General features: G+C 45.3%; 2 protein-coding genes across 15 annotated transcripts; one reads left to right on the forward strand and one right to left on the reverse strand.

The window, feature by feature from the left end:
* The first annotated feature begins 4,719 nt into the window (after positions 1-4,719).
* On the forward strand, positions 4,720-52,391 carry LOC147636751 (selenium-binding protein 2-like). 12 transcript variants are annotated; one of them, XM_086800266.1, is made up of 8 exons: positions 4,720-4,855; positions 5,097-5,236; positions 5,817-6,025; positions 6,159-6,386; positions 50,535-50,766; positions 50,862-50,969; positions 51,173-51,445; positions 51,612-52,391. In XM_086800266.1, exons 2-8 carry the CDS (start codon positions 5,144-5,146, stop codon positions 51,891-51,893), a joined length of 1,425 nt encoding a protein of 474 aa, XP_086656392.1. In that variant the 5' UTR covers positions 4,720-4,855; positions 5,097-5,143; the 3' UTR covers positions 51,894-52,391. The 12 variants fall into 12 exon arrangements, with proteins under 12 accessions (XP_086656392.1, XP_086656385.1, XP_086656393.1 ...); XM_086800259.1 differs by having other exon boundaries at positions 5,830-6,025; XM_086800267.1 differs by having other exon boundaries at positions 4,835-4,881.
* An 8,423-nt stretch (positions 52,392-60,814) lies between these two features.
* On the reverse strand, positions 60,815-63,233 carry LOC147636752 (uncharacterized). Of its 3 annotated transcripts, none has more exons than XM_086800270.1 (2): positions 62,380-63,233; positions 60,815-60,889 (listed from the first exon to the last, which is right to left on the reverse strand). In XM_086800270.1, the coding sequence occupies exon 1, from the start codon at positions 63,042-63,044 to the stop codon at positions 62,421-62,423; it is 624 nt and encodes a 207-aa protein (XP_086656396.1). In that variant the 5' UTR covers positions 63,045-63,233; the 3' UTR covers positions 60,815-60,889; positions 62,380-62,420. The 3 variants fall into 3 exon arrangements, with proteins under 3 accessions (XP_086656396.1, XP_086656397.1, XP_086656398.1); XM_086800271.1 differs by having other exon boundaries at positions 60,815-61,134; XM_086800272.1 differs by lacking the exon at positions 60,815-60,889 and adding an exon at positions 61,865-61,899.
* Between the last annotated feature and the right edge of the window lie 8,856 nt (positions 63,234-72,089).

Here is a 72,089-nt window from a genome sequence, read left to right on the forward strand (position 1 = left end):
TGAGGCCACCACCCACCCTATACATGCCATTGTGTTTTGAAAAAAAACAAGGTTTAGTGTAATTTACAATATCCACCACTTTTTCACTTAAAGGTTTTCCAAGGAGAGGTTGTAGTTATTAAAACCTTTAAAGTTTAGGAATTCTTTAGAACTACCTTCACTTTAGTGGCATGATGGAAAAAAAAACTATTTCACAAATTGATGTCACATGCACTCCCATGTAATCTGTATCTCCCCACCAACCAACCCCCTTTCCTTGCTTTCAATCCCTCTCTCATCCCCCTTCCTCACCCTTATTCCTGTCTCACTTAATGCTTCAGACATTCTTGCTGAAACTTCCCCTTATTCCGGCCTCCCCTTCCCCAAACTAGCCCCCCTTTTGTCTTCTCCACCACACCAACATCCTCCTAACCCCACCAACCAAAAACCCCCTTCCTTTTATTCATCTCCTTAGAATTATATTTATGCCTCTCCTTGATTTTCCCTCTGCATACAAAATCCCACCATTGAAATTTTGTCTTCACTCATGGAGATGGGGAATGGAGTAGTGGTGGTTTATTTATACATAGGTAGACAAGACCTCTCATCTACCAACTCATCCATCTATATACTCACCCTATTACTGAGTCACTCATCCCTCGAGTCACTCATCTATTGAGCCACTCATATGTCAACTCATCCATCCATTGACTTTCCCGTGGCTACCTTATCTATTTTCCAAATCACATCTAAAAACTTACCCACGCCATTAATGCACCCACATAATCACTCACTTGTCCACCAACTGACTTGTCTCTACAAATGCACCCAACTGACTCACTTGTTCATCATTGGCCACCATCATATCAGGGTCACCCTTGTTAAAAGATTCAAGATTCACACCATTCTAAGGTTTCCTAAGCCTTATAGATGACCCACACCAAGCACCCACACACATAATTTGTTGCTTATAGATGTTTTTTTGATAACACTATTGCTACCACCATTTTGCTACGGATGCAATTGAGAGTCATCAAGGTGTCCCTTACATTGTTAAGCTCTCCTTTTTGAAGTGCAGAGTGCAAATTTGAATGTTATACCAATGAGTATAGCAGAACAACCTTCACACTTCGCGAGGGACAATAAGTTAATTAAGGTAACATTACACGATTTAAACTATCCACACTAGTACACATGTGTACCAAACTTAAACTCAACCCACAAAATACATGAGGAGTATCCACACCACCCCACTTGTTTTGCTGATAAAGTGTATAAACTCACATTATGATGTACTCCTCCACATGATTGGACAAGTACAATCAACACCATTCCACATGTGGAAAAAGTGCCCCAACACAAATATAATGTACTTTCTAGTACACATTAGTAGATTCACACTATTCACATTGCTTCTAATGGAGACAAAGTACCATACTCAATAGCTCAAAAAATAGCGAATAAAAACATAAAATAGAATTTTTAATAACTTGATTATTGCATTCCATAACAAAACTTATATATAGCCTAAAACATAACATAAGACGCATTAATGAATATCACAACAAAAGATTTAGCTTATGTAGATCAAACTTAACTATAAAGTTATGCGAGTCGTCTTTTCCACATTCTAATGGACATTAAGTGGACCTTTTCACCTAGATAAAGTTTCTAGCCATTTGTATTTTTTTCTTATCTTAATTTATTATTTCCTCTTATTGCTTACTATTATGAAGTTTTATATGTGTAAAAAGTCTTCATGCCCACTTTAAAACACATATTTTTTATTTGATTTTCTTTGAGGTACTTTGTTTTTTTAAATTATAAATGTTCAAATGTAAGACATGTTAGCTTAAAAACCTGACCTATATGTTGTAAAACTTATATTGAGAAATAAGTTGCAAAGGTCAATCAATGGGCTAATTGCAATATTATGGCTCAATTAAAATGAGTACAAAAGAAGAAGGGAGATGAATCAGTAGACTCAAGAGTGTGGAACCAAGCAAAATATTGAGGTTCACATCTTAAAGTATTCTTGGGTTTCAATTTTCATGTTACCACAGTTATGGCATGAGAAAAGGTAGGCAATGATATATATATATTTTTAAACTTTACATCAACCATATTGTTATAAGGTAAGAACATTGGTGGGAGGACCCATTAGATTATTATAGATTTGTATTAGTAGGTAGGTATTATCTTCCATAAATTAACACACATAGTGAGGTAAGAACATTGGTTTCATACAAGCGAGTTTTCATTCATAGGACAAGTCATTCTTATCCTTAATACATCTAGTAGGACAAGAATGACTTGAACATTGACAGCTCACTTTACATCTAGTGATCGTATAAGTTAAATATGATGGCTTCATGTAAGCAAGTCCTCCTAGAATGAATCGAGTAGAGGGGCCAATTATATGATAAGAACATTGGTTTCATACAAGCGACTTGTCATTCATAGTACAAGTCATCTTATCCTCAATACATCTAGTAGGACAAGAATGACTTCAACATTGGCAACTCACCTTACGTCTAGTGATCATGTAAGTTAAATTTAATGGCTTCATGTAAGCAAGCCCTCCTAGAATGAATTGGGTAGAGGGGCCAATTATATGATGCCCACCAAAACCATGGCCTTCATACCTCCATTTTTAATGCTAGAGCATATATACAATTTTGAAGTTTATTCTCAACAATATGGAAGTTTGACATTTAGTCTTAACAACATGGGATTTTTTTTTAAATGTTGATTGATTAATCAAAATTAAAAGTGTACTTGCGATAGTCCTCACCTACAACATAGATGAGCCACTGATGTCCCTATCATGTTTTTAGCCTTCATTTTTTTAAATGTTGATTGATTAATCAAAATTAAAAGTGTACTTGCGATAGTCCTCACCTACAACATAGATGAGCCATTGATGTCCCTATCATGTTTTTAGCCTTCATTTTTATGTGATTTTTAAAAGTCTTCTCGCATTTCTTAATTTGAGTGTGAGATGAAATTAAAAAAGTTATCGCTTTCCTTGGTTGCCAAAGGCCAAAATTGTAGAAGTTAATGCCCTTTTACCGTAAGCTTCTTACATTCTAGGAGGATTAACATAACATGTGTTATCAGACTTGACTTGAGTAATATAATTACACGATTCTAGGAGGACTAACATGACATGTGTTATCAGACTTGACTTTAGTCACAAATATAATCGCCCAAACTACACGATTTAGTTGCTATAAAGGGTGACCATGATCTAAAGGCATGGGTCTCGAGTGTCAAACCCCTTCAAGTCATGATCGTGGAGTATAAAGGGTGACCATGATCTAAAGGCATGGGTCTCGAGTTTCAAACCCCTTCAAGTCATGATCTAAAGGCATGGGTCTCGAGTTTCAAACCCCTTCAAGTCATGATCTAAAGGCATGGGTCTCGAGTTTCAAACCCCTTCAAGTCATGATCGCGGAGTATTGCATACATTGAAAAAACTACCAGTTCATCCAACTAATGTGTAAGATCACAACTCACTCCTAAAAAAGAATTGTCATCTCCTTAGACTTTGCTTTTTGAAGGCACTTATCTTACAATTTCAAAATGCGGTCTCAAATTTTTGAATGGTCACATGCAAGGGTTTGAATGGAGTGCCCATGACGATTTAGAATTGATTAAAAATATGTGGGCTTGATCCAAAGTGCATTATAGAAGTTTAGTTCAAGCAATTTCGAAGGTAAAGAAAGGTTGGACTTAAACTTTTGCAAGAGTGAACCCCATCTCTTGAGCATTTCAAAATTTTGAATTGTATACGTGTATTAAGAAAGTAAAGGTGAATTCTAGATTTTGATTGCATTGAACTTTAGACAAGTTCTAAGAGCATTTGGATAAGCTTGCCCTTGTTTGCCATGGGAGGTCATGATCTACTAGATTTTTGAGCCAAATACAAAACAAGAGTGGCCATCTTAGGCATTAGACATAATCTAGAGGGTGAACATAAGGTGTGATAAACACACAACATAACCACTACATACATTACAATCTAAAAAGAATTCTATGCCACATCCATTCTTTATTGATCAAAAAATGTAAAGCAAAAAGTTCAGACATGGCTATGAATAAATATGTTGAGTACACAACACAATACCATGGGTAAAAAGTTTTAAAACTCATTTGAAAGCATACCCAACTCTATATTCACAAATCTTTACTAAGGAAGCATGGGCAGGGTGGTCAATGTGACTATGTGGGCATCGCCAACATGGAGAGGGCCCAATCCTCTCTCTAATGAGGCTCTTTATAGATATGCTATTTATCAAGTGAGGACATTGAACTATAGACGAGAAGGCATGGATAGCTTCTTATACAACATTCTGGTGCAAAAAACTTGGCAATGGGAAGTAAGCTCCTGCAATTGTGGGTTGAGGATAGGCATGCTTCTGAGCCCCACCCCATGGGTTTGGGGGAGGAGGAATGGGTAGGCATCTGGGAGGAAGAAAGGCACTCCCTAGTGATGTGTTGCTTGGGCCCCCATAATAGAAGCTTGCAAGTACAAAAAGAAAGGCAAATACTCCTAAGGTGTAACAAAATAGTTGGCTAATTTATGCACTAATCCATCATATGCTTTCTAATTATTGAGTATTAGGATTTTCCACTTTCCAAATTACCAATGGGTCTAAGCTATGCCATGATGTGCCATGCCACCTCACATGCATATGAGATGATGTTGGCAAGGTAAGGTGCATCCCCTCTGGTTAAGGGTATGGAAGACAAAAATATTTTTAGACCTAAGCTAGGCCCACAAATAAAAAATTGAAGTTTTAGGACCTTTATCTACCTAACCTAGGCCTTATCTATAGTTGCTTCACATTGGGAGTTCCTAATCTTCTACAAGGTTTAATGGCCACTTAAATCATCAGCGTACTGAACATTGTGCAATTTTTACTGTCTAATCTGTGTATTGGCTATTGGGAAGTTTGATCATCAGCGTACTGATTATTGTGCAATTTTTACTGTAATCTGTGTGTTAACCCATGATGTACTGTTCTAACCCATCATCAGCGTACTGATTATTGTACAATTTTTACTGTCTAATCTGTGTGTTAACCGATCATCAGTGTATGATCATTGTGCAGTTTGATTGAACGCACGAGAATGGCAACAATCAGCCCATCATGCTGCCATGAGGGTGGAGGAGGGCCTGGTTATGGAACGCCGCTTGATGCCATGGATGGCCCTCGCGAGGAGATTTTGTATGTCACTGCTGTCTACACCGGTATGAGCTATTTGTTATGTCATTGTAATAAACCCTTAATCAATTGATCTCTGCGAATTTACCGTAGTCTTAGTTGCTCAGTGTAAGCTATTGCTTGTTAATTTAGTCTTAATTTGTCTTAATTGTCGGCATAAGTTGCCTGTTTTCCTTAATTTTATATATGGTACGTTATTTAGCAAAAAAGGTTTAACCGTTCTATGATGAGACTAATCTTCTTTAGTTTACCATTAGGCTAACCTAATGTTTCTTAGTTTGATAATAAGTTAATCAGTATTTCTTGGTTCAGAATAAGGTACAGAAGAGACATGCAGTGGCAATTTCTATAGTATGTAAGCAACTAATAAGCTACCCAATTGTTAATAAAAAAAGTTCTCTCCATAAGGGGCTTGGTTATGTGTGTGTGTGTGTGAGAGAGAGAGAGAGAGAGAGAGAGAGAGAGAGAGGGAGAATTTTCTCTTTTTCTGTACATATAATTACATCTTATTATAATAATAGAGTATCTTATTATAATAATAAACATAAAATTCACACAATACATACATGCATATGTATGCAATTTGGCATAGTCATGTTGAAGCAGTTCTTATGTGAAGGTACTAGGAAAGGGAAGCCTGATTACTTGGCAACTGTGGATGTGGACTCCAAGTCATCGACTTACTCTAAGGTTGTGCACAGATTGCCTGTAAAGTATCTGGGTGATGAATTGCACCATACAGGTTGGAATGCATGCAGCTCCTGCCATGGGGACGTGTCTGCTGAGCGACGATTCCTCATCCTCCCTTCGCTGGTGTAAGCATTCATGGCATTTACACAACCAGCTACCCTTGTGTGTGTGCCGCATCTGTCCTTGCACGTGCATATGTGCTGCAAGTTTTTTTTAAGTTGGATCTTTTTTAAACTATTGTTGTGTGGAATTGTGCAGGTCAAGCAGAGTTTATGTGGTTGATACTGCTAAAAATCCGAGAAAGCCGGTCTTACATAAAGTGGTAGAACCTGAGGAAATAGCAGCAAAAACTGGCATGGCATTTCCTCATACATCTCATTGCTTAGATAATGGGACAATTATGATATCCTGCCTTGGTGATAAGGATGGCAATGCTGAAGGTGCTGGATTTCTCCTCCTCGATTCAAACTTTCAAGTACTAGGAAGGTTAGTAAACTTCACACACACACACACACACACACACACACACACAAAGAGAGAGAGAGAGAGAGAGAGAGAGAGAGAGAGAGAGAGAGAGAGAGAGAGCTCTATTAACGTCTTCAAAACACCAAAGGGCCTATGAGACCAAAAGTGTTACAATGTGTACACGAAGTGGCAAAATCATGGAAAAAAAGACATGATTTAAAAAAATTGAGCTAGAGCTAAAAGAAGAAACAACAGCCCTGTAAGTGCCACGAGTACACTGCTACAATGTGAGAGGATCCAAGTGGGTCCTTGACATCCATGATTGTATAGAGGCTCTCCACATCGGCTGCCTGTGGAGGGGCACTCTTTTATCTCTAGGATTTCTCAGATCTGAAGCTGTAGGGTGGAGAATCTCTCGGATGCCGGGGGGTTGGGCGAGAGAGAGAGAGAGATTGCTATCGTCTTTTGATGCCGAATATATTTATGAGATGTACATGCCCATACAGAAACAATAAGAATGCCAGAAAATATAGTGCTATTCCTGGTGATGTAGCACCTTCACAATAGAGGTCATCATAGAAATAGACTTTGCGTTCTGTGAATGAAAAGTTTGAGTGTTGCCACACCCCTTCAGGATGTGGTGTACTACTACTGGGCATTCCAAGAGTGTTTACTGCTCAATCTCTCACAGTTCGATGGATAATACCCTCAGGCATAGTCATAGGAAATGGCCGTTTCAGACCCTACAAACGCGTTTCTCCGTTTCAAGACCCCATCCGTTTCCATGGCCGTTTCTTGTTTCCCAAGTGATATTGTCACAGGAAACAGCCGTTTCCACCCCTAGAAACTCGTTTCCCCATTTCCATTCCTCGAATGTTTCCGTTCCTGTTTCTTGTTTTTGGTGACTATGCAGGCCTCAGGTCATGACTTGAAACCACCGTGCCATTGTCCTGTCACGCAACACAAATGATGAGAACCTAGTTAAATGGCAGCAACTGTGTGATTTTGTTTTTTGTCTGAAAAGGATGGCTCAAGACTCCACATTAACAAACTTCTTCAAAAGACGGGGAGCGCTGGAGAGTAGTTGTGCCCAAGTGCACAGTTCACTGTCTGATCAATCATCCTCACGGTTTTCATGTATTAAGATGTGCCCAGATATAAGTGATTATATTGTCTCCCTAATCGCCATTATCCACTAACACAGTTAGCCGGTGGCAGGTTTGAATTGTGCCACATAGATTAGGGAAAAACCCACTGTAAACTTGGCCAATTTGGAGCTAGGCATGGAAACTCACAAAGATGAATATAACTGAAGGAACTGAGCTCCCCGTACTGTTGACTGCTGCACACCTGTGCACCGGCACATTCTGCCTGCCATCCACTTTGCCCTTTTCTTCTCTGCGCACCCCTGCTTCTGCCCGCCATTCACCTCGCCCCCCTCATCTGCACACATCTCCTCCTTTCCTGCCATTCACTTCGCCCTCCTCCCCTGCTGCGCACATTCTGGCCACCATTCACTTCACCCTCCTCTCTGTGCACCCCTCCTCCTGCCTGCCATTCCTCTCCTCTCTGAGCACTTCCCTCCTGCCAGCCATTCACTCTGCCCTGCTCCTCTTTGTTTGCCCGCCCCCTTCTCTACCTTTCACCCATTTCTCTCCTCTCTCCTCTGCATAGATAAGCCTTTCCTCCTGCCTCTCCTGCTTCTTTGCCTGCATCAGCATATGGAAAATGCTCACTCTGTTCAAGTCGGCTGCCCATCTCTTGATTGGCATTATGGCTTCTACCCAAGCCAATCCTTCTCTGCTCCCACAGGCCAGAGAACTATCAATTTTTCACAAGACCAGCTCCTCATCCTCCTAAGTGACATTGATAATTCTCGTTGGGAGAATCGATTGCTCTTACCTCACCCGTTCACAAGTTAGACATTGGCTTTTGGCAGCCCTCTTGTTGGAATTGGTTGTGCACTTCTTGATGCACGTTTACTTGGACAAGGGTTCTTCCAAGTTGACAACTCTGCGGAAGCCATGTCTCAGGCACTTGCTGGCAGCCCAACCCCTTGGCCTATGGAAGTTATTCTTCTTCGAGTATCGGTTGGACTTGGATCCAAGGCAGAGAATCAGCACCCTTTTTTTTTCCCGACTGGCCTTAGGCCCAAGATCCTCCCATAGTTACCGTTTTTTCACCGCCCGTAGGCACTAGATAATGCCACCGAGGGAGCACCTAGTGGGGGTTTGAAACCCATGACCTCCCAGTCCCAAGACAAAACACTTCACCACTTGAGCTACCACCTCACTAGCAGAGAATCAGCGCCTTACTCTGATTTCTCTCAGATTTCCCACTCTTCATGGGTTTTTGGGAAGCTATTGGCTTCCATAGGAGCTGCATTTGGTTAGGCATTGGAAGTACTTGTCCTTCCAGGATTACCTTTGTCTGTTTTTGTAGCGGTTACTGCCGCTTATGTTGGAGTACCCCAATTTTTTGCTCTTGTTCATGACCCATACATCACTGTTGGTTACATCTTGTTACAGAGATTGGATGGTTCACATTTTTGACAGAGGATCAGTGCCGTATTTGCCACCAGCAGGGTCATCTTGCTAGAGATCGTCCTAGGTCTAGAGGTCACACTAGGAGGCGGCATGGACGTGCTCATCATATTTCTCCCTCTGCAGCCGCTATTGCACCTCAATATACTACACAGTGATGGGTGATGGACAGGGATGGCAGGCGTCCCCGGACCCCCATCCCTCACTTATGCGAGACATGTTCCCGTCTTGAAGGGGGTTCCTTCTACATCACCATGAGATCTGGTCGTGCTTTTCAATCCTTGTCTTCATGAGGATTGTCTCATGGAACATATAGGGACTTGATGGTGTTTTTCCGTGTCGTCGGAAACAACTTATTTCACTCTGCAAAACGGAAGGTCCCATGGACATTTTACTCTTGCGGGAGCATAAACTCGATGCAAACCAATGTGGTAGATGTGGCAAATTATTATCTAGCCACACCTTTTGGTCCGGAGCTGCAGGGACCAAAGGTGGTATATGTATTTCAGTGTCAACCTCTATCTCGCCTTGCATAATTGTCCTTGGTGTCATTTTGCTTGCTAGAGCGCAGTGGATCATCATTATTCAGGATGGGAGACACATTGTTATTCTGAACATGTGTGCACCTAATCATAGAGGGGAGAGAGAGGATTTCCTTTTGGAAGGTCCTCATGCTGATCATTGGATCATTGGGGGTGACTTTAATATGGTTGAGCAACCAAGATATAAAAGAGGAGCACAAGCAATAGTCGTAGCAACTTTGCTTTCTTCCCATGAGACACTTTTACCTTCTTCTAACAAATTGGACAATGTTGCACGTACTTGAACATGTGCCGCCTCTACTTGGGCATTATAACTAACTTCTCCAACATGGAGTTCATGCTTCTATGACATCCACTGATGGCAGTCATGGGCATCATGGAGTAGAGATCTCTGAAACTTCTTCAAGAGACAGAGCTGACTTTTGTAGAAAAGTCAACCATCATGTATGAAGAAGTGGCACGGTTCTGTGGCGTCCAATGCTTGTTCACACTCTCTACGAATTCCTTGGAATCCATGTACTAGTGCTTCATCTCGTCTAGTTTTATACCAACAAGTTCCATGTGTGAGTTGGATTTGAAAAACGGTTCCTTTTCTGTTACTTGCACCGGCCATTGGATTGGCCTTGCTTGGGAGACACTCAATCATGCATACTATTGGTTGGAAGATCAGCAGTGTTGGTGGGCACTCCACTGCGCACTTAGCACAAAGCAAGACGGTCAGTGCAAACCTCAAATTCTCACCCATTAAAAAAATGTTTCCAGCATTGGTTGCCACCCTTAGGCACTTGCCTTTGCCCACCATTATGTCATTTTAGTGTTTCTGCATAGATTCAAATATTAGGGTTTCAATACGGCTTCTACAGTACCCATACAAGATCATATTAGGGTTTCCACCTCTGTCCGTACAGCCTGTGGCATCCATACAGGTATTGTGCCTACATGCACTGTTGTGTGTACACTTGCTGCACCTATACTTGTTGCACTCGTCTATACCCAATCGTACTTGTAGTCATACCTTCACCTGGCTATACTTGCACATACATGTGTTTACCCACATGTACTTGTAGTACTTGCTTGTAAGCTTTTCTTTTTTGTAGCACACAGATTAGGGTTTCGACACAGATCGGGGTTTTTCATAAAATTGGAGAGAATCTGCAAAATTGAAGCTTCTGTACACTTGGAAAATTAAGGATTTTGCATAAATCAGCCTTATACATCAAAATTGGGCCTTTTGCATCTTAAAAAAGTTGGGGTTTTTCTTCTGCAAACATCCATACAAGAAATTCAAGGTAAAATTCAATATTTTGCCTAGCTTTTCAATCAATTTCTTGCAAGTATTCAATCTCGAGTGCATATTCAGCTCCTGTAGAGAGCTTGGGCATCATTACTTACGAAGGACTTTAGCAGAGCAGTGTGCATTTTGTGTATGTGATATTTGGCATAAGCAATCGCTCAAACAAGGACAAGATGTATTGGCACAAGGACGCTCGCAGAGAAGAGAACCCTTGAAAGAGCTTGGACTGAAAATCTGTCCCAAAACAGATATTTCAGCCTTCAACTGGCTTCCAAACGCTGCCATCATCGCATACATGTGCCTAGGCAACTTTGTAGTAACCTTAGAAAAATTCTCTTGTTCACATCCTTTGTAAAATAAGTCCGGGCTCACCGAACACTCTCCAAATCATAAGGGTGAACCAAATGGTGCCAGAGCACCTCTACCACCACACAGGCCCACATGCTTGAATACATGCCTTTGACTACCAAGAGATTTTTGATCATGAAGCTCCACAGGGCGTAAATCCTCATGTAACTATCTTGCGTCAGGAAGAGCATGGAAGTGTTGCAAGGTCCTTTATGGATGGATTTGGCTACCTTCATGGAGGCCTATGTGGGCTAAAAGTTACTCTTGTGGAAAACAATGTTTGAACACTTGTACCTGTCTGAGTAAAGCTCGAAAATCCCGGTGCTTTTACACCCGCATCCTTTGTTGTACAAATTCTCCCATGGAATAAAGAATTCTTGAGAGGGGGGGGGGTGGTCAGCCATTCCGGTCCTAGTGTGGTGTCCTTTGCATATGATTTTATTTTTCAGTATGTGTGATTATGTTTAATGGTTGTGGCCAATGTCTAAACGTTTAAGTTCAGATTGATGGTCATTCAAAAGTGTGTGGTCCTCCAGGCTTGGCCCGGTTTAGTTACAGTGGTATTAGAGCATAAGAGACAGAGTCATTACTATTTTGCAAAGGCATGTTATGGATGGAGTCTCTCTCTGGTGATGACCATCAATTGCTCTTAAGCCCAGCCAGCCATCTTTAAAGTTTATGCTATAAGAGACAGAGTCATTACTATTTTGCAAAGGCATGTTATGGATGGAGTCTCTCTCTGGTGATGACATGCATATCGATGAATATTGGATTTTTTTGAACTTTGTCTTTTTTGATATCTATCTTGATGAATATTGATGACTTAGATTGAACCCTGCGTGGTGCATAGGCGAAATTGAAACATGAAGCATGGTTGGTAGCGTGGAAAACACAGAGGGTGGTCCCTCGAGCGTGTGTGCATGGGATTGAGTGCTCATGAAGCCTTAGATAGACCGGGCGATGCCTGGTGCCTACAGAAGCTCTTGCTAGGAGTATTCTTTGACTTGAAGAGCAGTGCTCTCATGGGTGTGGCGGGATGCTATAGATAGGAGTGGTACTCTCGATTGGACGAGCGAGGCTCGTATGACTGGTACCTGTCTAGCTCTTGTACAGGGTGTATGAACATGCGAAGAGATTTATGATAGTCTGCAAATGTATATGGATCATATGGGTGGTGCCCATATGGAGTCCAAGGACATAGTTGAATGGTATGTCCGTGCGTATGGATCATATGGGCGGTGCTCATATTTAGTTTAATGGCATGGCAAAAGAGTTGAAAGACTCATGAACAAGGTGGTACCTTGATGAACAACAATTGGAATGCCTGGTGGTCATCACATTTAATGGATTTATGGATATGCTTGTGCTTGACAAGAATTTCGATTTGGATGGATCTGACATCATGAGATATGCTACTCAAAACTAACAGTGTTTGCCATTGCTAGAGTTGGTCTAGTGGTAGAGTTCATCGATGATTAGGGCACAGTGCATGATTGTTGTGATGGTGATATCATTGTGGCTTCGTCTTTTTTTTTTTTCTGGGAATTAATTAAAGAAAAATAGCCACAAAGGGCTAAGTACAACCATGACGGGCTAAATACAGCCTCACCTCATATAAGGGCGGGAGACAAATGATCAAAGGGGAAGAGATGCTTCTCCTCCGGCTGGCCACTCTATGAGGATAACGCTATCTCATACAGGGGGAGGGGGGGGGGGGAACAACCATATAGGTGGTCTGTAATACCAAATGGGGTCACCGCCTCTATCTGTGAGGAAAGGGCCAGGCCTCCAAAGTCTCAAGAAGGCTCCCCGCCACTTTCGCATGTGGTTAGAACCTCCTTGCAACTTCCCCCACTGACTGCGGAGGGTGTGAATGATATCGAGCCATATGCTCCTAATGGTCTTTGCCGGTGGATTATGGGTACCCTCGATGGCCTCGCTACATCTAGCACGCCAAATGTGCCAGGCTTGCTACTACAAATCTCCCATCACTGGCATGAGCCTGGTCGCCAAAAAATAGAAGAAAAATATATAAAATACCCAAAAATAGGTACAACCCCAAAACACGGAGATGCATAAATTCTAACACAGAGGGGAAGGCGCAATCCTTGAAGTCCGGTCTCCTGGGCAGAAAGAAAACTAATAGAAAGAGGTACGGTGCGAAAGGACAGCCCTGTCGAACCGAGTGGGAAAGGGGTAATCTGTCGCCTCGAGCTCCCTGAATGAGAACCTGGCTGTGAGATGCCGAATAAAGTCTTGAGACTCCACGAATCCACTCCATGGGGAATCCCATCTGGCTCATAGTGCCCTCCAGAAAGCTCCAATCCGCCCTATCATAAGCTTTCTCAAAGTCTAGGAGTAGCACAATGAGGTCCTGCTGCCGCATCCTGGCTGAAACTGTCGCCTCCCAAAAGGTAAAGATGTTGTCCAAAATGCTCCAATCCTGAACAAAACCAGTCTGAGTGTCATGGATCAAGTCTGGGAGAGAAGGCTGAAGTTGCCTGCTGATGGCCTTGGCCAAAATCTTATAGGCCGTCCCTAGAAGGGTGATGGGTCTCCACTGCCGGGTCTCCAATCTATCACCACCCTCCTTGGGAGTCAAATGTATCAAGCCCTTTGTGAGCCTCTCTGGCATGGCACCTGTGAGCATAATCTCATTGAAGGCAGCGCGAAGGCCACCTTCCATGAGGTCCCAATGGCAAAGAAAGAAAGAAATAGGAAGCCCATCCGTGCCCAGGCATTTGCCCCTGGGTAATGCCTTCACCGCCTCCGCTAGCTCCTCTGAAGTGAAAGGGGTCAATAAGAAAGACCGAAGGGAGGGGGGAACCACCTCTATCGTGTGCCTCCAGACTCTCGCGTGCATCCATCATCTAGGGGGATAATGGCGCACCAGTGAGAAGAGATTGGAAGAAATCCGTGGCCATGGCTCTCACATGCGAGGGATCAAAAACAATAGCTCCATCCTGGCCACGCAGCATGCCAATACAATCTCTCCTCCTGTGTGGGCCAGCTATCTCAAAGAAGTCTCCAGTAACTCTGTCACCGGCTTGAGTCCAGAATGAAGCCTTGGCATGGTATCTATACTCCACCCTCCTCTCCTCAATGGACCAAATCTCTCGTGGGCGGAGCGATCTGAATCTCAATCCACGGGATGTCTGGGGAACTCTCCTAAAGACGTTGTAAAGAGGCTAGGCCCCTCCTCAGACTCCTCTCCTGCTCCTGAAATCCCTCCAATCTACTATGGGCTGCCTCCTCTAAGAAAATACTGATCTCCCCAAGGCCATCATCCGAATTGCACGCTGTAGAGCTTGAGGAAAAGTCCAGTACCGCCCATATTTGCTCGATCTTGCTGCAGATCTCGGGGTCCTGAATGAGGCTGTTTGGAATCTTGGAGCTGGCATGCTTGTCATGCCTCCATGGGTCCTCTAGGGACAGAATAACTGGGGCATGATCTGAAAATGTAGTGCCTTCCAGAAAACCAACCATGCCTCCACGGCTGCAAGCCCACTCGTCGACATAAAACCTGTCTAGCCGAGAGAGGTTTTGGGGCCAGTGCTCTACCTATCCGATCGAGAGAAGCTAAGACTCCCAGGGCTACGCCGAAACTCTGGAAGATGCCAACGGTCCTGTCCCCTAAGAATCAGTATCATATCCTCCCATGCAGAGAACTCCGCTCCTGATACTGGCCGTGCCACCTCCAAGTTTGTCCTCTACTGCCTCTATCATGTTGAGGTCATCGCCCATGCACCAAAAATCAGCTTGGGGTAGGGCATGTCGGACAGTGCTCCAAAAGATGGCTCTACCTGCAGCAGGATTCAGGGCATAAATGTTGAGGAAGCCAATGCTGTCCTCCCCAATCAGAATGGTAACCCATTGAGCACGTCCTGGAACTAGGACTCCCGATCCTGTCATAGACGGCAGAAGCTGCTCATTGACAGAGAGACGCACTCCTCCCTGCATCCCTGAAGGGCCGAAGGATGGAGACCAAAAAGTATGACTCCTGCTTGGTAGAATCTTCCCGGAGCGGTGGGTATGCCCCTCAGTAAGGTGGTGCTCCTGGAGGAAAAGAATGTCAATAGGTCCCCCACCATAGCTTGCTGCAACTCTCCTCTAAGGGCGCCTCGTCCTTGAAAGCACTGAGGCCCCCCCTAATCCCTGAATGTTCCATGAAACAATCCTCATATCAATCTCTGTGTGAGGCGGAACTATTGGAACTGCCCTCCACTCCAAGAGTCTTGGGCGCGGGCTTAGATGGGGAATAGTCACAATCTGTCCTGGTGCGAAGTCGTGCCAAGTGGGCGTGGATCCTGCCCTCTATGTACTGCCACTCTGCCCGATTACGAGAGTATGCATACTCCATGCTCCATCGATCACAATGGAGATATCTGTAAGGAGGAGGAAGAGGTACTGCGTTAGAGGTATGCATGAACACAAAAAGCAGCACCTCTAGGCTGGAGGTCACCATCTCCCCTCCTTGGTCTCTGTGGGCTGATCCACCAAGCTCCATCTTGGCCAGAGGCCATGGATGAGTAAGAACGTTGGTGATGCGGAGATCCTGTAGATGATGCGATAGCTCAACTACCCGATCCTGAATGGTAGCAGCCACCGACTCTGGATCCCACTTTGTCCCGGGGGCTGCACTCAAGGGGAAAGAGAAGATCATCGCGCCATTCTCTTGCGTTGAGGGTCTGGAGTGGTGGAAGACCACACATACCCAAATAGGGGCTACAGTCTCCTCAAACTTGTTTGCCCCTTCCGTCAAAAGACACTGGAAGAAACTATAATCCACAGGCTGCCTCAAGATCTTGGGAGGCCCGCCTGGAGACTCAGGTGGGAGAGCCCTCACTGGTGAGGCTGCAATGGTCATCTCCACCGGCTCTGAGAAACGATGAAGGAGGCGACGAATGGAACTCGCCGACTGTCTCCTCTCCGGATTAGGAGTTGCAGGGGGCTGATGAGAATGCTTTGGAGAAGCGCGGGATTGGGGGGGGGGGGGGGGGGGGGGGGCACGGAGGAAGAGGAAGGGGCAAATGGAGCGACTACGGGTAGAGTCAGAGGCGAGGGTGGGGGAGGGGGGGGAGGAGGCGAGGGGGAGTGGGAAGGCGGAGAGGCTGGAGAGGGACGCTGCTGAGAGGTATCCATTGGAGAGGAAGTGAAACCGATCTCGTCAAGTGGGAAGACTCTGTTGGACACCCACACGCGTAATAGCACAACTTTAAAACCACAATTTGAAATGGACAACTTAATTCAACTTGAAATTGAATGAAATGAAATGGAAAGATGGACACCAGCACTGGGGCCGGAACGGGCCGACCCCCCCCTCAATATATGATATATTTATTGGGAGTATTTAACAAATACAATGCTCCATGGGTTCCAAGAACCAGATGATGTCCATGTACATATGAATACAGTACCAAACAAATAGGCTCGAAGTCGAAATTCGATGTAGATGCTCGAAGCAGAACGACCACTAGCGTGGTCCAGTCTCTACGGTCTTGTGCTTTCACTGGACTCCGCGGAGAGCGCCTCACTGGTGTTCCGAGACCACGCACAAAGAGGCGCTCTCGTACTAACGCCTCCCGATCTTAGCACCTTTGGACCGAGGTTCTCCAATAGAGCTTGGACTACCCAGCACCGAACGGGTGTTGCCGTGGAGAGAGTCCCTTATCAGATTTAACACATAGTACTTTATTCAAATCTGAAAATTCACTTACTAGTGGTTGGCAGATAGAGGACCAATACCCGTGGTATTTGTGTAGAAGGTGTAGCCACCCAGGAGATGTGAAGTCCTCTTGTAGCCGCCAGTGGAGAAGACGTGCAACCTCTTTCAAAGAAGGAAATAGAGAGGCAGCCTTAGGAGAGGTAACACCTTGCTGAAGAAGCAGCCACCTTGTTGAGATGGCACAGTCGCCTCGTAGAGAACTTAGTGCAGCCACCAAGATAAGTACAACCGCAAAGACCACAGCCACCTGCTGTGAAAGGAGGAGCACCCACTTGCAAGGGAGGAGTTGCCTGGCTGCAGCGTGGAGGAACCGGCCGATTTGAATGGGCAGCCGCCTGTAGATGGTGGGCAGCCCTGCTGAAGAACAGGCGCAGCCTGTGAAGTATGCAACCGCCTATAGATGGTGGGCAGCCGCCTGTAGATGGGGGGCAGCCCTGCTGTAAAACAGGCGCAGCCTGTGAACTGTAGAAGGTGGGCAGCCGCCTGTGAACTGTAGAAGGTGGGCAGCCGCCTGTAGATGGTGGGCAGCCTGCAGGTAAAACAGGCGCAGCCACCAGTATGAGAGGCAGTCGCCTATTGGAGAAGGGAGCGCAGCCTGTCAGCAGCCGGGTACAGCAGTACAGAAGGAGCCGTTTGCTCGTGCACATGCGCAGCCTGAAGGAGCGAAGAGATGAACGCTCGATTCTCCACGAAGGGTGAAAAACGATTGTTGCTGATGGTCCACAATGGAGGTGGTTGCTTTAATTTGTAAGGTTGAAGTGGAGTAATATCAGAGTGATTTGGCTGGCCCCCCCACGATTGCATGTGGGTGGCTAGTTCTATGGGGTGTGGGTAGGTGACCATGCACCCACCCCCACACACACACTTAAGTGGGGCTCCCCACCTTGTCCCCTAAGTGGGTGCCCACTTTTAAGTGAGTGTGAACCAATGACCTTATAAAACAAAGGTTAAAAATATGAAATATTAAAATAACATGTGCAATATACTTACCACCTGTTCACATGCACCAAAACTCATCAGAAGACAGAGCAGACTTCACGACTCACTGGCAGGCGTCCCCGCTCAGTAAGTAACACGTCAAGCAGGCAAACACAAAAATACAAGTCATGCGAAAACAGTTTCAAACATGCAAAACATGAGTGCATGTGCAAATAGTATCATGGACATATCTCCCGTTCATGGAACAAGTACAAAATATCTGTCAGCACAAAAATGGCACGACGTAAAACATAAGAACCTGGTCTTCCTATGGAGTGACAGTCCCATAGGTAAGACACAGTTCCAGGCACGAATACAAATGTATTGAGGGGGGGGGGGGGGGGGGGGGGGGCCTTTCCGGCCCCAGTGTTGGTGTCAAGTGTTATTGGTTAATTTCCGTTTTAACGTTGCTAATAATGTTCATTGTTGATAATAGTTAAGTGATCTAAAAATGTGTATTTTGTCTTCCGATGTATAGGCCTCCTATAGGGAGCGGTTACATTGGTATCAGAGCCTAGTTGTCTCTCTTTCTCAAGAGGAGACACGGTGTTTTGAGATTGGAAGCATACACAGACACTTGACTCAATGGACAGCCAAGGCAATTCTTTGGAGGTGCCAGATTCTAGGGTCAATCAAGTGCTTCACGTGATTCTAATGCATTGCTTGGAAGGCACAAACCTTTTGAGAGAGGTTATGACAGTGTATTCATGGGACAGCCATCCCGTGGAAAAGAGCCTATGCATGAGGATGAGCCCAATGCCTTGAGGGCTGAATTGGAGCACATCAAGAAGCTTTTGCAAGCAAAGGAGCAAGAGCTGAAATTTCTGCATGAAGATCCCCATGTACAAACTGTCACACTGAAGCAGGGAAAGCTGATGCTATGGTGGATATGACCTTTCCTATCTCATCCGCAAGGGTGATCTCAAGGAAGGAGAGGATGGAGAGCTAGTATTCAAGAATCCACCTCGTTAGAAGCAGGGAGACTCAGCATCTCAATGGTTGAGGTCTTTTATACACAAGGAAGAGGTACCAGTCACTTCTCGCCATGCATCTACTCCTCATGGGATCGGAGGCAACAAGTATGTGCATGTTGGAGCTAGTGGACGACATGATGGCCTTGTGGATTCAAAGAAGGTATATCATGGAGAGAGTGGTCGGCATGCAAGCCGAAAGACTTTCCCCATTGAGTTGTCTCGTGGCATCATTTGGGGAGGTCACATGCATCGGGGCCACAGATTCATAATGCACATGTCACCGTGCCTCTTGAAACATCTTTGATTGCCCATGAAGCCCGTGCAGAGAGGGCTGCCCCGATGGATAAGGGAAAGAGAAAAAGAGAAGAACATGTACCACATCCCAAGAAGCTCAAGGAGTTGAAGGCAGGGGACAAGTCCGTGAAATTTGATGCCTTTCATGGAGAGTATGATGCCTCTAAGGTGCTAGCTTTTGTGGCACAGTTTGACATTGCTATAAGTAATGAGGACTTCACTGAGAAGTCCAAAATTCGTCATGCAAGCATGTTCTTAAAGGGGACAGCTGCCCATTGGTGGATCATTGAAAAGACCACCAAAGATCCCATTTGCACTTGGAAAGAGTTCAAGGACAGATTTTATGCCCAATTTTTATCTCCTAATGCGGAGCAAACTCTCACCCAAAAGTGGGATAGACTTGAGTAAAAAGACAATGAAAGTGTGCAGCAGTATGCCAACAAGTTTTGGAAAGTGTTGCTTGAGGTGCTTAAAATTAAGCAAGATCAGGGAGGTTCCAAGGACAAAGAGAGGGCTGTCCCAAACCTGCAAAAAGGTGGACAGCCACCTAAAAAGAGCTTTCAGGAAGCCCTAAAGGGAGGTAAAGTTGAAAGAACCCCATCCAAAGACATTGCACCAAAGAAGAATAAGTTTGGCTTGACCCCCGAGCAAAGAGAGTAATATGCCAAAGAGGGAAAATGCTTTTCTTGTGGTAGTAAAGAGCACATGTTTAAGCAATGTCCTACCCCCAAGCAAAAGCATGAATACAAGCCACCAAAGGCAAATGTGCATGCCATATCCGATGTGTAGGGTACCACCGAGCATGATGGCAGAGAGAGTGGTATGCAAAAGAGAGAGTGGTATGCAAAGCTTGGGGACAAATCAAGGATCAGTCCGCTCTATTCATGTTTGATGATTGTGCAACAGATAATTTCATCTCTACACAGATGGCAGTCACCTTGGGCATAGAGATTGGGGACATGGGGCCCCAAATTGAAGCAGAGGCAGGTTTTGTTGGCAAAGAGGTGCAAGTCACACCTCTTATTGGAAAGTTGCGCATTCATATACAGGGTTATTTGGATCATGAGCATTTCTTGATTGCCCCACTCAATGGATGTGATGTATTACTTGGCAAGCCTTGGCATCATCGGCTTGAGCCTCATAAAGAATATAAAAGCAACAGGATCACATTTATGCATAGAGGCCGCATGCATGTTATTGATGCGGGCAAGGAAGGGGATTCCATCCCTGTTGTATCTCACATCCAAATTAATAAGGCAATGAAAAAGAGTCTTTCTGCGTACTTGGTTTTTGTTCGTGACAAAATTGAACAAAGTAATGTGAGTGGATGTATTGACTCAAGATAGACTGAATTTTCTTAATGCATATAAGGATTGTTTTGCCGATGCATTGCTAGGAGAACTACCACCTGAGAGGCCTGAGGATCATTGCATAGATCTTGTGCTAGGTGGTTCCCCACCTAACAAACCCGCATATCGTGTGAGTGCTGCACAACAAGAGGAGATTATGAAGCAGGTTAATGAGCTCTTAGAAAAGGGTTTGGTTCAGCCAAGCTCCTCACCCTTTTGTTCTCCCGTACTTCTTGTGCAAAAGAAGGATGGATCTTTCCACATGTGCGTGGATTATCGAGCTCTAAACAAGCTCACCATCAAGAACAGGTTCCCAATACCATGCATATTTGACATCTTGGATAAGCTTGATGGTTCGGCTTGTTTGCCGTATAGATTTGAAGAGTGGTTACCACCAGATTCGTGTGGTACCCCAGGATGTCCATAAGACTGCATTCAGGACAGCTTTTGGATTGTATGAATTCTTGGTAATGCCTTTTGGCCTTACCAATGTCCCGGCAACATTTAACCATATGATGGACAGGATATTTCGACCCCATCGTAAGTTCACAGGTGTATTCTTTGATGATATCTTGGTTTTCTCCAAGAATGAGGAGGAGCATAAGACTCATTTGGCTACAATGTTTAAAGAGTTGTGAAAATATTAACTCTTCATAAATGCTAAGAAAAGTGAGTTCTTCCTCTCAAAGATACACTATTTGGGCCACATCGTATCCAAAGAGGGTGTAAGAATGGATCTTGCTAAAATTGAAACCATTCGAAATTGGCCAGAGTTGCAAAATGTACATCAAGTGCGTAGCTTTCTTGGGTTATGTTCATACGATAGGCGATTCATCAGGCATTTTGCCAAGATTGCCTCGCCATTGCATGATCTTACAAAGAAGAAAGCCACCTTCAAATGGACTTCGAATGAGCAAGATGCCTTCTTGCAACTCAAAAATACTATCATTTGTCGGTCCGTGTTGATTGTTCCCGACTTGCAAAAGCCATTCACGGTGGAATGTGATGCATGTGGGAATTGTATAGGGACTGTCCTAAATCAAGAGGGTCATGCAGTTGCTTATGAAAGCCGTCAATTGCATGATGCCGAGATCCATATGGACATTTATGAAAAAGAGCTCTTGGTTGTAATTCATGCCTTGAAAATATGGAAGCATTATCTTCTTGGGGCTGAATTTGTAGTCAAGACAAATCATCAAAGCTTGAGGTACTTTTTATCTCAAACTAAGCTCTCGGAGAAGCAAATGAGTGAATGGGAGAATTAGGGTTTCATGTGAGAGACACACATAGAAGAAGGGAGAGAGAGAGAGAGACATATGTGGGGATAAGTCAACTCATGGAATGAGAGTGTGTGACTCCCCTAGCACACATGTATATTTGCACTAGTACACATAGTGCACTTAGTACATTAAAAGTACTAAGTGTACTATGTACTATAACTTATGGGCTTGTACACACTATAAGGGTAGGCATAATGCCTTTACCCCAACAACCTTTCACTTAAAGGCAAAGTGCCCTTAAATGAAGGAAAAGAAAAAATCAGCATGTACATGATAATATACAAGGCCATATTAGGCTGAAACTAGCCTCATCCAATGCCCATCAAGTGTCTGCAATGAGCAAATCGCTCTGGAGGCAAACTCTTTGTCAACAAATCAGCCGGGTTGTCATCCGTATGAATCTTAACAAGCTGAATTTGCTTGTTCTCTATCACCTCTCTGATGAAGTGATACTTCACATCCACATGCTTCGTCTTTGCATGAAAGACAGGGTTCTTTGCCAACTGGATGGCACTCTGACTGTCACAATGCAACAATGGAATATCCCCTGTATAACCCAAAGCAACCACTAACCGAGATAGCTATAATGCCTCCTTGCAAGCCTCTGTGGCTGCAATATACTCGGCCTCTGTAAGTAGATAAGGCAGTGCACTTCTACATCCTGGATATCCATGACACAGCACCTCCTGTGAATGTAAACACATAACCGGTAGTAGACTTCCGGTTATCTGGATGACCGGCATAATCCGAATCCGTGTAACCATGCACTAATGCATCCTGTTTGCCAAAGCATATGCACATATCCTGTGTGCCCTTCAGGTATCTCATGATACCTTTCACTGCTTCCCAATGCTTCTTGCCAGGTTTGGCCATGTATCTAGAAACCACTCCCACTGCAAATGCAATGTCCGGCCTAGTAGCAACCATGGCATACATGAGACTGCCACAAGCTGAAGCATACGGAATCTTGGCCATATCAGCCCTGTCACTATCCGACTGTGGGCTGTCCATAGCACGGAGTTTCACATATGGAGGCAAAGGAGTACTAGTCTTCTTCCCCCCATCCATATTGAACCTCTGCAAAACTTTGCCAATGTATTCCTTCTGAGACAAATACAACACATACTGATTGCTGTCCCGAAGTATCCGCATACCCAAAATGTGATTTGCATCACCCAAATCCTTCATATCAAAGGTTTGATGCAGCCTCTTCTTCAAGGCATCCATCTCTTTACGAGATTTCCCGGCAATCAACATATCATCAACATACAAGATGAGGATCAATAGACTGCTATCCAAAGCTTTCTTGGTGTATAAGCAGTGATCTATGTCACTCCTCCTGAAATCCTCGGATTTCATGAAGGTATCAAATTTATGATACCATTCCCTTGGTGCCTGTTTGAGCCCATAGAGACTCTTTTTCAGCTTGCATACAAGCTTCTCCTTTCCATTCATTGCATAACCCTCGGGCTGTTGCATATATATCTCCTCATGGAGATCACCGTGAAGAAAAGCAGTCTTCACATCCATCTGAATCAAGTCCAGATCATCATGAGCAACCAAAGCTAATACAGCTCTAAGTGTGGTCATTTTGACCACTGGAGAGAAGATCTCATCAAAGTCCACACCATATTCCTGCTTGAAGCCCTTAGCCACTAACTTGGCTTTGTATCTTGGCTTGGCATCAGGTGCAACTTTGAGCCTGTAAACCCACTTGCATGGCAAAACCTTCTTGCCTGTAGGCAAATGCACCAACTTCCATGTTCCATTTTTGTGCAGAGAATCCATCTCTGACTACATGGCACGCTCCCAAAGAGCCTTGTCTGCCCTCTGTAAAGCCTCCTTATAACATGAGGGCTCCCCGCAATCAGTGAGCATCAAGTAGTCAACCCCTAGAACAAACCTGTCAGGGGCTCTGGAGGGTCTTGTGGACCTCCGTACCCAATGACCATCATTTGCAGGTTGCTGTCCAGCCTGCATATCACCTATTGGTGGCTCCTGTTCCATGCCATAAGGTTGAAAAATCATGCCCGGTATCTCCTCTAACTGTGGGATATCCATAGGGATATCTTCTGCCATCTCTGGCTGTCCATTTGGACCATTTTCAGCACCATTTAAGGGCTGGTTTTGATGCTGTAATGGCTGATTTACAGCCCTTGGTTGTTGTCCATGATGTCCATCATCATCAAAGATGACTCTGCCAGGCTCCTGTTGCCTTGCAGGCTCCTTATACATGCATGTTTCATCAAAAATGACATCATTGCTGCGTATAATCTTTCTATTCAGTGGATCCCAAAGTCTATACCCCATTTCACCTCTGTTACCATATCCTAGGAATATGCATTTGTGAGACTTAGGATCAAGTTTGGTGCGCATTTCCCTGCGTATGTGCACGTACGCAACGCAACCAAACACTCTCAAGTGCTTGTATGACGGAGGCTTCCCTGTCCATACTTCTTCTGGCACTTTCCCACCAAGCCTCGTGTTAGGTGACCTGTTTATAAGATGAACGGCTGTCATAACAGCTTCAGCCCAAAAACCATGAGGTAATGCAGCATGTGACAACATAGAACGGACCTTCTCCTGAATGGTCCTGTTCATCCTCTCTGCTGTCCCGTTTTGTGGAGGATCATAAGGAGTAGAGAGCTCCCTCTTGATGCCTTTAGCATCACAAAAGTCCTGAAACTGTTTGGACATATACTCTCCACCATTGTCGGAACGCAAAGCCTTCAGTGTTTTGCCAGTTTGATTCTCAACAAGAGCAACAAACTTCTCAAACACTGAGAATGTATCACTCTTCAAACGAAGAGGATAAACCCACACCTTGCGTGTGGCATCATCAATAAAAGACACAAAATATTTTGCCCCTCCCAAAGAAAGCTGAGGCATCTCACATACATCTGTATGCACAAGCTCTAACTGAGCATCTTTCTGTCCAAGAGCTTTCTTGTGGGGGCACTGGAGTTGCCTGCCATATATACAATGCTCACAAAACTGAAAACTTGAAAACTTTAGAGAAGGCAAGTAACCAAAACGAGACAATTGCTCCATTCCTTTGACACTCATGTGTCCCAACCGGCTATGCCACATAGAGATTTCCGGCAGCTCGGTTGCATTTACATTAGCATGGTGACAAACACCAGCATACATGAAGTAAAGAGTGTCCACCTTAGAGCCTCTGGCAACAACCAGTGAGCCCTTACTAATCTTCCACTTTCCATGACCAAATGTGATAACATAATCAGCATCATCAAGCTGTCCAGTAGAAAGCAGGTTCTTCTTGATCTCAGGCACATGCCTGACATCATGGAGCATAAGCTGTGAGCCATCTGAAAACACAAGCCTCACATCACCTCTGCCAAGAATCTTGCATGCATGGTTGTCACCCAAATAAACTACTCCTTCATTGCCACCAGCAGTATACCTGACAAACAAGTCTCTGCAACCTGTGACATGAAAGGAGGCACCTGAATCAATGATCCATGAGTGCATACCATGACCATCTCCTGTAAGAAGTGAATGGGCATCAAGTGAAGACGTGAATAGGACTTCATCCTCACTGTCACCTGCATGTGACACATTGACTTCTTCAATTTTGACTCCACTTTTGCCCTTTGGCTTTGCATCTTTGGCTTCATCTTTGTCTTTGTCTTTTCCTTTGCCCTTTTCCTTTTGATCATTCTTCCATTTGTAGCATTGCTTTTTGAAGTGTCCCTTCTTGCCACAATAATAGCATTCCAAGTCCTTTTTGGAGCGGGACTTGCTCCTTCCCCGTTCTTGGCTTTTTCCCCTTTGCTGGGATCTCCCACGTGCATTCATTGCATTGGACTTTCCAACGGAATTGTTCTTCCTGTTCATCTCTTCTTGAAGAAGAGCACCCTCAACATCTGCATATGACAGCATAGCATTCGAATTGCTAGTGGCTGTCCTGAATGTGTCCCAACTCTCTGGCAAAGTGCATAAGAGAAAGGTGGCTTTGAACTCATCGTCCATTGCCAACTTTTGATTGATTACCTTGCTGACAACACCATTAAACTCATTTAGATGGGCTGTCATAAACGCCCCTTCCTTCATTTGAAGACCTACGAGTTTCTTCAACCAATACACTTTGCTTGAGGCACTTTGCTGGACATACAAGTCCTGCAATCTTTGCCACATTTCCAAAGCCGTCTTCTCTTCACGAATGCTGAAAAGTAAAGAGTCTGACACAGACAACATGATAGTAGATCTTGCCAGCTCATCCATATCTTCCCATTCTTCAGCAGTAAGAGAAGCGGGCATTACACCCCTTTCTTTGATGGGTTTGTGCTGCTTCTTCTGGAGCAACACATTATAGCACTGGGTTTGCCAAATGTCATAATTATGCGAGCCTTCAAGCTTCTTGATGTGAAGCAATGAAGAGCTCTCACCTGTGGTTGCCATAGCAATATGCAACCTGTCACACAGTCAATGCCTGACTCCCTGCAAGATGTGCAAACACTGCACCAAAGCACACAAAGTGCTCACAGTTGTTCTCCCAAAGTTTATCTCCCACTGCGGAAGCACGAATGCAACTCTACTCCCACTGTATGTGATGAAATCACCAAAATCTGGTTGCTGCAGATTTAGGACAGCACCTTAAATGTGCTCTGTTCCCCTTCCAAAGTACTGTACAACAGTACCAAGTGCTCACCAATGATGTACCAAAACTGTACCGGCAAGTACAGCAGCTGAAAATGAGCCTTTTCCTCACTCAAATCAATGTACAGCCATGCCAAAACTTGTACAAAGTTGTACTAAATCTGTACCAGCAAGTACAACAGCAATAAATGCTCTCCTGGCTGTCAAATGAGTGAAAATCAGACTTTTACAGTCCCCACCATTGCATACAACAGTCCCGAACAGAAATTGGGCAAAAGCCCCTTGACTGCTAGTGGATTTATGAGGATTCAAGGCATAAAAGTCTTGCCTGCTGCTTTGCCAAGCTCAACAAGCATAAAATCTTGAAAAACCCCTTGATTCAAGATCAATTTATGATCATACATGGTACATTAACGCACATGAAGGCATCGAGAGTCTTCACAATGCTTCCCCCTGGCCACATATACATCCAATACATAAAAGCCCCTTGATTTACAGGCACATTGAGTGCTTGACAGGCATCAACACATTGCCCAAAGCATCAAATGCCAGTGCCTGCATGCAAATCAACCCAATCGGCACAAAAGCCCTTTGATTTGCACTCCAATTTCCTGCAATTTTGGCCCGAATGTGAGATTGCTCACATCATACAGCATGTATGAATATCCAATGGCACAATTACATCAAAAGCCCCAAATTTTGACATCCAATTTCCTGCAAATTGATCCGGAATGTGACCAATGTCACCCAATTTTGCCAATTTTGCTCAAAATTTGAGCAATTTGGCACCTGTACCTGCTCAATTGATAATTGTACCTGTTCAATTGCAAACCCCAAAAAAAAATTGAAGCAAATATCTTAGGCAATTTCTGATTGCAGGAAAGGGGGGGGGGGGTCGTGCTGATGCTGCTGCAGAATTTCTGTGCAGATATTGAAAGGGCAGCTGTATTAGTGTAGGCGGCAGTTCCTCAGGCGGGAGCTCCTCAGCGTGCTGTACTGCCCAGCGATGACACACATGCGCACCTGTACTGCTCGGCGATGACACACATGCGGTCCTGTATTGCCCAGCGATGCTATTGTGCTACTAATGGCTTCCCTTGTTGTCGACCCTACTCACGCTTCCAGGCCTGTATTCTGCACACAGGCGACCAGTTCTGAAGCAGCACGCAGGTCCGTACAGCACACGCAGGCTCGTCTTCATGCGCGTGGTGATTTCTGACTTGCGCGCTCTGTTATAGGTGCGACGTTTCTCTGCCTAGCGGGCTGTCTTGGCAGCGGAGGTGATTCATGAGCGAGTGGGCTAATGGCAAAGCTCCACGACGAAGCCAGACGCAAGGTCCGGGACTGCTGTTGAAAGCAGCGATGGGGGAGAGGAGGCCTCTCCGCTGGGACGCCCACGGGTGGATGCAGCCCCACCTTCTCCTTCGTTTGGTGTCGAAATGGTGAGAAAACCAAGGGATAAACGCAGGACTACAAGTAGCAGCAGAAGTCGTAGCAGTGGACGAAGTGGGCTCTGATACCAGTTGAATGGGAGAATTAGGGTTTCATGTGAGAGACAAACACACAGAAGAAGGGAGAGAGAGAGAGAGACATATGTGGGGATAAGTCAACTCATGGAATGAGAGTGTGTGACTCCCCTATCACACATGTATATTTGCACTAGTACACATAGTGCACTTAGTACATTAAAAGTACTAAGTGTACTATGTACTATAACTTATGGGCTTGTACACACTATAAGGGTGGGCATAATGCCTTTACCCCAACAATGAGGATGGCAAACTTTCTTTCCATGTTTCATTTTCAGATTGTACATACTCCAGGAAAGAAGAATGTAGTGGCAAATGCATTGTCCAAGAGGCCTTATGTGACTGCAGTTTCAGTGGCCTCCCATGGGGGCTTATTTGCCATGTGTGATCTTTATCATTTGGATGTTGATTTTTCCCATATATGGACTGATTTGATGGATGGTCACTTGCATGCCTCTTATGTGATCAAAGAGGGTTATCTTATGAAGGATAAATGCTTATGTGTGGTGAAGCATATGCGTCCAAAGGTTATGGAGGAATGTCACGCTCCACCTTATGCTGGTCATAGAGGTATTTTACCTATGACACGCATGATCGAAAGATATTTCTTTTGGCCAAGCATGCGTAAAGACATTGAGGCATATGTACGTGCATGTATTACTTGCCAAAAGGTGAAATTTGATAGGCAAAAGCCTCCAAGTTTGCTTCAGCCATTACCTATTCCCTCGCAGCCATGGGAGAGCATTACTATGGACTTCATTATGGACTTACCTAGAACCCTGCATGGAAATGATGCTATTTGGACCATTGTGGACAGGTTTAACAAGCAAGCTCACTTCTTGCCCGTCAAGAAAACCATTAAAGTTGATCATATGGCGAAGCTTTTTCTTGTTCACATATTCAGACATCATGGTATGCCTAAGTCCATTGTTGGGGATAGAGATCCCAGGACTACGAGCCTCTTTTGGAGGGCTTTATTTGATAACATGGACACTAAGCTTGCGTTCTCATCTGCTTATCACCCCCAAACAGATGGTCAGGCTGCAAATTCTGCTGTGTTGGATTTGTTGAAGTGTTATGTGGGAGATCAAAAGAGTACCTGGGAGAAGTATTGTAATATGCGGAAGCTTCGGAGAAGGATCGGTACTTCAAAACTCAGAAATCAGCACTCTTTTCGCGACGGAATTAACGCACAAACTGAAAGACGATGTGCAGAAAATAGAGAGAGAAAGGGGAGATGGAGAGGACACAGTGTTGGGTCCCAATTACCCTCTGTAGGGCCCCCACCACCACGGATGGTGTATTTGCTTTATTAGAATGATGTAAATCTGAAAACAAATACAAAGTACTTGACCTTTTCTTGGCTGGAAAACCTGCCCTTGACCTTCAGTCCTTCACCCCTTTGCTTTAGCAAACTCTTGGCTGTCCTGGCCCTTGAATGCTTGATGCACTTGGTGAATTATGAGATGATCACAATGAATTCTTGGCTGGGCTTTTATACTTCTCATATCATCCAGTCGGCTGGCTTCAGGGAGCTCCACGACTGAGTTTTATCAAATAAGTGTTTTCACACTATAAATACCTTCTGTCCAGCCTGCGCATGTGTTCACACTGCTGTCCAGCCTGCGCAGCCTTCTAGGGCAGCATCCTGGCTGCTGGGCACCATGCACATGAACCAAGAAGAGTCCCCTGACTGCTGGACAGCCCTGCGCAAGGGTACTGTACTGCTGGGCAGTCTGTGTGGGCTGTCCCACACTTGGCTGACAGCCATTCTAGACCTTGTTGCCCAGCCGGCTGGCTGTCCCAAGGCCCTAAGGCTGGCCGACAGCCCTTCCAGCCCAAGCCATGGCTGGTGGGCACAATGTGGGCCCTCCTGGCCCCTTGGGGGTGGTTCTACACCTCCCCCATGCCCACACTACAAGTGCAAGTGCAAGATCTTCTAACTTGGGGTAGCCCTATGGGCTGGCCCCATCTCTACATGCAAACCTACATGCCTACAGAGGCCTGGCATCCAGTTGCAAACCAGAAACACAGAACATCTGACATCATTCCAGAGGGAGACTCACAGCGCGGACTGGCACTGCTTCATGTGCAGGACAGTGCACACCTGACCTTGGACGACTGAGATGGATCCCTGGCTGACTCGTCCCGGACTGGGCTCACATGGGACCAGTTCACCATCCCAGGTCCTGCACCTTCTGTACAGAAATGTCTACGTGGCATCCAAGTGCGGGATGCACGTGACATCCCCTTCTGCTTAACTTGACGGAAGCTGCATAGCCTCCAAATAATCCGTTAATAATGCCGGATAGTCTTCGAAAAATTCTTTGTCGAGCCATACCGCTTCATGAGTTCCTCGGTCCTGAAACTTCGTGAGGAACTGTCGTAGTCTTCGGCCTGAGCCATGCTTGAAACGGTGCAGAAGGATCTGTTCTGGAACCATTACTTCTGCTTCATCAATGATGTCTGGTTCCGCTTCGTCTTTGACCTCTGAAGGGGGTGGACCTGCATATGGCTTCAACCAACTGACATGAAATACATCGTGCATAGTCCAACTTGGAGGTAGCTTTAACTGCATAGACACCTCATTAGTCTTTTTCCGGATGGGAAATGGTCCAAAGCTCCTGAAAGACAACTTTGGGCATCGCTTGCCCACCTGCTTCAATCTTTGCTGCATAATCCGAAGATACACCCAATCCCCTTCCGAAAACTTCATGTCCCTTCGGTCTTTATTGGCCTGTCGAGTGTAGGCCTCTTGCGCTTTAGCCAATCTGTCTTTAACGGACTCTAGGATCTCCTGGTAAGACTCCGTCACTCTGTTCGCCTCAGGTACTGAAGACGAAGTCCTGGTTAACAACGACTGGAAAGGCCTTCCAAACGCTGCCTCATATGGAGTCCTGCCAATAGCTGAAGAAAAAGAGTCATTCAAAACAGCTTGAACTAAAGGCAAAAACGATTCCCACTTACCTTGCTGATCGTGGACATAACACTTCAGCACATCAAAGGCCAACTGGTTGTATATCTCTGTCTGGCCATCTGTCTGTGGGTGGAATGCACTGGAAAAATTCAACTTAGTACCAAAATTATCAAACAATGCCCTCCAAAAATGACTGGTAAACTTGGCATCTCGGTCTGACACTATGGTCCTAGGAATCCCACCAATCGGGTACCAATGCCAAATGAATAGCTGGGCAACATCCTCGGCGGTCACATTGACCCTGCAAGGAATAAGCATCACAAATTTGCTGAACCTGTCAACAATAGTCAAACACTGTGTATTACGCTTACTCGGACTGGGAGGCAGATTTGTGACAAAGTCCATTGAAATGTCTTGGAAAGGACCCTCCGGAATTGGCAAAGGCTGTAACAACCCTATCTTCTTTCCACGAGGAGCTTTCACCTTTTGACAAATGTCACAGCGTTGTACATATGTAAACACATCACGCCTCATCTTTGGCCAATAGTATTGCCGTTCTAATTTCTCCAGAGTCGAATTCATGCCCCTATGACCACCTGTAATGGCGTCATGGGCATCATGGAGAAGAGCTGCCCGGAATGATTTCATGACACACAGTCGGCCTTTGTAGAAAAGCCAACCATCGCGTATCAGAAAATGGCATGGTCCTGTGGCATCCAATGCCTGTTCCCACTGAGTACCGAATTCCTCGGAATCCGCGTACGTGTGCTTCATGTCTTCTAGTCCTGTACCAACAAGGTCCAGTCTAGTGGTCTGAATCGCAGATACTTGTCCCTTCCTGCTCAAAGCATCGGCCACTGGATTGGCCTTTCCTGGAAGGTACTCAATCATACCACCGAACTGTTGGAATATCTGACTCCAGCGGTGTTGTCGATCACTCCACTGTGCACTTGGCATCGTCTGAATCCAGCGCAATGCCTGATGGTCAGTGCGAACCTCGAAGTCACGGCCATACAGGAAATGTTTCCAATGTTTCAAGGCCTGTATAACTGCTAGGAGTTTTTTTTTTTTTTCGAGAAAAGATCCTTTCATTAGTTATGTAAAAACGCCTGTAGGGCTACAAAAGATCTCTCCTGCTCCTAAGAGAGAGAAGAGCAGTGAATACATCATGGCAGCCCGGGAGACTCTCCCTAGGTGCTGCAAAATACAAGCATCAGTATAAAGAACTGAGCGGCTAAATCATACAATAGGGGGGGGGGGAGAGCCAAACAGGTGGCCTGTAGTGCCAACGGGGGGATCCCGTGTGTAGGGTGTAGAACGGGCCGCAGCGCCAAGTGGTGTGAAAGGCCTGGCGCCGTAAGATCACCTCATCCGAGTCTCCCCGGCGGATGCGGTTGTACTGTCCTCGCAGGGTGTGGATCAACTCCTGCCAAATCCCCCGAACAGTCTCTGCTGGTGGCTCTAATCTCCCCTCAAAGGCCGTAAAGCACCGGGCCCTTTAGGTGAACCAGATGGTGAGGCTGCTGAGGAGCTCCCATCGTAAATCCCTCTCCTGTGTCCAGCTGGCGGACGAGAAATCCGGTGCCGGAACCAGGCGAGGCTGGCCCCTAATAAATCTGATGGCCTGACTGCCCTCTCCATCTCATAGCCCATAGCAGGCCCTGACGAAGTCGACCAAGCAGCGGCACCCCACGTAAACATACCCTCTGGAGAGAGGGGGGCCAGAATACGCAGCATCCGCAGCCAAATCTGCCGTGCCTGAGGGCAGTCCCAAAGGCAATGTCTCTGTGTCTCCATAGGGTGGCCGCATCGGACGCAGGCCGCCGGAAGACCGCGGTAAACAAGCCAAGTGCCAACTGCTGAGCCCCTGTGGGCGACCAGCCACTGAAAAGCCGAGATCCTGCGGGCCTGATGACTAGCCCAGAGCCGAGCCCAGAGCCGAGCCCAGAAATCCTCCAGGAACTCCTGTGAAAGTCCCTGCAATCGCCAATGCCCCGCTGCCGCTGGAGAAACCGTCCTCCTTGCCGTCAAAATATGCCGTCCCAGCCGAACAGTATACTGGAAAAAAGTGATCTCTGTGGCCTCAAGGGATGCATAAGGATCATGCCACTCGTACTCCCCGGGGTCCCACTGTAGCCGGGCCAAGGAGCGCGCTGCATATGCCCATATGCGCCAATCCGGGAGCACATCAGCAGGGTCGGGGTCAATATGCCACTTCTGAGAAGCGGCAGCCACTACCCGAATCCTCTGAAAGGTGCACTCTGCAACCAAAGGCGACTCCACCTCCACTCTCTGGAGTCTGCCCTCATCCTGGATCTCATAATAGAGGCATCTGCCATCCTCAGTGCTGGCTCTGACAGCAATCAGGATCTCCAACTGTGTAAAGGCTCCCATCCACCGTGGGGCCACTGGCTCGAGGGGTGTGAACCACTCCTCTGTAAGTGCCTCCTGAATATCATCCCTCATAATCAACCCCCCTCTGAAGTGACGCAGCCTCTCCACCTGGGTCTCCTCTGGTAGACTGCAGAAAGCCTGCCAGTCTCCAAAACTACGAGCTGGGCCTGCCGCTAAAGGTCCCCAGGCTAGACGAGGCCGAGAACCCAGCATATGACCCTGCTCCGTACGAACCGCTGGGCTCCAGATGAACGGCTACCTGGCCCGCTCCTCAACACAAGAAGGAGGCCGCTGAGAGAGCCCCGGTCTCAGCAGCTCCCAAGCTCTCAGGATACTCAAAGCAAATCTGTCCTCCCATCCTCTACTGAGGCCTGTCCTCCTCATCTCTATGAAGATCCAGCGAATCTCTGGTGCCCAAGAACCCCCTGCAGGGGGCGCCCGAGCCTGCAGTCGCTGCAAGAGGAGCTCTTTCCAAGGCTCAGCGCCTGGAAGCGACCCCCGAACAATAAGCTTCCCCAATAAGGCTCTACTCTGATCGACTGGATCTATAATGCCCAAACCGCCCTGAGCCAGCGGCAGTGTAATAACTGCCCATGCAACCTTTGCCCGAGCTGGCTGACCGTCCCGCCCAGACCACAGAAAGTTCCTGATCAGCCTCTGTACCTGGCTGATGCAAGAACTCGAGAAAATCCAGCAAGACGTAATGTACCACATGGTCGCTAACAGCACCTGATTTGCCACCACCACCCTCCCAGCCAAGGATAGTCGAGCTGTACTCCAATACAGTAGCTTCTTCCGAATGCTCAGAAGAAGCGGGGCAATCTGCTGCTCAGGTGACAAATCGAGGCCAATCTGGCATCCCAAATACCGCACTGCTGTGCCTGGAGGAATCCATCTAAAACCGGGGTCCGGGCTCCATGCCGGAGTGGGAGCACTACTGATCCAAAAGGCCACTGTCTTGCGCCAATTGATCAATGCTCCCGAAGCTGCACTAAAAACCTGGAGCGACTGCTCTGCCCGAATGAGATTGGCCTCTTGGCCATGCAAAAATAAGCCCGTGTCGTCTGCAAACTCAGCATCAAGCAAATCCTCCCCCCGGACTGGGAGCTGAAGTCCTCTCAAACCAACCTCCTCTGCCGTCAAATACATACTCATAGCCTCCGCAAAGAAGAGAAAAAGGAAAGGGGCGAGAGGACACCCCTGACGTACTGATCTGGTCAGCTCAAAACTCGGCCCCCGACCTCCTGCAATCAGCACCTGGCTGCGAGCTGTGGAATACAGAGCTGACACCCCTCTGATCCATCCTGGCTCAAAGCCCAGGCGAAGCATAGTGCCCTCTAAGAATCCCCAATCAACTCTATCGTATGCCTTCTCAAAATCGAGAAGCATCACGACCAAGTCCTCGCCAAGAAACCTAGCTCGGGCCGTCGCCTCCCAGAAAGTAAAGATGTTGTCAAGGATACTGCGCTCCTTGACAAATCCTGTCTGAGTAGCATGAATCAACTCCCCCAGGAAGGGCTGGATCCTCAAACTCAAGGCCTTTGCTAAGACCTTGTAGACAGTATTGAGGATCGTAATAGGCCTCCAATGCCGAATGTCATCTGATACTCCCTCCCCCTTGGGGATAAGATAGATCAAGCCCTCTGAAAAGCTCTGCGGCATCACCCCAGTGTCCAAAACATGCTGAAAGCCTCTGCGGAGGCCTGGCCCCAAAAGGTCCCAATAGCGCATAAAAAAGGCCGGCGTCAGTCCGTCCTCCCCTGGGCAACTATGTCGCGGCAGGACCCTCAAGGCCTCGGCAAGCTCAATCCCTGACAGAGGCGCACCTAGAACTGTACGCATATGGTCTGTGACCCTCCTCTGCACATGGGCCCACACAGTCTGTCTGCAAACATCTCGATCCTCAGTGGCTGGCTCCGCTGAAAGCAGGTCACTATAAAAAGCAGTGGCAATGGCTCTGATCTCCCCGAGCTCAGTAGCTATCGATCCATCCGGTCTACCAAGCTGGCGGACTCCTGCTCGCGCATGACGGGGTCCAGTGATCTCAAAAAACTCCCCAGTCACTCTATCACCAAGCTGCGTCCACTGAGAGGCCTGATGACGATAATAAAACTCATGTCTGGCTCAGCTGGGACGCCACCCACTCACATGCAGGCTGCTGCTCCTGAAGGCGCTGTAGCGAAGCAAGGCTGCGTCTCAGCCGTTGCTCCCGCTCGCGAATCTCTCCCAGTCGTGTCAAAGCTGCAGCGTGTAGAAAAGAGCTAAGATCAATGAGTCCCTGGGCACACTGGCCCGCTGCATCTTGGTCAGAGCACTGACTATCCTGCCAGATCCTCTCAATGTCCTCAGCGAGACTGGGATCTGCAAGTACCCTCTCTGGGATCCTCAACTGCAAGCTGGGCTCCCGTGTCCCCTCCTCCAATGTCAATATAACTGGCGCATGATCTGAAAATGAGGTGCCAGCGAGAATGCCGACGGAGCCCCCTCGCTCCCCTAACCAATCGCCCGCATAAAAGCGATCAATCCGTGATAGATTAGTCCCTCCCTGCCGGCGATCCGACCGCCGAGAGAAACTAAGACTGTCCTGAGACCGGGAGAAAGCCCCATGCTGCCATGCATCAGTGATCCTCAGTGACATGCAAAACTGGTCCCAAGCTGCAAGCTCCGTGCCGTGCACTGTAACATGACTGTCTCCCACCCTATCTGCCGGGTCCTCAAGCATGTTGAAGTCTCCCCCAACACACCAATGTGCGGCCTCTGGCAATGCATCTGTAACCTGAGTCCAGAACTCTGCTCTGGCACTAGCATGATTGGGCGCATAGATGTTGAGCACACCCAATAGCTCATCATGCATCCTCAGAATGACATACTGTGCTCTACCAGGCACAATGATCCCTCGATCCACAATGGCCTGCCGCCATACATCTGCAATAACCATGCATACTCCTCCCTGTCCACCCAAAGGACCAAACCCTGCAGACCAAAAAGTGTCCCATCTACCAGGCATCACCGAACCATATCTCCGGATCCTGCTCTCACCCAAGTGGTGCTCCTGCATCATCAAAATGTCAATGCTGCCACCAACCAGGCATCTCTGAAGCTCCTGCCTCAAGCAACCTCGATAGCGTATAAAGTGTGCTCCGCCAAGGCCCTGTACATTCCATGAGATGATCCTCATGGATGCCCTGCTGAGGTGGATGCTGTCTCAGCCGTACGGCGGGCCTTCGCAAGCGGCTTGGATGGAGAGTAGTCCCCATCCGAACGGCTGCGAATCTGCCCACCTGGTGTACTGCAAGAATCCCGGATCAGGCGCCAGTGGTGGTGGCTGTGGCCCATGGCGACTGCCTCCTGCTCTGACAGAGAAACCTCGTGTATACTCACATATCCAGGGTCGCGTGCCAAGTCTGCCACTATGCGCACGACCAAATGCCGAATCCTTGAGGTATCCACACTCCCGGCATCCAAGAAAAAATGAGCCAACTCCCAAAGTCGGCCTATCACATCAGTCACCTCTAGATCGCTCATGTGGTGAGAAAACTCAACTGCTTGAGTCTTCAAAGTGCTGAGAGCGAGCTCTAGAGTCCACTCCCGATCACAAGGTCCACATAGAGGGAACGAGAAGGCCACCGCTGAGTCTAGTGCCTCCTCCCCGCGGGCCGGAGGTATCACTACATGAACTCGAATGGGTGCTGGCTCATGGGGGCCCTCTGCTCCAAATAGCCGTGTAAAGGTATAATCAAAGGCCTCCGAGCGCTGTCTAATGCCAAGGCGACTCAGCCGACTGCGGATAGATGAAATCCGTGAGGCCCTAATCGGCATAGGTCTCCTCTGTGATGCTCGAGCGAGGTCAGTGCTCAGCGCTCTCCGGACTGCAGGTGAGCGCCAGGGAACTGCCAGGGTTTCCCGGGAAGGTGAGGCGGGCGGAGGGGGAGGAGGGGGAGGCGAGGGAGGTGGAGAGGGAGCCGCTGCCGAAACCGGAGCGGGGGTGGGAGGAGGCGAAGGTGGAAGCGAGGCGGTGGGAGGGGACGGGGGTGGGGGGGGTGAAGAAGGGGGAGCTGGCATCTCCTGGTCCTCGGTCGCTGCAGGGGTCTCCTCCTGAAGGGGAGCAAAGCTGTTCCTCACGGGAACCCAGTGAGGCTGAGACTGTGGCTGCTGCTGCAGCGGTCTCTGTGCGTGCTGCTGTGGCTGTCTCCCTCGGCGGCGCCCCTGTCCAGGCTGCCACTCCGAGGTCTCTGTGGCCTGAGCAGGTGTCCCTGAGGCAGCCTGCCGAGCCGAATCTATGGGCGGGCCATCAGTAGCCTGCTGCTGTGGTGAGGGTCGAGGTCTCCTGCGAGGGCAGGCCTTGGCCAGCAGATGACCGACCTGCCTGCAAATGAAGCACTGGTTCGGGAGCCCCGAGAACTCCACTCTCTGATCTATCCACCCCCCCCCCTATCCTAGGTAGCTGAATGACCTTAGGAAGGGAGGAGATGTCAGACACCAACACTCTGACCGAAGGTAGCCGAGCTGCTCTGGCCACCACTGAAGCTGCTGAGGGGCCCGTCTCTAGTACCGAGCCCACCAATGCTCCGAGCCTGGAGAGGAGCGGAAGATACTCCCGGCGGAGACCAGGGAAACAAACTGTAATATGGAAGAGGCGCTCTCCCTGCTCCGCCGCTGCTGGGTCAAATCCATGCTGCCAAGGTCTGAAGAAAGCCCGAGCACCCCTGATGTCCAGAGGACTCATGGCAAGGACCTTGGCAGCGCTCTGGGCGGCCTCGAACTCGATTGCTGTACATCTAGGATCTTGCCCACATCTGCAAGAAGGCGAGCCTGAAGAAGATCCCTGATCTCCCCTCTGCTGGGGCGAGTGCCGACTATACGGCAGATGGTGGAATGAGCCTGGAGGCGTTCCACCTCTGCAGTGAGGCTCGCTTCCTCTTCCGGCGAAAGAGAGAGCCTGATGGGGATGTCCTCGGGGACGGGCGAGGGGGCTGCGGGTGAGTCCCTCTGAGGCGAGGCGGGAGGAGTCTCCATCAGAGTCTGAAGCTCAGGCGAAGGCGAGGCGAATGCGGAAAACCTGCAAGAAGCGGGCGGAAGACCGGATGAAAATGAAGAAAAACAAAACCCCCTGGGGGTGAACAACAGCACGAAAGAGGAGGGAGAGGGGGAAAACGAAGGAGAAGCCCTGGGGGGGGCGGCAACAAAGCGAAAGGGAGGGGAGGCGGGGCGCTGGCGCGAACAGGCGGAAAGGTGGGGGGCGAACAGGCGACAAAGGGGAGGGGTGGGCGAACAGGCGAAGAGGGGGTTGGGGGCGAAAATACAAAGAGGCGGCTAGGCGGGGGGGGGGGGCGAAATGGCGAGGAGGGGGGAGGCGCAGCAGCGAGGCAGGAGGGGGCGCAACAGTGAGAAGAGGGGAGCGAAGGCAGGCGGGGGGTGAAGAGGCGAAACAGCGGAGAGGAGGGGGGCGAACAGGCGACAGAGAAAGGGGGGGCGTACAGGCGCGCAATGCAGGGTGGAGGCGGGAGCTTCAGCGAGCTACGGGCGATTTCTTTCTATATCATCTCTGTACTTGTGTTTCTTGCTGCTGCCTTCTTACTCCTGAGAGCAAAGTGCGTAGACAGATGCGACTGCTAGGAGTTCACGATCATAGACTGAGTAGTTCTTTTCGGCGGGCAGTAACTTATGAGACATGTAAGCTACTGGATGACCATTCTGTTGCAATACACCTCCAATTGCGATGTTACTCGCATCGGTGATCACCTGAAATGGTTCGTCCCACGAGGCAAGGGCTAAACAAGGCGCTTCTGACAAAGCCACCTTGAGGTTCTGGAATGCCTCCAACGCTCGTGGAGTCATTCGAATCTTTTGCCTCCTTGTTTTCACTCCCTTAAGCAGATCGGTGAGGTCTGCCGAGAGATCAGAAAACTTGTCAATGTGGGTGGAATATGCCTGGCATATACCCACAAATGATCTAATGTCATAAGCAGTCTGAGGTACTTCCCAGTTAACAATCTCAGCCACTTTATCCGGATCAAGTCGAATGCCTTTAGCACTAATTATATATCCCAAGTAATGTACCTGGAACAGATAAAATTCTGACTTCTTTTCATTGACATAGAGCTCGTTGCTTTCCAGCAACTTAAGGACTTTCTCCACATCAATGTCATGTTGCTCAACTGTAGCTGAAAATATGAGTATGTCGTCCAGAAATATGAACACACACACTCCAATCAACTCCCGGAAAATACGCATCATCATGCGGTTAAATGTAGCTGGGGCGTTCGTCAAACCAAATGGCATGACCACAAATTCATAGTGGGCCCGTTCTGTACGGAAGGCTGTCTTGGGGATGTCCCCCTCTACAATCCGTACCTGGTGGTACCCACTCTTTAAATCCAATTTAGAGAACACCTTAGCTCCATTCAGCCTCTCGAGAATATAGTCAATTCGAGGCATCGGGAATCTGCTCTTGATAGTCAGCTTGTTGAGTGCACGATAATCGACACACAACCGAGAAGACCCATCTTTCTTCTTGACAAACAGGATCGGTGCTGCAAATGGCGACACGCTGGGGCGGATGAAGCTAGCTTGCAACAATTCTTGGAGTTGGCGGTCCAACTCCGATTCCATTGCCTTAGAAAGGCGATACGGAAACTTGCTCGGGGGTTCCGAGCCTGGGAGGAGGTCAATCTTGTGATCCTCCGGTCTGAACGGGGGAAGCTGGGGAGGGAGACTGTCCCGAAGAAAAATCTTCTGGAACTTTTCATGGAGAACCGAGTACTTCTCGGAAGCACTGGCCACCGTCTGGGCTGTCCGGATGTAAATCATCGCACACTGTGCGCCTTTCCTGACTGCTCGCTTAGCCTGCAAGTGGCTTATGAGCGGAAAGTTTGGAATACCTGGCTCACACTTAATGGTCATAGGGGTGTTTGACACATTCCGATCGATCTGGAACGTGTGCTTGTCCCACTTGACATCAGGAAGGAACTTGTGAAACCACTGGATACCCAAAATTATGTCTGCTCCTACAAGAGGGGCAACCATAAAGTCACGCACAAACTCTATGCCCTGAATCACTAACTTAGCACCTAGAGCTTCATACTTGACGCTCGTTGTCATACCTGTGCTAAAACCCTCAACTTGTTTGTCCACCGGAGTCAGCTCGAAACGGGCACGCCTAGCGGCCTCTTCCGTGATCACATCCTCCGTGCTGCCATTGTCAAACAAGACAACGACTCTCTGGCCACCTATGTAGCCAAAGGACTTGAGCAATTCGTTGCGCTCATACTCATGGTCATGGGCGCCCTTCTGCTTATCTTCGAGCTCGCGGCTAATAATTGCTCCAACTGAAGCACCGGGGGTTGAAGAACTAGGGGTAGCCACTGGGGTCTGTGTGGGAGCTGTGCTCACCACGGAAGCTGTGGAGGCGGCGGCGGCCTTTGGAGGCTTCTTCGGGCAATCCCGAGAAGTATGTCCTTTTGTGTGACAAAAGTAACATCTACCCTCCTTCCTGTACTGAGCAAGCTCCTCGGCACTCAACTTGCCACTTGTCTTGCCTGCCTCCGCTTTCTGGTCTGGAGTAAGCTTAGACGCATTGTTGGAGTTCTTGGAGCCAGAGGCTCCCGGGCTCTGTCCTGGGGAAGACCCCGTCTGGTTCTGGCTTTTGCCCCCCGAGGCGTTAGCCTTGGGAGAAGCCGGCTGGGAAGTCTTGGGCTTGCCACCATTGTGTTTCATTTCTGCACTCTGCGCAAGCGAGAGTGCGTCCTCAAAGGTGGCTGGCCTGAACATACGCACCTCCCATTGGATTTTCGTGTCCAGGCCATACAAAAACTGCCCTTTCTTGTCCGTATGAGATAAGCCTAATTGCAGACACAAGGTCGAAATTCTATTGGCAAACTGAAGGACTGGTTGCGCGTTCTGACGCGCTCCCCTGAACTCGTCTTCGAGTCGCTCAAGGTAGTGGGGCGGTAGAAACCGCTGCTTAAGGTCACGGACGAACTCGTCCCACACATAAGCTGCCATACCTGATCTGGTGTGGGCATGAGCCCACTGAGTCCACCAAGGAATGGCCTCACCTTCCAAGTACCAACTAGCTAAGATCACTTTGTCAGTATCTGTCTTCCTAACTGCGGCAAAGTAAGCTTCAAATTGATGTAACCATGAATAAAGAGTAGTGGGATCGAGTTTACCGTTATACTTACTGAAATTCATTTTCTCGGGAAAATGATTCGAGGGCGCCGCCGGTGTCAATCTGGCGTCCAAAGCTCTGAGGTAACGCTCGTGTTCCACTCGTCGCATGGCGTCGTCTTCGCGTTGTCGAATCTCCAATGCACGCATCTACATCTCAAGCAAGGAGCTTTGGCTGCGGCTGTGACCCCTCGAGAGGGTCCCTGTGACGAGGATCTGGTATCTGGGGTACGGAAGGAGAGGGAGGAGGAGATGGAAAACGCGACGCTGGAGAGCGAGAACGCTCCTCCAGAGCCAAAATCCGCGCCTTCTGCTCATCCAACTTGGTTGTCTGGTCTGCGATTGATCGCATCATCTGCTGGAACATGTCTTGTACACTCAAGCTGGGTGCCCTTGCTGGGCTGCCTGGTGCACTCTGGTCCCATGGTTCTGGTTCTCTCTCGTCGCCAAAGCTCGCCATAGCGGGAAAATGCAATTCCTTTCCGGAGCGCAATCTGACCATCCACTATCTGTGTGGGAGACTTCCGGAGGCTTCCGGAGGCTAAAAACCAACCGTCCTTCGAGGGACAGGAGTCACTCCGAAAGGGGTAGTCCACCGGTGTCTAAAAACCAACCACACGAGCGAAAAAATTTTCTGGTTTTCTTTGTTGAATCTTCGTCCTTGAAGTAGGCTCTGATACCACTGTAATATGCGGAAGCTTCGGAGAAGGATCGGTACTTCAAAACTCAGAAATCAGCACTCTTTTCGCGACGGAATTAACGCACAAACTGAAAGACGATGTGCAGAAAATAGAGAGAGAAAGGGGAGATGGAGAGGACACAGTGTTGGGTCCCAATTACCCTCTGTAGGGCCCCCACCACGGATGGTGTATTTGCTTTATTAGAATGATGTAAATCTGAAAACAAATACAAAGTACTTGACCTTTTCTTGGCTGGAAAACCTGCCCTTGACCTTCAGTCCTTCACCCCTTTGCTTTAGCAAACTCTTGGCTGTCCTGGCCCTTGAATGCTTGATGCACTTGGTGAATTATGAGATGATCACAATGAATTCTTGGCTGGGCTTTTATACTTCTCATATCATCCAGTCGGCTGGCTTCAGGGAGCTCCACGACTGAGTTTTATCAAATAAGTGTTTTCACACTATAAATACCTTCTGTCCAGCCTGCGCATGTGTTCACACTGCTGTCCAGCCTGCGCAGCCTTCTGGGGCAGCATCCTGGCTGCTGGGCACCATGCACATGAACCAAGAAGAGTCCCCTGACTGCTGGACAGCCCTGCGCAAGGGTACTGTACTGCTGGGCAGTCTGTGTGGGCTGTCCCACACTTGGCTGACAGCCATTCTAGACCTTGTTGCCCAGCCGGCTGGCTGTCCCAAGGCCCTAAGGCTGGCCGACAGCCCTTCCAGCCCAAGCCATGGCTGGTGGGCACAATGTGGGCCCTCCTGGCCCCTTGGGGGTGGTTCTACACCTCCCCCATGCCCACACTACAAGTGCAAGTGCAAGATCTTCTAACTTGGGGTAGCCCTATGGGCTGGCCCCATCTCTACATGCAAACCTACATGCCTACAGAGGCCTGGCATCCAGTTGCAAACCAGATACACAGAACATCTGACATCATTCCAGAGGGAGACTCACAGCGCGGACTGGCACTGCTTCATGTGCAGGACAGTGCACACCTGACCTTGGACGACTGAGATGGATCCTTGGCTGACTCGTCCCGGACTGGGCTCACATGGGACCAGTTCACCATCCCAGGTCCTGCACCTTCTGTACAGAAATGTCTACGTGGCATCCAAGTGCGGGATGCACGTGACAAGTATCTTCCACTTGTAGAGTTTGCCTACAATAACACAGTACATGCTCCACAGGAAAGGCCTCGTTTGAGATTATTTATGGCAGAGTGGTCTTGCCACCCATCCTTCGTACAAAGGATGAGATTTTTGCAGCCAATGGTATGTGCGTGACTTGGATGTAGCCTTTGGTCAGGTGCGGACAGCCATTGCAAGGTCACAAGACAAACATAAGAGGGCTGCTGACAAGCATAGAAGGGACATGCAAGTCAAGGAAGGTGATTGGGTATTGCTGAAATTGAAGAAAGCTAGGCTTCGGAAGAGGCCAAGATGAGAGGGATCAGTTCCAAAGCTTTCTACTCGATATTATGGACCCTTCAAAGTGGTTGACAAGATCAATGAAGTGTCCTACAGGCTTGCTTTACCCAGCCATTGGAAGATTCACAATGCTTTTCATGTGAGTCTTTTGAGGAAGTATGTGGGGCTAGATCCAGAGGAGCCTATCACAGAAGATCCACCAGAAGTTGATGAGCTTGAGGCCAGATCCAGAGGAGCCTATCACAGAAGATCCACCAAAAGTTGATGAGCTAGAGGAAATCCTCCAGCCAGAGCAAATTGTATTTCACAAGGAGAGAAAGTTACCACATGGGAAGCTTTCTAGGAGATACCTTGTGAAATTTAAAAATTATTTGCCAATTGATACAAAGTGGGTAGACGAGGATTATTTTGTTGACTACCCTCAGCTTTTGCAGGCATATCTTGAGGCTTTTTAGTTGAGGACAACTGTTTAGAAGCCTGGGGGGATGTCACCATTTGGTCCATCTCCATGTTTGGAGCCAGTCTTCTGGGATTGTTACTCCATAGAGCGGCCGGATTTGTGCCATGTTCACATGGGGCCAAGCCGGTGTCCCATGTGAAAGGGCCAGTCTTTTGGTGTCACATGGATGGGAGCCAGATTCGTGCCACCTGTGTGTGACCAGTACTGCGTCACATGGACGAGAACCAATTTTGTGCCACCCGTGTGTGACCTGCTTCGTGTTGTATGGACGAGAGCCTGTTGGTGCCACCCGTGTATGGCCAGGATGGCGTCTTACCTATAGGAAGACCAAGACATACATTCATATTTTTGTCGCGCCAATTTTGTGCCCGATAGGAACTTTTTGTACAAGTTTCATGAAAGGGGGATTTCGTCCATTACATGTGCACATGCATTTATGACTGCATGCATAAGCTTGTTTTCGCATGATTTGTTTGCGTGTGTTTGCCTGTTTTTCCGTGCCAGTACACTGGACGGGGACGCCCCCAGTGTACCGTGGGAGTGCTGTCAGAATACGCAACGGAGATGATGACCAAATCTGGGAACACGAGCAAACACAGTGCAAAAAAACAGCACAAGAGAAGGAGAGAGATAGAGGCATGTAACTCTGCCCTATATACACAAGAAGATCCGCAAATACAAGATACTACAAGACACTAAGTGGCAAGGGCTGTGGGGCCAGCACAGAACTGAAGTCGGGTACTTGCAGGTACAGTCGGCCAGAAGATAGATCTTCCTGCCAGCTCAGGATTACCACCCAAGCCACAAAAAAATGGAAAAAAATACGGAGAGTGAGGAAAAATGAGAAAACACCTACAAAGGATGGGCACACCCACAACAGAGGCCCTGGTGTATCAGTAAAGACAGGAGATGACTTCTCACACCCCCTCTCAGCTCTTGGCTGTGAAACCAACCACAGGGAGCTGGAGTGCCGCCTAAGCAAAGCCTGCGATAGCGACTTTGTGAAGAGGTCCACCTTACTGTCCTCTGTCGAACAGAACTCTAGCAAGATGTCATCATCAATGATCTTTTCACGAACAAAGTGCCTTTTGATGAACGTGGGTTCCTCAGTGGAAGCCCAATCCTGCCATGCAACCTTTGCAACCTCACCATCTCACAAGCAGCCCGGTACTCTGCCTCTATCGACGACAAGGCAAAAGATGATTGCCTCTTACTGCCCATAAAACTACTCCTGAGCTTGAAGTAGATCTCCTCGTGTCTGAATCTCCTTCCCAATCTGAGTCACTCCAACCGTGGAGTCGGACTCCATCCATCAATCCCCCTCGTGTGTAAAAGAGACCAAGATCCTTCGCATGCTGCAAGAACCACAAGATACACAATCCTGCCTCCCAAAGAGTCATCTACAACCATGAGCACAACAGCCTCATCAGGAAGCTCCCATCCAATTTGGTGTCCAACCAAATCAATGAACCATTCTGCTTCCGAGTCAAAGAGGCATCATACTACTCACAAGGATCAACACCTGTTACGGTGGGATGCCAAGTCCTGGAAACTTGCTGAAGACCACTCAAGGCCTTCTGAAACCTATTGACCACCTCCTTTGAATCCGGAACCACAAAGCCTGGAGAACGTGCAACAACCACCTCCTTCTGCAAGTAATCAACTGCCGCCTGCCTGGCTTTCCAATAGGTCCCCGTGGAAAGAATTTCCTCATCTACAGGAGTTTCTTTGTCCTGAATGCTACGAGACATCAGAGCATAGGTTACCTGTAAAGTTTCCTTTGACTAACGAACACAAGAACTACCAACATCTGTGCTGCTGCTTTGTGGAAAATCCGTTGTTGTATGCACCCACACCTTGGTACCTTGTAAAAGATTCTGTGTGAATAAAGAAGTTCCTATGGGAGGCCAGCCGTTCTGGCTCAATGCGGTCTTATTGTATTCTTTATGGTTCTTCCGCTGTGTTATCATGCTCTGTCTCTAGTATTTGAAGTGTTGGTCTAGTCTATTATTGTCGTTCTGGGAGTCCCGTCCTACTTGTAACAGCTCTGGGAGGAGTTGACCAGATCTATAGAAGGTAAGGAGGAGCAAGTCGGCCAGCAGAGGAGAGAGAGAGAAGGCTCTAGAGTGATGCGCATCATCCAAAAACAGCCCCAATCGCTTCTTAAATAGAGTCGACTAGCTATATTTGCAGCACTTTTCCCTTTTTGCCGAAAATAGTTGAGCTTGTCCAAAAATAAGCTTTTCTTGGCTTGTACTCCAAGTTTTAGCCCTAAAATATCAACTTTATGCTTTCCTTGGCTTGTACTCCAAGTTTTAGCCCAGAAATATGAACTTTATGCTTTCCTTGGCTTGTACTCCAAGTTTTAGCCCTTTATGCTTTCCTTGGCTTGTACTCCCAAGTTTTAGCCCTTTATGCTTTTCTTGGCTTGATGCCCAAGTTTCATCTAGGCGCCTCCTTTTGTCTACCTTTCCATGCCCAAAATAATGATATGTCTAGCCCGTTTTTAATGATATGTGAACACACCGACTTATAAGTATTATAAGTCACTTTGATTAATAAAATCCCATGCTGTTTTTGGTGTATTGCCATCTTTCAGGCCAGACCATGCCAGTAAAATGCTCTAGCTTTCTTCTGTGGAAAATCCCCATTCACATCTTGGTTCCGCTCAGTGTGTGAAACACTGGTGAAGGGACCAAATGGTGACAGATGTTGTCTCAAAACCGGCCAGCTTGCAACAACAATTTTAAAAATAAATAAATAAAATTCCACCTCCCTTCCTCTGCAGCACACTCGCCGGGCATGGCAACAGTGATTTTTCTCATTCTGCAAAAACAAAAAAAAAAACCATACATCAAGTGTGCTCCTTCCAGTTTCTCATTTTGTGCATGTACAAATACACACTAAAAAAAATTTGTGGTATTTCTTTGCTCAAGAAACCCGGCGTTTCATTCTTCTATGGGCACAACACTCTTTGGGAGCCAACATTACCTTCTACGGGCTGAAGACACCTACTCACATTTACTAGACACACCTTACCATTTTCCAGTGAATCTCCTTTTACTATAGTAGCTTATGGACAAAGGGAGTTATGATAGCTTATAGACGAAGGGAGTTACGAGTTTAGTTACATTCAGGACTCTCCTCCTTGGGCAGCTTCTCCGGTGACACCTCCAGTGCCTTCTCCTGTACCTAACCCTCCCCTCGCATCTGTCGAGTACAGGTACACCTACCTCATAGTCTCACCAGTACGACGTGTGGATCTTTGCAGTTACAACTACCGAGGAATACCTGCACCATTATACCTTTCTTTTGCAGCAGTACCCATACGTGGGCCTCTCCGTTCCGGTGTGCCAAATCCTCAGCCACACGAGCTTGGTCTCTATCTAGAGAGATCACCTTCCTTGTTTACTATACGTGCCGCCTCACCAAATTATTCTCCTCGGACACCTACACCAGTACCCAACAGTCCTAGCCCGACCACAGTATGTGCTGACCCCCCCCCCCCCTTCCCATCGAGTGGTCTATTCCTGCTCTCCCCTTAACAATCTCGCTCCGACCTTCCTTTATGGCATCAACTCGCCCTCCAGGCGATGGTTCTCACTAGGGCACAACAGCACCAACATGAGCTGCAGCAGCGCAATCCAGTTGCATCTCCTACCATGGCGGATGAACCAATCATTGAGGACGAACCCATTCTCACCCGATGGCAGTAGGAGATACAGACCCACATGGCATCTATGCAAAGTCAATTCCAAAAGACTTTGAAGACTCGCACATCGAAGATGCAGTAAATGCAGTCGTGATATATTCTCAACCTACAAGTTCGACGGCTTCAACCGTAATGTGGAATCTTCAACTTTAGAAGAGTGCTCCGATAAAAGAAAACATGCAGTAGCTCATGCACTTCATGTTAATCTTAACCTCGACACATTCGTGGCAAACTTTATTGAGTCAATTGATGACAACATCAAGGATTCTTCTAGCATAACTTCAAAAGAACAACAAGATGATATTGAAAAGTCCTTGGATTCTTTATCTCAACATGATGAGTCACCGACGATGGACTTCTTTGAAGACACAGAGGTTACAAAAGCGGATATAACACTTGTTTCAACATTACCCACATCGGATGACAATCAATATCAAGCAAGAGGATAATGTTAGAGAATTTCACACATCTAACAAATTGGATGAGTACTTCACTATGTTCAAGATGGACACTTCTTCAGCAGATACTATTCAGGTATCATCGAGAAAATTTATGGGTGAACCTGGGTGAACCTTCAGATTCTTCGCAACATAGCCAAGTCTGCTTTAAGCCCAACATTTGGAAGAAGACATTAAAGAATGATGCTACAACTTAGGATTTAGCATTTAAAGCACGACAGCAAGACAATAGAGGAAACTTGTTCAATATTTCTCAGTGTAAGCTTCACTACAAGCATAAATGGCCTAATGACAAAGATCTTCAACAACATCAAAAGTCACTTATATAACCTTGGATCTTATTTTAAGTGGGAGGGAATGTCACGATTGTGACTTAATCTCTCTTAATTACCCTTAATTACTCTTAATCATTGAAAGGACACCAGTGAAGGGTCACACCCTACCACACGGTCGTCACCAAAGGACACGCTTCTTCAAAGGGCATATCTATTGATTAAAGGACACATCTCTACGTCCAAAGGACATAACTATTCATTCAAGAGTCACACCCTTTCATCAAGGATGTGCCTCTTCATTTGTACCTCTTCAGACCCTATTTAACAAGGCCTTGTGTCTCAATGTAACAACACAGCTTTCCGGTGTAAGCATCTTACTTTTTAGTGTTAAGTCTTTCAATCATGTCTTAAATCACCAATAGACTAAGAAGTCCTCACATGAAAGAAGACTACCCAAAGCTTCCACATGTTACAATTGTTGTTCACTGCGGAGCAGCTCGTCACTCTGCACAGCCCTTGTGCGCTCCTTTGCAACAGCTGTCGGCATATGCCCTCGCCCTATGGTGCATGTGCCTCCTCACCGTCGCTGCGCATAGCACTGCAGCCGCCGACTCACCCACTTGCGCCAGCGCCTGCCTACCGTGTGTGCTGCCGTCGCCTTCAACTGTTGCGAGCTGCTGAGGTCGGCGCCCCTCCTGCCTCTACAATGCCATCCCCTCTAATGCTGGCTGCGCCACCAGCTGCCCTGCCTTGAGCTGCACCAGCACCTTGCCGCTGTCCAGCACCATTGCCACCGCTGCCAATGCAGGTAGTCATCAGCGATTCAGTGTACCCCTCTTACATCAATTCAGATTTGGGTATTTTCACAATGAGGTGATATTCATCTAGTTTAACATTCCAACATTAGTATAAATTGGGGCTTTTTCAATATAAAGCATGATAGAGTCAAATAGAGGTAACTTAGCCCTAGAAAGATTCAACCGGAACAACTTCCTCACATGGCAAATCAAGATCAAGTTATTGCTGATGCGGGATGGGCTTTGGAATGTTGTCAAGGGAGCGGAGGAGAAACCCAAAGGTGCCGCTACATCGCCAACAACTGTGCAAGCCTGGAATGACAAGAGTGACCGAGCTTTGGCACATATAGGTCTTGGATTGGCGGACAATCTTATGCATCACCTTGACGTCGACAAAACTTCAAAGGGGGTATGGGATATGTTTGAGAATCTGTTTGGGAATAAAATTAACAATTCTAAAGTCTTTCTCAAGCAAAAATACTACAATGTTAAAATGAAAGAGCACCATTCTCTTCAAGAGCACCTCAGCACCATAGGCTCTCTCTTGCAACAATTGGGTGCCTAAAAGGCCAACATTGATGAAGATGACAAAAAGGTGGTATTCTTCTTCAACCAGAAGAGATTGAGAGGTTCAAAGAAGTGATATTTACACTTCAGGTATCTTGGGAGATGCTGTATGAAAACATGGTGGCTATCCTCATTGAACATCAGCAGTATACAAAAGGAAGAGGTCGACTGTTGGTCTACTGCATTGCCATCGCCTTGCATAGGACAAAGCTTTGAGAGTAGGGAAGAGAGGCCATCCTCGTTTCATCCTCATGTTACTACTGTGCGTCTTTGGGATTCCATCTCCCATATGCCTCTTGAAAACCTACGTGCCCTAAAGTTCACTTTTGTTTGTTATGCGCTGAGTATGCATCTCTTGCAAGAATGTCAGATGCTCTCAGTGAGAATAATTATGCTACCTTGCCATCCTTGAACTTCTTCCTTACTTCGTGCAGTTTGTTCAATCAGCTTATGCATCGATGTCCTTTGTAAAAAGAAGGGGAAAGAGGGGCGCGGGGGGGGGGGGGGGGGGGTGTTGATTCTTGCTTTTTTGGTTTCATTTTGCTGTTCTTACAGGCATGATTACAATTGGGAAGGCCATGAGAGAGAGAGAGAGAGAGAGAGAGAGAACCCTCCGAAAATCATAGAAATGATCAAAGGTGATGTAGTTGAGGTAGCAAATGATAAGATGAATGGCTTAGATCCAATGACGAGGCCTGTTGCTCAATACCCACCACAAATCTGTAGGTTTATTATATACATATTTCTGAGCTCCTGCATTGAAGGAATTATGTTCATAACAAAGCTTGTTGCCCATACCACCCTTTTAGTGCAGTTTCAGCTGTGTTTTGACTGCAGGTGGGAGAAACCAGGACATAGTCCTCATTTCGGGTATGATTTCTGGTATCAACCTCGTCACAAAACTATGATCAGCTCTTCATGGGGGGCTCCTTCTGCCTTCACCAAGGGGTTCAACCCTCAACATGTTTCCGATGGCCTATATGGACGCCATCTATTCGTCTATGACTGGCCAGATGGCACTTTGAAGCAAACTTTGGATCTTGGCAACACGGGCTTAATACCATTAGAGGTAACTCTCATTCCAAAGAAGTTGCATGTATTGTATTATCTATGTGAATGATCATGGATAAGTAAAGGGACCTGAGCGATCATGCTTTTGGGCAGGTGAGATTTTTACACAATCCTGATAAGGCGGTTGGATATGTGGCGTGTGCCTTGAGTAGCACAGTGGTTCGCTTTTTTAAGACTACTGATGGAACTTGGGATCACCAGGTACATGATTATTTCTTGTTGGTAGTGGTATGCCTGAATACACAACGTTCCAGCCCATGTGATGGAGGTAGGCGGGGAGCTGGATTAGCAAGATTGCCTGTCCATCCCAGACAAGTGGCTTGGATGGGCCCATGTTGACAGACAGTGATTGATTGTGTATCCAGCCTGATCATGTTGCTAATGTTGAAATCTGGTATGTGCAGGTTGCCATAACAGTCCCACCTTTGAAAGTCAAGAACTGGGTCTTGCCAGAAATGCCAGGACTCATCACCGACTTTGTCATCTCCTTAGATGATCGTTTTCTATACTTTGTGAATTGGCTTCACGGAGATATACGCCAGTATAATATAGAGGACACTGAAAATCCTGTCTTAACGGGTCAATTGTGGGTGGGTGGCGTTTTCTTCAAGGGCAGCAACGTGTTCAAAGTGCAGGAAGATGGGGACCTGTCTCAGACTAGTCTTCCCAAAGTGAAGGTAGAATCCTTCTCCATTTGCTCTTGAATTTATGTATTGTTGATGAGGGTTTTTCAAGGGAGCTGTTCCAGTGGTGGGGGGAAGATGCTCGCTTTTCCCGTGTGAACAGCCCACAGTACATCTACTTAGTATTACTCCAAAACCCTAAATGTTTATGAAATTTCAGGGCAAATCACTACGAGGTGGCCCCCAGATGATACAGCTAAGCCTTGATGGAAAACGCATTTATGTGACCAACTCACTGTTTAGTGCTTGGGATAAGCAATTCTATCCTGAATTAGTTGAACAAGGATCCCATCTGCTGCAGATTGATTGTGACACGGAGAAGGGAGGTTTGTCTATCAATGAGGACTTTTTTGTTGACTTTGGAAAAGAGCCAGATGGGCCAGCTCTTGCACATGAGGTTCGATATCCGGGTGGCGACTGCACGTCAGACATTTGGGTATAAAGTTGTAAGCTGTCTATCCAGGAAACATCTGCACATCATCAGACATTTGGGTTTATAATTGTGACTGCTTTATCCTCCTCTAGCTACTCTCTCCATGCATATGCATGCAAGCCCACCTTCTTTAAGCAATGCTCACCTCACTCTTAAGTAGGTTTTTAATAAAAAAAATTCCGAGTAAGCCTTGTGACTCACACCCCTGTTGGGTATTCGGAGTCTCTGTGTGTGTATATCCGTCATATACGTGTACCCCTGTTTGTGTACCTGCTTTGTATGTGTGTATGAACACTCACTTATGTGAGTTAGTGAGTGAGAGTGTGTGAACCACCTCTTATAGCCATTTATGTGTGTGAGATAATAAGCAATGACATAGGCACTTGCCATGTGTCATTGCCTCAATGTGTTGTGTGTCAAAAGATAAGGTTCTAAAGCCTATAAAAGCATTGTACTCTTTGAAACTTTTAACACATCAATCAAAGTATCTTTGAGTCATGCAATCAATATCCCTCTCTCTTTGAGTGTGTTATGTCTCTCACTTTACCACTATGGATATCTTTGAGCCTCCATAGCTGTTGTGATCTGTTAACCCTAACTTACCCACAACCCCTTTATGGACTGAGGTGAGGGTTATTAATTTTTTCCCCCGAGTAAGTTGTTAGTGACTCACCCCCCTCTTTTCCCACCCCTTCTATTTCTTTAAAATTACTAAGAGGTATCAAACTCCATTTGAAAAGCAAACAAATGTTTTTCATGTGTGTGTTATAATAGAATTGCGGTTTAGATGTTATAAATAATTGCCAAATTAACAATTAGTTAGATCCATGTGACACAAATCCTTGCAGAGCATGCATTTGTGCATATTTTTAAAAAGAAATGTTGCTATTTGTAAAGGAAAAATTCTCTCATTAATTATAAATGAGCAAGTGTGTTTGTTGTTTTTCTATATTAGAGACACATAAGAGCTTATGAAAGTAGCACATTTTCTCTCAAATGATTCTAAAATTTGGGAACGATCCCTACCATTTCATTTACGTGTCTCAATTATTTATTTGATTGTGTATATGCTAGTTAAAAAAACACTAGTGGGCAACTTGTGCTTCGCACGTCTTTTTGAGATTCCAAATTCAAATTCTACCGAAACCTCCTCTTCCCTTTCTCGAACCTCCAAATTCTTGCCACGTGGCAGCTTTGATTAAGATAATATAGAGAAGAGAAAAGAAAAGAAATAAGGAGAGAATTGTGAGAGAACCATTTCTTAAAAAATTGTCATTGTTATTGTTGGCTAAAATTCATGTATGTCACTTGAACCTACCTTTGGAGATAACATGTCAAAAAGTCTTTATTTGATTTGTTCTAAGCTACTTTTAAAATATCATTTGCCTTCACCTCTCCCATCTCTCTTTTCCCTCCTTTCCTTCCCTTTTCTTTGTCTTTAACATAAGTTGAAACCATGTTCATGTTGTCCGAAGTGTAGGTTTTTTTTATAAGTTCCACATTGATTGGTCGAATGTGCTAGAAAGAAATGCTCCACCCTCATCATGATTGACTCTGTAAAGGCTAGCTCTACATTGCAAGGTGTCCTTTATGCGAACAAGTCATCATGTCGTAGACTAGTATAGATGTTCGAGCACAGTTCATGGTTGGATGTTTAAGAGACAGCTTAGATAGGCTTCGCATCATGCCAAGTAGGCAACATGTAAGTGCGGGGAGATATACTCATATCGCACCGCGGAAGGATAGAGGAAGGTTTTTTTGGGATGCAGGTTTCAAAACCCAAACAAGCACCTAAATGATCTTAGACTAGGGCTTATTATTACCGTAATTAGGTGATGTGATCGGTTGGGTCCAATCAGACTACTTAGGATGGTGGAATATAGGAAGACATAGACGAGTTCAATAGCTTCCATTATATTTAAAATATCAGTTTTGAGATCTATTTTCATTGCTTTGTGTGTTCTTCCTTCATAGTGCCTATCTTAGTGTCTTTCTAGATCATCATCTAAGCTCTCTCATAGGAGAGCAGGGGTGGAAGTCAAATGCCATCACTTGTAACATCAATGTGCATCAATAATTTACGTTTATTTTCCATCTATATCTTGTTGAGTTCTTATTTTGTGATGGTTGTGATATTTGTGTTAATGCACAAGTTGTCTTTTCTTATATGATATCAAATCTTGGGCTCAAAACAAGGCTTTGTAGCAAGTTAATGTGGAGTAGATTTGGAAAAAAAAATAACTTGTAGGAAACAACCCTTGGATGTGGTCGCTATTGTTTAGCAACAAAGAAAATTTGGGTGGTACCTTTACACTTTTTGGAAGTTCAAGGTGAAGCCAAATCTATCTTTATATGAGTTGTGGAAGATAGTTAGTAGGGTGGATAAGATTGCTATATTGGATCCAACTCAATCCTACTCTTATTTTGGGGTGGAAGAGAATGGTATAATAAGCTTCAATGTTTCTATTCTGACTTTGATTGAGTATGTCTATTACAGATGGAAAAGCCTAGTTGGTTCTAAGAAATCAAAATGAGGCTACTAATCAAATAAGAGTGTTAATATGCTTACTTGGAAACCCGATACAATAATTGGTACCTTGCTTTAAGGACTTTGCATAGGTGTTAATATGCTTGAAAAGATATCCTCATGGTTGCAAAAAGCTAAAGGTAATAAAACATCTCTAAAGTAACAGATAACATGTTTTCAAAGAAACACCCCCCCTCCCTTTCCTTTTTCTTTACACATTTTTCCACAAACTAAAATTGAAGACTCAAACTGGGAAGGTGTTAAAATCCTAAATATCTCTCTAGTTATTCATTATACATAAACATACATAAACCAGGCATATACTCATCCACCCGACCACACCCCCGAGCCCAAGGGTGCACACATAAATACAATGAAGTACCACATACCTTACCTTGGTGTCCCATACCACCAAGAGATATGACTTCATTCCAACAACACATAGCTCTAATGTGAAATGGCAAGAGAGTGGATACTATGCTCTACACAAGAGGACCCCCCTTGAGAGTGCCCCATGCTCCTATTTATAGGAGAGCTCTCAAGTGACTCTTGACCTTCCATTTTCAGAGTGATTCTTGACCTTCCATTTCCATGTGTAACTCTTGGCCTTCCATTTCCATATGTGACCCTTGGTTGCCTAACCCTAACCTCAACCCAAGGTTAGACCTAACCCTTACTCCACTAGAACATGTTCCCATGCTCCCATGTTCACATGCCTAGGATGGGTTAGCCTCCTAGTATATGCACATAGCATACTTCCCCTCTCTCAAAACATTGCACTTTTGCAATGAAAAGAAGAAAAATCGCGTTGAATATTCTCCAACTGACTCCCAAGTCAAATCCTCAATTTTCTTGCCTTTCCACTTAATTTTAACCTCAGGGATTAGGAGACTATGAAGTTTTCTTTCCGTGAATGCAAGTATGTGGAACATAAGATAAATCTTCGACTTCAACGAGTTCTTGAGGTGTAACTGTATTATCCTCACCTCCCAGCTTCTCTTTCAATCTACAGACATGAAAGACTGGATGAACTCTGACGCAACCATGCCAATCTGACGTATAACTTGGAATGGATGCCAAAATAAAATTTGTGTACAAAGACACACATGTGGTACAAAAAGTCTTAATCTTTCCAGATTCTACTCTTTACGCCTACCACGTTTTTTTGCCCTCATCCTGGCCGCCAAGTTTTCTTAGAGAGGAGGGGGGGGAAGCATAAGCTCCACATGGCATACAAGCATGATGCAAGTCAACACGCATATCTAGGCTTTTCGCAAAAGCTTAATTTACCATTTCTATGGTTTAAAAAATGTCTTAAAATTTAAGGAAAAAACTCATAAAATTTCATGAAATGTAAGGGAAACCTTACTACCGAAATTATACGCAATATCATGTGCGGAACTCCGATAACAAATCCGCAAAATGCTTATTTTACCCATGAAAAAGAGAGAAAAATAGCATTTACACTCATGATATTTTCCCACATCGTCGATACTTCCATCCAAGTTGAGAAGCACATTCCCAACGCGTCAGACACCAAAATAAACCAAAAAATAACATTTTTTTACTTATTAAATGTTAAAATTTACTTTAAAAATGCTAAAATTTTGGTATAATGAGAAAATTAAGAGGAGAAAAAAACATAAAAAAATTAACTAGAAATCGCTCTGATACCACTATTAAAACCCCAAAGATCTCTCTAGTTAATCACTATACATAAACATGCATAAACAAGGCATATACTCATCCACCCGATCCTAGAGTGCACACATAAATACAATGAAGTACCACATACCTTACCTTGGTGTCCCATACCACCAAGAGAGATGACTTCATTCCAGCAGCACATAGCTCTAGTGTGAAATGGCAAGAGAGTGGATACCATGCTCTACACAAGAGGACCCCCCTTGAGAGTGCCCCATGTTCCTATTTATAGGAGAGCTCTCAAGTGACTCTTGACCTTCCATTTCCAGAGTGACTCTTGACCTTCCATTTCCATGTGTGACTCTTGGCCTTCCATTTCCATATGTGATCCTTGGTTGTTTGACCCTAACCTCAACCCAAGGTTAGACCTAACCCTTACCCCACTAGAGCATGTTCCCATGCACCCATGTTCACATGCCTAGGGTGGGCTAGTATATGCACATATAATGTGCACATGACAGAAGGGTTCATTGATGGTGTTTGGCTCCATTACAATTAGTTACCTCTTCTTATTGTGTCAAAATTCCACAAGGAGTATTAGGCAAGCCACCTTGACCTCTGTATTACATTTAAAGTATCTAGGGAATCATTTAAGAAGTCCTCCTTTATTCTTATTCTTTTACATTATCCTAACCAACTAACCTATAATAAACGTGGATAGTGGAAACCTCATCCAATAGGTGGATATGAGTTAAAGGACTTGCAAGCCATTGGGTCAACATTTATGTATAGTAAGAATTAAGATATAAGATAGGTGAGATTGTAAATTGAATCACAACCATAGGTCTTTGAGTGCTTCTAGAAGATGAATTGTGACCCATTAATGTGTAAATTTTACATTCTTTTGTGGATAGCTTCCATAATATTGAAAGGATTTCACACATGGTGGTAATTGGGTTGAAGTTTGATGCAAGAGACAATGCCCACCCATGCTAACCATGGTTCACATTAATTCTCCCAAACACACTCTAATACCTATGGTTGTGTGATTGAATTAGTGATCTCACCTAACCATGGTTCACATTAATCCTCCCAAACATATCTATGGTTGTGAGATGATTGAATCTATCATCTCACCTACCTTGCTTTTGCTACACATATATGTAGACCCAATGGCGTATGGGTCCCTAGTACTCAAGAATGAGGGGTGTAAAGAGAATTATTGTAAGATGAAAACACAATTAAACTCATACAGATAAATAAACACTCAATTAATTCAATTTTAAAAACTAATGTAGAATATAACACAAGGCTGAGCACCAATGATAATTGTAGAGAAAGTCATTTATGGTATTGAATAAGATAGACACAACTATGCAACAAATTAGATGCTGAATCACATAAAGAAAGGAGATCCCAAAGGTGGAGACTTTCTAAACACACTACTCAATAAGATAATTGAACTTTGTGGATTGGAAAACATGCCTCATGGATAAAATTCACATGCTCTACACAGTGAATGACTGCTCATTTTATTGCAATGGATGGCCCAAAGGCCCAATTTTGAGGGGGCTCTCTAAGGCCATGACACATTGAAAAACCAGGCGCCTGGCACATATATTGCACCTAAATGTGCTCTAATGGGGACCAAACTTTGCAAGTGTCTATACATGGACCCCGTCCCTCACTCTTGCTAGTTTTTCTCACCATCAGAACACATTTGGTTGCAATGTGCGGACCAAATGCCCAATTTCGCAAGGCCTCTCTAAGAAAGCAAGCAAAATGCGAGCAAAAGGATGAGGACTAGCTAGTGTTGAGGCTATCTACTACGTAGTGTCCATAGACACTGGCTTATTATAATCTGAAGTGTTGTGTAGTGTACATAGACATTGGCTTATGATGATCTAAAGTGGCTTATTGATGATTACAAATGTAGCTCAACTATTGATGTGAGATAATCTCGATACCTGATGGGTGTGCTCATCAAAGCACATACTACCTTACTAAAGGGGACAAGATATGTGCTCATCAAAGCACATACTACCTTACTAAAGGGGACAAGATATGTGTCATGGTGTAACACCTCCATAAGCTTTGGATATAAAAATCTATGTGATCGTGGAGTAATAAGAGGCTATAGGGAAGGCCATGATAAGAGCCATGTGCAATAGCATGCCTCTATACGATGTGTGGACCATGTGTCTCGAAAGATTACACTAGCAAAATCCTCCCATGCTACCCTTAAGAATGGAACTAAATCCCAAATACACTCATAATACCAAAAGATTTGCATTAAATTTGTGATGCAAGTGTGATCATGGGGAATGAGTATCTAATGAAGTAGTGACATCAATGAATGCATGTTGGATCATGTATATGTGTGATCAGTGTCCATGTGTCAACTTTTCTGCCTGTGTTGTGCACACAAATGGAGGGGTACAATGATCCACTTATATCTCGTGGAGTGCAAGATACAAGGATGAGTGACCAATTCACTATGCCAAAAATTAGAGGCTATGTGCACACTATAGCCCTTTAATGAAAGAAATAGGACCCTCAATGATGTAATAAAAGCACAAAAAAATCAGAGTGTTTAATGATGATGCTCTTCATGCAAAATAACCTTTTATCCTTCTTGGCAAAAATAGTATAAGTGTAAATAACACTTTTGAAAAATGGCCATAACTTACTTGAAAAGGAATACATGATGGAAAAAATTAGAACCAAGTTTATATGCAATTTTTTTCTTTGCTCCAAATTTGCATGCAAAAAGGGGGGAGAGAGAGAGGATTGATTGCATGGCTTGTAGTTATATGAGGATAAGGCAAATATAGTAACAACGGTGGGTATGGTTACATCAACTGGTTGGGAAGGCAAGCTCAACAGAAAGTGGTTGGTGTTCATATTTATTTTCCTAAAATACACCAACTTTTGGTTCTTCAACCTCTCAGAGTATTGCTCTCTTTACAAGATCTATTTGGATCTTAAGCCTCTTAGAGGATTTCTCCCTCTATAAGATATATTAAGTGCCGCTTTGACACCAACGATTACATTTTCACTTATCCAACATGCATCCAAGGCACAAACTAATGCACATGCATGCATATAGACAAAACATGGAAAGTAGATAGCAACCCACCAAACCAAAGACATAGCCAACAACAAAAATCACACTCAAACATGGGAAAGTTGCATTGGATACATCACATGAGAATGATGCCTCTAGACACATGACCGCCTTGCTCATGATCAACCAATCATTGCATTCCATAACACATAAAGTAGTTTCCCTAGCGTAATCCATCGTGAGAGCTAGCATGTATCCAAACTTTGATGACTCGTCTCTATATTATGTGCACATCATTCACATATAGAGACCAAACAACCTACTAATAATGTGCTTGAATGTGATCATTACTTACACTCTAGCAGTGGATATCTATAATTTGTATCTCATGGCATAACTCATGAGATACTACCCATTCATCATAGGCATCTAGCAAACGATGACAAACTTAAAACATAATAAACAAGCTGTTCGAGAAAAGGGGTTTAAAATCTCTTAACAATATTTCTAAATTTAATAGTGGTTGTTGCAAAACTTCTCAAGACTTTTCAATATTGGTAAATTTAAAAATAAAACTTCTCAAGACTTATAGTATCTTTTGAAGCTTTTTCTTTTTTCTCCTCAACAATATCCCTAAATTTATTAGTGGTTGTAGCAAAACTCCTCAAGACTTTAGGTATCTTTTAAAGCTTTTTACTTTTTGTTTTTGGTATTTTTTGGTCGGTGGGGGGGGAGGGATGTGTGGTTACAAGTTGCCACATAAGAGTCGTAGGTCTCTTTGTAGTCCCTAGGCTTGTAAAATCTTGGAGTAATGTGACTACAAATGCTATACAAAACTTTAAGCCAACTTATCACACATTTATCTGACAACACCACATCATTAAGTCCTTAAAAATAAATAAGCAGAGAACTTAGAATCGTGCCACTCATGAGATAAAACATGGTGTTTTTATGTTTCAACATACTGTAAGCATCTTACAAAGGCCACTGGAAGGAGAAAGCAATGTACCTCATCTCAATGTAAGAAGGCTCATCAAATTTGGATCCATTTCATATGCAAGTTATTGCATCTACATTAATCCTAAGTATTCATGTCATCGTTACAATGCACCAATACAAACAACTCATAACACTAATACGCCATGTTAAGGTTACAATGCACAAGCACAAACAACTCAGCACGGGGCTAGAGTCAAGCATTAAACCCCCCACGTTCAAGTCTTGCCCCCCCAATCTTGACACCATTCATGTTACCATGTGTTCAGTAATGAATGGTCAAACAGCTCCCACCATGCCTTGCTGCTCCACATTGGTCCTAGCTACTCCTATTGTATCTAGGCTTCCCATCAGTCCCCTTTGGTCCTAACTCCAATGGCCATATATCTGAAGATTGAACAAGCGTTGAAGAGCTTAATGGCCACATATCTGAGCAGCAAATGAGCCCTGAAGAGGACAAGGGTCTTCGTTGGTCCTAGCTTACATGCTGTATTGGACAAAGTGTCGGAGAATGTAGGCCAAAGCTCTGCCCTGCCCTGCTATGCACGCTGGTCTTGGATCCCCATCACTGTTCAGATATATGGCCATTGGAGTTAGGACTAAAGGTGACTGACAGGAATTTGAGTACAGGAATGACTTGATAACAAAGAAATTTTGTGAGGCAACTAGCGTTGAAGAAAATAATGGCCACATATCTGAACAGCAAAAGAGCTCTTTAGTGTTTATAACAATCCTTCGAAAACAATCCTTGAAGATCATATCATACCAGACCTGCACGAAATGAGAAAAAACTCATCCAACAATTTCTGCTGCACATCCTCCCCTTCCGCATAGACACTGTTTTATCACCCAGAAGGTTGCAAGTGCCTTGCTGTAGTCTATCCTACTACACACCTCTGCTTAAAAAGTTAAACTCCTGCTGCTACTCTCAAAAAAAAGAAAGGACTACTGCTAAACCTCACATGAAGAAGAAACACATGCATGAACTGCAATGATGTGCTTCACGACACAATTCCCTGAAGAACAATAAATATGAATCAATCCCTACACACACCTCCCGCGTCTCTCTCTCTCTCTCTCTCTCTCAGATCTCTCCCCTCTTGGCATCGGAGATCTAGAGTTCATTAGTAGGCTGATTTCTTTTACTAGGTCACATATTAGTACATCCTACCACACACCTCTGCTTGAAAAGTCAAAAAACAGAAGCACTCCTGCTGCTACTCTCAAAAACAAGAAAGGACTACTGCTAGACCTCAAGTGAAGAGGAAACATGAATGAGCTGCAATGATGGTTCTTTTCGACACAACTCCCTGAAGGACAACCACCCCCCTCCCCCTGCACACTCTCACTCTCTCAAATCTCTCCCGTCTTCACATCAGAGATCTACTGGTTGATTAGTAGGATGTTTCTTTTTGCTAGGCCACATGTTAAGCTAAAGATCGGGATGTTCTTTATGTTATGTATTAGGTATCCTAGGTCATTTTGGCCTGCTATAGGTGTTGATATAATGTTCTTCTCTCTCTCTCTCTCTCTCTCTCTCTCTCTCTCTCTCTCTCTCTCTCGCGCGCGCGCACACACGGGTATGACAACAAACACTTGCAACCATGAGTTCTAGAGTTGAAATCCTGACACTTGCCAGAGTAGTTCGCGTGCAACAGCCATTTGGTATGACAACAAACACTTGCAACCATGAGTTCTAGAGTTGAAATCCTGACACTTGCCAGAGTAGTTCGCGTGCAACAGCCATTTAAATGACAACAAAACAGTCGAGTAGTTTCCACCTGATATCCAATACATGAACAAGCAAGCCTATTAAAAACCAGGCCATCACCCATGGCAAGGCCGGCGGCCTCATGTAAGCATGGCTATAGCAGAAAGATGAGAGATTACGTGTAACTTATTGGTTCCAAGATACAAAAACAAAGCATAAGGTAGCATTGTAGCCAGTACAGTAGCCTCAAGAATAAAAGTACATGTAGCGAACATGCTCAGGAAAAGCTCATGCTCCATGACTCACATAAAAATGCAATACTCAGAGATTGGGTGCTGGGCAGAAAAGTCTGACAAAGTATATTTGCAAGGGGATCCCTCTATGGAAGCCGGCTGTGCTTGAGGGTGTAAACATTGCACAACTCTATTCCCTTAAAGATCTCCTTCATTTTTCCAAAAGCACCACCAAATCAATAGATAATGAAAAATCTACTCACACTGATAATGTGATGTGTGAAGTGTGGAGATCTAAAGAGCTTGAGATGCCTTACAGGAGCCTGGTGCAGATCTGCAGCCACGCCGAGAGATGATTCTATCCAGATGGGCGAGTCGTGTCATCGATCCTCATGTTCTCCATGTCAGCTGGCAACGATGATATGGGAGGGGCTTCTTCTACTCCATGGTTGGTGCCAGGAGGAACAGGCTCTTTAAGGCTGGGATTAGGGTTAGGGTCTGGGTCTGGGTCTGGGTTTGGTTTTAACTTAGGGTTAGGGCTTTCCTTGCTGTCGCTTTCTGTTTCTGCCATCTCTGCTGAGACCGGATCTAGCCCAACGTCCGGCGTGGATTGTCCTGAGAAGGGCCCATCGGCTACCTGAGGAATCTCGTCTGGCTCCGTTTGGGCGTGCTCTAGAGCAGGCAAGTCATCGCCTTCGCCATCACTGCTCTCATTTGCTTTCTCGTCTTCCTCTTCTGTTTCTTCACCACCATCATCTTCTTCTTCTACTACTTCTTCCTCATCATCTTCATCGTCGTCGTCTTCATCTTCTTCGTCGTCTTCGTCTTCGTCTTCGTCTTCTTCGTCTCCTTCTTCCAGGCTGTATTCCGAATCAGAATCCCCCTCCTCTCCCTCGTCGTCCTCCTCATCGTCGGAATACTCCGAATCATCATCGTCCTCGTCCTCCTCCGTGTAATCATAGTCGCTGTCCGAGGAAGCCATCTATGCTGGGGGAAAGAAGACCGTGTTGCCCTAAAGATTTAAGATCTTGCATCACCTACAAAGGCCGTCTTCTCTCCTTTGTGTTTGCCTTGTCACCCTTTACACACCATTCAGGCACTTTTGGCTGTCCAACATTACCTTTCTGATGGACTCTAGGTGGCATGCTCTTCAACATAGGCTGGAAGAACACTTTTTTCTCTCTGTAATAAAGGGTGAGTGCTCAAGATAGGAATTCAAGTCTTTTGATTGGCTATTTAAACCCAAAAAGTTTGAGAGTCCTCTTTGTGTGTAAAACATCTTCAGGGTCTAGGGTCTAGACATGACAGAGGAAAGTTATATAAGGGTCAAGACATGACAGAGGAAAACTCATAATCAATCTTGCTACAAGTCGCTGGACCTACCATCTATGTTCACTCCAAGAAAGACTTTGCTTTTTAGTAGATGTCTCGAGATGTCGGGCCTCCCTTTTCCATGCTTGGACTTCCATGACGTGGCATTACATCCAATCAAGTTCTGCCACTTTTTTGCCACCCTCATCTGAACCCAACCACATAAATGCAAACATTATATATTCCAACCAATACATAATTTCAACAAATTAGCACTTTTTTTATGAGAGTATATGTGACATTGGTCGCTAAGGTTGCCTTTTGGATAGGCATCATGCCCGTTTTTGGGTATTTTGGTCGTTAAATACTTATTTTAAGTGGTCGTAAAAATATTTTAAAAACAGACATTGTTTCTTCTAAACTCATCATTTTAAAGTGTGAGTCTTTCAAATTCCTCCTCACCTGAGCCCCATGTTTGTTCAATTAGACTCTCCACCAGCACAAAGGGCTCTCAACTCATGTTGAGATTGTTTGGCCCTACATAATCTATTAGCATGCAACCCACTTTTTAGCCCTTGTTTGTGGGTTTTGTGAGAGTTTGAGTTCTATGGCTATGAAATACAAGCATTATGTATAGTTGAGAATGCTATCATGGATTTTCCTTGCTTAATAGAGCTTTCCCCTCTCGCTTGAAGCCTATTTCTTGAGTGGAATAGGAGCTTGTAATGGTAGAGGCTTGCATGGGCTGTGGGTTAAGAAACCAACAGAGGAAGTGTGAAGATTGATGGTGGGAGTGCGAGTCCCAAAAGGAGAGTAATGTTATGTGCACCATTAAGTAAAATGGAATGGGAATACAAAGTTCTCCGAATGGGGAGAAACCAGCTACTCATTGAGTTACCCATGAGTGAGACCACTAACTCACTTACAAAAAGTCACCCCCTAAAACTACCAACTCATTGGCAGGTTGCGTGAGTAGTTGACTTTGTCTCATGGGGTATCCACCCTAATCGGAGTTTCTTAATTGAAGAAGCTCCCTTGGAAAGGCACTCATTAGCAAATTCACATTTATCACCTAGAGGTTAGAAAGAATGTGAATTGGGGGTGTGAGAAAGTGGATTAGGTGTAGGATTGTGGTTGAGAAAGCAAGTGTGGCCCTATCTTGTGATTGTAATGTAGGAAATTATGTGTTTGGTTATACAACACATGCACATGTAGGATGAGGGCCTAAGCACATGATATGGGGCATAGTACTTGGGTTTATAGAGGCATCCCATGTGTGAAAGGTCCTAGGAGTAAGTGACTATATAAGTCACTTATGGGATAGTTTGTACAATCTTTGATATCTTTTGATACATAACCATATGGTTATCTCCTTGCTGCCTAGAGCAAGCTTCCATGGCCTTCTTAGCTATTGCCTTAGGATGGTGACCTACACCCATGCATACTCCATGCCTTGAGTATTGCCTTAGGATGGTGACCCACACCCATGTTGTCACTCCATGCCTTGAGTGGCCAACCTTCTTGCAATGGTAATGTAGGAAATTATGTGTTTGGTTATATTGCACATGCACATGTAGGATGAGGGCCTAAGCACATATATGGGCTATAGGACTTGGGTGTATGGGCATCCCATGTATGAAAGGTCCTAGGAGTAAGTGACTATATAGAGCAAGCTCCCATGGCCTACTTGGCTATTGCCTTAGGATGGTGACCTACACCCATGTTGTCACTCCATGCCTTAAGTGGCCAACCTTCTTGTAGTGGTATCAGAGCTCATGTCTTTGATCCATTTTCTTAAAATTTCAGCATTTTATTGATGTTCTTGATTTTCTTAATTAAGAAGATGGTTATGGTGACCTTGATTGGTGAAAGTTTCATTTCTTGGTCTAATTCCTAAAAAGCGTTTGGGGCCATGGGTTTACTGTGGACCTAATTTTGGGGAAATCGCACCAAAATTCAAATTACATGACCAAAATTGGGGGAAGATTTCACTAATCGAGATTAGTTGCTAATAAAAAATGTTTTCCCTTCCTTCTTCTTCTTTGCTTGATTTATGTGAGCCATGGTGAGCAAATTATGAGCTGGGAGCTTGCCAAAACTTGGGGGTTATTAAGAGGAGAACATTAGATCCAATTTAAGCTTGATTTGGATGGTGATTTCATGCATTTTCTCCACCCGCCAGGTTGCTGATTTCCATGCATTTTTCATGGCATTTGGAGCTTAATGTCTAAACTACAAGCTTATCAATGGCTTGTATGTTGTTTAGTATGATGTATGGGCTCAATAGTAAGCCTTTTAACACTCTATTTTTTACGATTTTCTGCTGTGAAGCCAACAAAGAGCTACACACATTTTTGGTCCATGTTTTCTCCAATTTTTGGAGCATTGGATTGACATTAAGCTTGGTTAAGTTTGAGCTTAATAAGCTTAGGTAAGCTTAACAAGCCAAGCAATGGCACTTCAAGCTGCATATAGTGCAAATTTCTGCACATTTTTTTTTCCTACCCGCCATGAGGCTGTTGCCATTTTGTTGATTCCCATGGAGTTTGGTGCTTGTAATTATCACATTTGCTACAAGTCCTTCAAGTTATTCACAAGGCTTAAGTAAGTGTTCTTGTTGCCAGTCCTTGGTGATTTTTGGGGGTTTTTTTATAACTCTTTTGAAGTGTACCAAACCAGAAAATAGACCTCACAAATTGGCACAAAGAGGAAACTATTTCTTCATTAACTCACAAATTTGATCCATGAGAATCATTGATTAATTGCTACACACTTCTTGTGAAATGGTTCAAGTTTGGAGGTCTTATAGGAGACCCTAGAGCAACAATGTGGGGTTCTTACTTCCTAATGTCATGTGGATGCAATATATGATATTCATGGCCATCTGGAGAGACGAAAAACTCTCTCACTTGTAGCAAGAGTAGTATGATCCAGGTGTAGCTCAATCCAATGAGATTTGCATCCCTTTCGGAGCTAGGGATTCAACCCGTACCGGTGCACAAAAGCTTATCCATTTGATGGAGAGAATGCTTATGGCTACCATCACATGACACTAGACTTAGCACACACACAAGCTCAACTCTTACACACCCATTCATTCACAAATACAAGCAAGAGGAACACATTCACTATGCACACAAGCAAAGAGAAAGACCTCGCTCCACTCCTATCTTCCTACAAGCATGCACACTCTCAAGCATCAAGCTTCCATGAAAGCTTCAAATCAATCCACATACTCAAAAATGAAATACTAAAAGCATGCATAAGAGTAAAAATGATTAGAGAAGAGGATGAGAAAAGACTCATGACATTGCTATTGATTCAATGAAGAGATTTATCTCATACAAAGTTGTAGATGGGGTGAGAGAAGAGTCTTCACCTCTATGGAGAAGAGGGAGAGTAGCTCTCTCAAAGGAGCTCTAGCATGACCTTAGCCCAAAGTGTACATAAGCTCTCAAATGAGCCACTTTTTATACAAAAACTCTAAAACTCCCAAAACTAACCTACTCCTAAATATGAGCAATGGTGATTGGACCTCTTCTTCTTTTCTCTTTTTTTTTTGGGTGTGTGTGTAAAAGATGATAAAGAGGAAGGTTCCATCCCAATGAGACCCAAGCAATGGCCAAGAGACCTCCGCCAAGAGAATCTAAAGGCCGCTAAGTATCTCAAGGGCGACAAACCCTTTTCTTTCTTTTTGTCATAAGGAGTACCCCATGAAGATGAGGGCATCGGTCTCGAGGGCCCATAATGTACCCTAGAGTCCTACCAGCATCTATCAAGGCGATAGAGTCCTTGAAGATTTTTCTTAATCTTTTAGACGTCAGTGTTCACCCCATGGAAACCAAGGCATCGGCCCTCAGGTGTGCGAGACAACCCAAGGTCCTACCAAGCATTCCACATGGTTGTAGACATGGCTGTAGACACGTCATGTCTTGATTCCCTTGTATATATTTTTAGGGCATGATTTTGTAAATTTTTTATTAATCCTAGCACCTAGCCCATACCTAAGGGGTAGCCACCACTAGGGATAACTAATATACTTCGAGAGCATAAGAACTTGGCATACTCTGTTGGTATATATCCTACACTGTCTTCAAATAGAAATATCTTCTACTAAGTCTTCTAAGAATCTAGAAATCACTCACCACATTTTAACAACTAATTTAAAACTTAAACCAGCCGACTGTGTGTGAACATGCAAACAATGTATCCAAAAGTTAAAAATACATAAAGAACAAAAGATTATGATTTGAATACACCTGTTGTAGTGCTCGTTGATGTTTTGTGTTTGCATTGATGCATTGCTGATGTTGTGCAGATTGTTAGAAAACATGGGAGCTCAAGGATGGATTGAGCACATGATTAGAGCAAGGATTAAGAACTAGGAATCAAGACTATGCTTAAACATGGCTAGATTAGCTAAAGACAAATAATATGAGCATAATGACAATGTGAATAAGGCAAAAGCTTGGTTATTTCTTCATTAGATGAGGAGCCTTTAAATAGGCTGAAGTACAAAAGGATTATGGAGGAGATTAGGATCTAATCCTAATCAAGATGCTTATCACTTGCCTAGAAGCGAGCACCCAAAGCCTAGAAGTGAGCACCCAAAGCCTAGAGTAGAGTGCAAGATGTAGAGATTCTCCACTAAGGCATATAAAAAGCTGAAAAATAGAACCATCCAAAAGGAGCTACTAACCCTTAGAGAAATAATCTACTAAGGTCCACTACTAAAGCCATGTAGAGGGGCCATAAATTCCAATACAGATTGCTTCTCTTTACTCTTTGTAGGCATTGCATGTCTCCCCCCTTCCTAATTTGTGTGCACGGTAGGTGGACTATTGGGGTGTGTTTGTATGCTCTTGTTTAGCTGAGATCTCTGCAAAATGTTTATTAACAAACAAGAAAAGAAAAGAAAGGAATAAAATTTGTTATTGGTGCCAATCACCGAATATAGCCGAGGGGAAAAACCCAGTGGGAGAAAAGTGCCCTGGCTTGTTGATCTTATTGTGGAGTTGATAAGCTTACCCTTGTACTGGTGGTGGATCCGTGCTCACTTCTCAAAAAGAACACAATCCTCTAAAGGCATTAGGAACCACATTAGTAAATGTGAGACTATTCAAACACTGATCTACCAAAGAGCTTCAATTGTAGTGTTAATGCCTTACCTTTGGTTTTGGGTATGTCCTTCTTAAGAGGTGGGATGGTTAGCAATTGTCGAGAAATTTGAGCAAGATAAGATGATTTAGGCATTGAAGTGCTAGAATCTATGCTCAAAGGAGACTCATGTAAAGTTGGTAGATACACAAGTTGATGGTGGAATTGTGTAACAAGGATAATTTGGGACAACTGGTGTTTCAATACATGTTTTGGGAAGGTCAACACAAGGAGAATTGTAGGTGCTATCACAACCACCTATCCTATCTTGAAGAGGTTGTGTTGATTTCTTTTGCACTGATATGGAAAACCAAGGGTGGCTTTTGGAATCTTATTGATACACTCTTTTACCTCTAGCAAACCATGGCATTTGGGAAGCCAAAGTGCTGTTGCACCCTCATAATAGCCTTGTGCTTTAAGAACATGCTTTGGGACCCAATGAGTAACAATCTGAGGTTTAGGCTTGGAAAAGATGTGCTTTTTAGGAGGCTTAGCAACTAGGCTAGATGGTACAAGTTTGTACGCATCTTTGGGTAGCCAAATTGATAATTCCTTCTTGCCTGGCCTTCTTTGAGCAGTGACTAGAGTAGTTGGAACATGCCAGCCATGGCCCTCACTTGAGGACTCATCGATTATCCACATCATTTGTGTTGGAGCTTCAAGAGAGCAGATGTTGAAAGTGGGTTGTGTAAGGTAGAAACACCACCCTTTTGATCAACATCATTAGCAGATTCGAGTGTTAAATCCTCCACTGAGACTTCCTCTACATGCAGTGCTGTTGTGGATGCATCCCCATAGTACAAAACATTTAGAAGGTCACGTGGTTGTACCATTCGTATAGGAATAATGTCATATCCATCTGAGTCACAAAATTGAATTGGCTTAGGTAAAGCACATGTTGATAATGTTGCAAGGACATGACTCCATTCTAGTGGATCAATTAAGTACTCAGGGAAGGGTTGTGGAATGTATGCCTCATCTGATACACTTCGATTACCCTTAAGTCTCTCAATGTTGAAATCCCTACATGAGGCTCCACACATCCACAGATCTTCTCGCCCATCTAACAATGTAACTCTTGAGCCCTCAGATGAAGCAAAATCAAACTCATCTATTGGAGACCTCGTTACATCACGATATGAGTGATTCTTTAGGTTGACCCTTGTGATGACAGAATCATGTCGGAGGTACAAATAATTGTATCCCCAATCTTGAATCATTTGAAATTGTCGCATGAATGGTCTACCCAATATCACTTCATAGTTTGGATGTTTTTCAAAATCCACTACTGCAAAGGTGTGCTCATATTCAATCCCACATGTGGTGACCAATATGTTCTCAAGCAACCCAAGGGGATGTTCTAAGCTTCCATCTGCTAGCTACAAGCGCATCCTGGTACTCCTAATAGCTGGTTTGCCCCACCTTTCCCAAATGGACCTTGTCACAATGCCCACTCCTGCACCACTATCAAGTATTGCAATTGAAGCTACTTTTCGCACTTCTAATGGGAGGGTAGCATTTCCCTGATCGTCCTCACAAAATTTTCCTACTTTGTTGATAGGAACTGGCATAACATGCTTTGTCTCAGGGTGTATAGTACAATGATGGTGACCCTTTTGTAGCAATACCTGCTCTGACAAACATGTGGCAATATCATTCCACAACTCAGGTCGAAGCTTTATCAAATCAAGCAAAGGTAAGGTACAAGCCACTGGTGCTGACAAAATAGCTTGCACGATACCCATATCCATCTCCTTTGTCAACCTTTTATGCATGGAGGGTATCCTCAAGGTTTGAGAACAGTTCTCATATTCTCCCAAATATGATGGTAAGGTTTTCATTGTATGCTTACTTCTAGGAGAAACAATTGTTTGAACTTCCTCCTGGATGTTTGGGCATCTAAAGTTGTTTTCTGTGCCCCTGGTAAAATCCACCTCAGAGAATGGAGGTGAAATAATGTTGGAATTAGGGTTGCAGGAATGCACACACAACTTCAAGAAGATGAGGAAGTTTGAGCACAACACAGTAGTGTATTATGAGTGCCAAAAATGAAAGATGACAAGCCCTAGAAGATAATGGACGTATATACAATGCACGGGGGAAAAAACCTCCTAGTGAGGGAAAAAGTGCCCCGGCGGTCCTAAGTGTGTTCACACACATCACTACTATAATATGGTAACAAATCCCCCCTGGAGTGATGCGGTGAACAAGAGCTAGCACTCATGTATAGGGAAGTGTCTAGCTATGTGGACGAATCCACAAAAGGGAGTAAGCCCAAAGCTTTGCGAAAAGCTTCGAACTTCTCACGAGGCAGAGCCTTTGTGAAAAGGTCTGCAAGGTTATCCTGTGTTGGCACATAAGCCAAACTGATCTCTCCTGCAGAGAGTCTCTCCCTGACATAATGGTAGTGCACCTCAATGTGCTTCGTACGAGCATGGAACACTGGGTTCCGCGCAACTGCCAATGCGCTCTGACTGTCAGTGAAGATGGTGGTGGCAGATGGCTGCCCAACACCCAAATCAGCCATAAGGCGTCTGAGCCACACACACTCAACCGTAGCTGTGAAAGCTGCCCTGTACTCAGCTTCACAACTAGAAGTGGCCACAGTAGGCTGCTTCTTGCTCAACCATGATATGCATGAGCTTCCAAGCATGAAGCAAAAACCACTCGTGGACACGCGTGTGTCATAACAACCAGCCCAGTCAGAATCTGAAAAAACATGTAAATCTGGCGGCAATGATCCCCCCTTGGGATAAAACAACCCAAGATGCCGAGTACCACTCAAATAGCGAAAGATACGCTTCACTGCCTGCCAATGCTTAATGCCTGGGCTATGCATAAATCTGCTCACTTGTGAGACTGCAAACTGAATGTCTGGCCTCGTAATGCATACATAAATGAGGCAACCAACAGCTGTCTGATAGAGTGTGACATCAAAGTGATCTCCAGCATCATGAAGACTCAACTTCAAACCTGTCTCCATTGGAGTAGCAATAGGCTTGCAGTCTTCAAGGCCAAATCTCCGCAACAATGTTTCAATATACTTTGTCTGACACAAAGCAATACCTCCATCACACTGCTTAAATTGTATCCCCAAATAATGATGCAAATGCCCCAAATCTGACATCTCAAAAGAGGCATTCAAATCAGCCTTAAAATCAGCAATATGACTCTCATTTGGTCCTGTGAGCAGCATGTCATCGACATAGAGAGCAATGATTAGATGTACACCATCCACACGTTTAACATACAAAGTGCTTTCTGTTGGACTATTCTGAAACCCATGTGCAGTCAAATATGCATGTATTTTTTCATACCAAGCTCGTGGAGCTTGCTTTAAACCATATAAAGCCTTTTTTAACCTGCACACTTTGTTTTCCTGCCCTCTTTGAACAAAACCACGAGGCTGCGATACATACACCTCCTCATGCAAATCTCCATTTAAGAACGCAGTCTTTATGTCCAGCTGATGTACATTCCAACCATTATGAGCTGCTAATGCACAGATGCTACGAACAGTGGTCATACGACATGTGGGAGCAAAAGTCTCATCAAAATC

Source organism: Cibotium barometz, chromosome 7 (genome assembly GCF_041138505.1).
Source record: "Cibotium barometz isolate CiBa-2024 chromosome 7, ASM4113850v1, whole genome shotgun sequence".
In the NCBI taxonomy this organism is placed as follows: Eukaryota; Viridiplantae; Streptophyta; class Polypodiopsida; order Cyatheales; family Cibotiaceae; genus Cibotium; species Cibotium barometz.

Excerpts from the sequence above, each read along its gene's own strand:
- LOC147636751 (XM_086800257.1), top strand. Across the intron at positions 6,387-50,534 it reads AACTTTCAAGTACTAGGAAG|GTGGGAGAAACCAGGACATA; the intron begins GTTAGTAAACTT and ends TTTTGACTGCAG. Across the intron at positions 50,970-51,172 it reads ATGGAACTTGGGATCACCAG|GTTGCCATAACAGTCCCACC; the intron begins GTACATGATTAT and ends TGGTATGTGCAG.
- LOC147636752 (XM_086800270.1), bottom strand. The coding sequence starts at position 63,044 with ATGGCTTCCTCGGACAGCGACTATGATTACACGGAGGAGGACGAGGAC.